General features: G+C 47.8%; 2 protein-coding genes across 2 annotated transcripts; both read left to right on the top strand.

The window, feature by feature from the left end:
• Nucleotides 1-32,991: 32,991 nt before the first annotated feature.
• On the top strand, nucleotides 32,992-34,238 carry LOC149442095 (olfactory receptor 2AP1-like). Its single transcript, XM_089656513.1, has one exon. The coding sequence runs from the start codon at nucleotides 32,998-33,000 to the stop codon at nucleotides 33,982-33,984; it is 987 nt and encodes a 328-aa protein (XP_089512639.1). The 5' UTR covers nucleotides 32,992-32,997; the 3' UTR covers nucleotides 33,985-34,238.
• Nucleotides 34,239-40,997: 6,759 nt separating this feature from the next.
• LOC149442094 (olfactory receptor 52K1-like) lies at nucleotides 40,998-42,304 on the top strand. The gene has a single exon (XM_089656512.1). It carries the CDS (start codon nucleotides 41,004-41,006, stop codon nucleotides 41,988-41,990), a length of 987 nt encoding a protein of 328 aa, XP_089512638.1. The 5' UTR covers nucleotides 40,998-41,003; the 3' UTR covers nucleotides 41,991-42,304.
• The last annotated feature ends 29,785 nt before the right edge of the window (nucleotides 42,305-72,089 follow it).

The following is a 72,089-nucleotide window of genomic DNA, read 5'->3' as shown; positions in this document are numbered from 1 at the left end:
AATCTAAAACCGCCATGTCACGTGCGTAACAATGCCACACCCAGCTGCACCCTGCACACCGATTTTCCAGCTAATTGGACCACAATCGATGTACCTGCAGCCCTAATGCGATTGTTACTGGGTCAGGTTAATTACGCAATTAACCCTTCACACTGCCACCACCTCCTTTTTATACAGAGAAAGAGGAAACTCAGCAATACACTAGGATGATTGGTTAATCGACAGTATACCGCTACCTCTACAGACCGGTTATACAGAGGGTTAAACACTCATAGTAGCGCTCTTCAGCGGCAGGGATTCGTAAGTTACATTCAAGAGCTATAGAAACAGTTCAACACTTTCAGAAAGTAAGATTTATTACCAAAAGGTTAAAAGGGTGCAGCAAAAATATTTACAGAAAGAAGATGTAACCAATATATATATATATACATAAATATACAGAGCATAACAGCACAGCAAACAGATAACAGAAAAGAGTTTAAAGGGTTAAAGTACTTGCCAGTCAGCCTTGGTTTTAAGCAGCTTCAAGTTTCATGAGCTTAAAAGGGATTTCTGGTATCGACTGCTAGTTCCGTTGGTTCATCGCAGGAGACTTAGCTTTCTCTCGGTCTGCTAGATGTTAAAACGCAGACGGTCCTTACTTCTCTGACTACACACAAAGCATAACAGCTTCTTTTCTACCCAAAATCAACTGGGATCTTCCTACAATGGACAAGCCAATTACCTTATTTGGCAAGAGGATTGTATAGACAGCTACACTGAACGCATTCCTGAGGGAGGGGGAATGAGGGGATACATACAGACTTCTTAACGCAGTGAGAGCCGTGCCTGGCTCTTGTATGCATGACTGTGACACTCAACACTTCATTAAGCGTAGGATCATTGGTAGCTGCCCTAGTCCAGCAGTGTCAGAGAGGTAGCTCAAGGAATGTCTTGCCATTGGGGAGGGATGGTTGCTCTTGATGGTGCTCAATACTTCAGTAAGTGTAAGATATTCAGTAGCTGTCCTGGACCACTGTGCTCAGTGGTGTCAGAGAGGTGGCTCAAGAACAGTCCTGCCATTGGGGAGGTGTGACGGAAGGTAGGCAGGACAGAACAAACAGAGTAGATGGCAAACGCACAAAGCTTTATTGAGACAAACAGATGACAGTCACTAAATAGGGGAGTTCGCAGGGAGGGGGAATACGCCAGTACAGGGCGACAAGGAGGGACCAACACACTTAAAGTCCAACACCGAGAGCCAAGGAAGAGTCTCTGTAGCAAGTAATCCAACAGGGGGGTTGGTGTGAGGTCAGCAGAGGAACAGTTCAAGTGAAGCAGGGAGAGAGCATGTACTCACGGATCTCCAGTGTCTAGCAGACAGTCTTCCCCAGCTCTGGGGGGGGGGGGGTCCTAGGCAGCCTTGGGTCTCTGCCGAGCCTGGCCACGAAAGGTCCCAGCCACAGCTTTGGCTCCTTTCGTCAGCAACACAGCAGTTAATACCTCTGGCGCCCTGGCATCAGCTTCTTAAAACTGATGTCGGACCTCCTAGTCACCTAGGCAACCGGGGGGGGGGCAGAGCTGGCGTGGCTCCAGCTTGTCTTAGGAATGCCTTTCATCTTTGCAGGAGGGGAGAGAGGCCCATTCAAAAAGCCGGGAGAGCAAGGGGGCTGAGAGGGGAAAGCAGCTGCGACAGGAGGCATGGTTGCTCTTTGATGGAACTCAACACTTCAGTAAGTGTAAGTTCTTCAGTAGCTGTCCTGGACCACTGCGCTCGGTGGTGTTGGAGAGGTGGCTCAAGGACAGTCCTGCCATTGGGGAGGCATGGTTGCTCTGGATGGTGAGCAACACTTCAGTAAGTGTAAGTTCTCCAGTAGTTGTCCTAGACCACTGCACTAGCTGGTGGGTCATAGACAATCCTCCCATTGGGGAGGCTTGGTTGCTCTTGTTGGTGCTCAACACTTCAGTAAGCGTAGGATCATTGGTAGCTGCCCTAGACCACGGGACTCAGCAGTGTCAGAGAGGTAGCTCAAGGAATGTCTTGCCATTGGGGAGGGATGGTTGCTCTTGGTGGAACTCAACACTTCAGTAAGTGTAAGTTCTTCAGTAGCTGTCCTGGACCACTGCACTCGGTGGTGTCAGAGAGGTGGCTCAAGGACAGTCCTGCCATTGGGGAGGCATGGTTGCTCTTGATGGTACACAACACTTCAGTAAGTGTAAGTTCTTCAGTAGCTGTCCTGGACCACTGTGCTCGGTGGTGTTGGAGAGGTGGCTCAAGGACAGTCCTGCCATTGGGGAGGCATGGTTGCTCTTGATGGTACACAACACTTCAGTAAGTGTAAGTTCTTCAGTAGCTGTCCTGGACCACTGTGCTCGGTGGTGTCAGAGAGGTGGCTCAAGGACAGTCCTGCCATTGGGGAGGCATGGTTGCTCTTGATGGTACACAACACTTCAGTAAGTGTAAGTTCTTCAGTAGCTGTCCTGGACCACTGTGCTCGGTGGTGTTGGAGAGGTGGCTCAAGGACAGTCCTGCCATTGGGGAGGCATGGTTGCTCTTGATGGTGAGCAACACTTCAGTAAGTGTAAGTTCTCCAGTAGTTGTCCTGGACCACTGCACTAGGTGGTGGGTCATAGAAAATCCTCCCATTGGGGAGGCATGGTTGCTGTTGATGGTGCTTAACACTTCGGTAAGTGTAGGATCATTGGTCGCTGCCTTAGACCATTGGACTCAGCAGTGTCAGAGAGGTAGCTGAAGGACAATCCTGCTATTGGAAAGGCATGGTTGCTCTTGATGGTACGCAACACTTCAGTAAGTGCAAGTTCTTCAGTAGCTGCCCTGGACCACTGTGCTCAGTGGTGTCAGAGAGGTGGCTCAAGGACAGTTCTCCCATCGAGGAGGCATGGTTGCTCTTGCAAATCGAAAAGATAAGTATTTGTATATGTTATATTATTATTATTTATTTGGTATATTATTTTTTTCCCTGCAATCTACCCTTTAAGTTTAGCCCTCACACACTGTGGACATTCCCATAGGATTTTAAGTCGTTAAACCTCCGGCCTCTGTGTACACAGCCGTCTATCACAATGATATAAAGGGCACATAAAACACAAACCAAATACCGCTCCACCCCCGCTCATTCTCAGGCTGTAAAAATTAATTTCTTCCTTCGGGTGGGAGAGAATGTTTAACTTTTTATGGTCTGCTCATTAGGACTGAAATTTACAGACTGTGACCTGTTCTCCGCGCTGCAAGCTATACTGAGGTGACGTTATGTATGGTAATGATATCACTCGGGTTGTAAAATGCAATTGTGCGTAATTCGGGGAGATATTTGCTACATTATTGAAGGTGAACTCGAGGCAAACAACAGGTGAAAATACCGTGCATATAGGGAGGTGCTTTACAGAAAAAAGTATGTGTGTGTGTATATATATATATACAGTGGGGATGGAAAGTTTGGGCACCCCAGCTAAAAATTTGTATTAATGTACATAAAGAAGCCAACGAAAGATGAAAAAATCTCCAAAAGGCATCAAATTACAGATTAGACATTCTTATAATATGTCAACAAAAGTTAGATTTTATTTCCATCATTTACACTTTCAAAATAACAGAAAACAAAAAAATGGCGTCTGCAAAAGTTTGGGCACCCTGCAGAATTTATAGCATGCACTGCCCCCTTTGCCAAGCTGAGACCTGCCAGTGTCATGGATTGTTCTCAATCATCGTCTGGGAAGACCAGGTGATGTCAATCTCAAAGGTTTTAAATGCCCAGACTCATCTGACCTTGCCCCAACAATCAGCACCATGGCTTCTTCTAAACAGTTGTCTAGAAAACTGAAACTGAAAATAGTTGACGCTCACAAAGCTGGAGAAGGCTATAAGAAGATAGCAAAGCGTTTTCAGATGTCAATATCCTCTGTTCGGAATGTAATTAAGAAATGGCAGTCATCAGGAACAGTGGAAGTTAAAGCAAGATCTGGAAGACCAAGAAAAATATCAGACAGAACAGCTCGCAGGATTGTGAGAAAAACAATTCAAAACCCACGTTTGACTGCACGATCCCTCCAGAAAGATCTGGCAGACACTGGAGTTGTGGTACACTATTCCACTATAAAGAGATACTTGTACAAATATGGTCTTCATGGAAGAGTCATCAGAAAAAAACCTCTTCTACGTCCTCACCACAAAAATCATCGTTTGAACTTTGCAAATGAACATATAGACAAGCCTGATGCATTTTGGAAACAAGTTCTGTGGACCGATGAGGTTAAAATTGAACTTTTTGGCCGGAATGAGCAAAGGTACGTTTGGAGAAGAAGGGGCACAGAATTTAATGAAAAGAACCTCTGTCCAACTGTTAAGCATGGGGTTGGATCAATCATGCTCTGGGGTTGTGTTGCAGCCAGTGGCACAGGGAACATCTCACGAGTAGAAGGAAAAATGGATTCAATAAAATTTCAGCAAATTTTGGATGGTAACTTGATGCCATCTGTGAAAAAGATCTGTGAAAAAGCTGAAGTTAAAGAGAGGATGGCTTCTACAAATGGATAATGATCCTAAACACACCTCGAAATCCACGGGGGATTACATCAAGAGGCGTGAACTGAAGGTTTTTCCATGGCCTTCACAATCTCCTGACCTCAACATAATTGAAAATCTATGGATAGACCTTAAAAGAGCCGTGCGTGACAGACAGCCCAGAAATCTCAAAGAACTGGAAGACTTTTGTAAGGAAGAATGGGCAAAGATACCTCAAACAAGAATTGAAAGACTCTTGGCTGGCTACAAAAAGTGTTTACAAGCTGTGATACTTGCCAAAGGGGGCAGTACAAGATATCACCGAAACTTGGGTACAGGCCACCGACTCCACCTCCCCTGCGGCACTCACTCATGGAGGTCTCATCTGGACCCATTCACCAAGACTGAGCGATCGCAGAGGTGGTGGTGTCGGCTTGCTCCTGTCACCGCTTAGCACCTTCCAGGTCCTCCTAACCCACCCTCTCTCTCCTTCCCCTCCTTTGAGGCGCACTGCATCCGACTCTTCTCACCCACCCCCCTAAGGATCGCAGTGATCTACAGGCCTCCCGGACCCATAGCCCGCTTCCTGGATGACTTCGCCGCCTGGCTTCCCTTCTTCCTCTCCTCTGAGCTCCCCACCATCATCCTCGGGGACTTCAACATCCCCATCAACGACAACACCCCGGCTACTTCCCAATTCCTCCACCTAACCTCCTCTTTCGCGCTCACACAGCACACTCAATCCTCCACCCACCTCGGAGGGAACACCCTGGACCTCGTCTTTTCCCACCTCTGTACCCTCAACCAGTTCGCGAACACCCCCTTCCCTCTCTCCGACCACCACCTCATCACCTTCTCCATCTCCCCTTCCCCCAACTCCCCCCCTCAAAAACGCCAAACCATCACCAGCCGCAACCTCCGCAACCTGAACCCGGCCCCCCTCCACTCTGCCGCCGACTGCCTACACGACAGCATCCTCTCACTGTCATGTCCTGACATAGCCACCACCTTGTACAATGACTCACTGTCAGCTGCCCTAGACTCTCTGGCACCCCTTACCACACGCATCATCAAACCCAGACCGCTTCAACCGTGGCAGACCGACAGCACTAAACGCCTCAAACGTCGCAGTCGCGCACTGGAGAGACTGTGGCGCAAAACCAGGTCCCCTCATACTTTCTCCCTCTACAAATCTGCATTTCTTATCTACACCTCCTCCCTCCACGCCGCCAAGCAGGCCTACTTTGTTAACCTAATAAACACCCTCTCCTCCTACCCCCGCCGACTCTTCTCCACCTTCAACTCCCTGCTCTCCCCCCCCCCTCCTCCACTCAGTACCTCTCTCACCGCCCACGAAATTGCCACCCATTTCCACAACAAGATTGACGCTATCCGTAAGGACATCGTCAACTTGCAATCTACCTCCCCACCTAGCCTCCTCGCCCCCGTCACCCCTTCATCTCCCCCCTCCTCTGCCCTCACAACTGCACTGCCCCCCTCCTCTCCCAATGCCCCGCCCACCATAACCCCCCCCCCGCACTGCACTCCCTCAGCCCTGTCACTACTGAGGAAGTCGCCAAAGTCCTCTCAAAAGCCCGCCTCACTACCTGCCCCCTGGACCCTATCCCCTCTCAACTCCTCCGGTCACCCCCCTCTTCCCTCATCCGCTCCCTCACCACATCTTCAATCTCTCCCTCTCTACTGGCGTATTCCCCTCCCCCCTAAAGCACGCGCATATCACCCCCATCCTCAAAAAGCCCTCCCTGGATCCCGCGGACCCCAACAACCTCAGACCCATCTCCCTGCTGCCACTCACCTCCAAGCTCCTTGAACGCTTAGTCTACGATCGCCTAAGCTCCCACCTTACTGACAATAACCTCCTTGACCCTCTACAGTCCGGCTTCCGTCCCCTACACTCCACTGAAACCGCCCTCCTCAAAATCACTAACGACCTACTCAACGCCAAAGCCAAGGGCGACTACTCTGTCCTCCTTCTCCTGGACCTCTCTGCGGCCTTCGACACAGTTGACCACCCCCTCCTTCTTAATAAACTACTCTCCCTTGGCATCGGAGATGCTGCTCTCTCTTGGTTCTCATCCTACCTATCCCGACGCTCCTTCAGTGTCACCTACAATGGTGCCACCTCCCCCTCCCTCCCCCTCTCTGTTGGGGTCCCCCAAGGCTCTGTCCTTGGACCCCTTCTCTTCTCCATCTACACCTCCTCCCTGGGCAAACTCATACAATCTCACGGCTTCAACTATCACCTCTATGCTGACGACACCCAAATCTACCTCTCCACCCCTCACCTCACCCCCACTATCTCCGCCCGCATCACTCACCTCCTAAATGACATCTCAGACTGGATGTCGCTACATTTCCTCAAGATTAACCTCTCCAAAACCGAGCTTCTCGTCTTTCCCCCTGCCCACACCCCCCCCCCCCCATCCTATCCATCATCACCAACAACTCCACTATCACTTCCGCCCCGCAAGCCAAAGTCCTTGGCGTCATTCTTGACGCGAACCTCTCCCTCCAACCGCATGTCAAATCACTCACAAACACATGCAGGCTCCATCTTCGCAACATTGCCAAGATCCGCTCCTTCCTCACCCCAGACACCACCAAACTTCTAGTACACTCCCTCATCATCTCACGCCTTGACTACTGCAACTCCCTCCTCACCGGCCTACCCCAGTGCAGGCTCTCCCCGCTCCAGACCATCCTGAACTCAGCTGCCAGACTCATCCACCTTACCACCCGCTCCACCTCTGCCACCCCCCTCTGCCTCTCCCTCCACTGGCTCCCGATTGCCCAACGCATCAAATTTAAACTCCTTACCCTGACCTACAAAGCCGTTCACAACACTGCCCCTGACTACCTCACCAATCTGATCACCAGGTACCACCCTACCCGTACCCTTCGCTCCTCACAGGACCTCCTTCTATCCTGCTCCCTGGTCTCCTCCTCCCATGCACGACTGCAGGACTTCTCCAGGTCCTCCCCCATCCTCTGGAACTCACTGCCCCAATCCATCAGACTGTCGCCTTCTCTATTCACATTCAGGCGCTCCCTCAAAACCCATCTCTTCAGGGAAGCCTACCCCACCCTCACCTAACGGCCATCCTCCCTCATTCCTCCTACCACTTCATCCCCCCCAGCCACTTCCTACTGTACCTTTACCCCCTCCCTCCTAGATTGTAAGCTCGTAAGAGTAGGGCCCTCTTACCCCTCGTACGTTGTCTGTCTTTGTTGTACTGTGCCATGTATTGTCCCCCCCTATTGTACAGCGCTGAGCAAACCCTTTGGCGCTATATAAACTCGTAGTAATAATAATAATAATAATAATATTAACTCTGCAGGGGGCCCAAACTTTTGCAGACGCCATTTTTTTGTTTTCTGTTATTTTGAAAGTGTAAATGATGGAAATAAAATCTAACTTTTGTTGACATATTATAAGAATGTCTAATCTGTAATTTGATGCCTTTTGGAGATTTTTCCATCTTTACTTGGCTTCTTTATGCACATTAATACAAATTTGTAGCTGGGGTGCCCAAACTTTCCATCCCCACTGTACAAATTGTTCCCACTATCTCTAGAATTAAACAAAAAGAAAAAAAATGGACCAAATAGAAAAGATGAAATACATGCTCTTCTGTCCTGATTCAGAACCCCAATTAAGTAAAAAGTTGCAAAAGAAGTGTACAAAAAAAAAAATATATATATATATATATATATATATACACACACACACTCACTATATTGCCAAATGTATAGGGCCAGTCCTCCAAATAATTGGATTTGGCTGTTCCAATCCCCTCCATATCATGTGATTCAGGTGTTCCAATCCCCTCCCAATCATGTGATTCAGGTGTTCCAATCCCCTCCATGGACACAGGTGTATACAATCAAGCCCCTAGGCATGCAGACTGCTTCTACAAACATTGGTGAAAGAATGGGTCGCTCTCAGGAGCTCAGTGACTCCAAGCGTGGTCCCGTGATAGGTGGTCACCTGTGCAATAAGTCCATCCGTGACATTTCCTGGCTACTAAATATTCCACGCTCAACTGTTAGTGGGATTATAACAAAGTGGAAGCAACTGGGAACAACAGCCACTCAGCCACCAAGTGGTAGGCCACGTCACATGACAGGGCGGGGTCAGCGCATGCTGGAGCGCACAGTGCCCAGAAGTCACCAACTGTCTGCAGAGTCAATAGCTAAAGACCTCCAAACTTGGTGTGGCCTTCAGATGAGCCCAACAACAGTGTGTAGAGAGCTTCATGGAATGGGTTTCCATGGCCTAGCAGCTGCATCCAAGCCTTCCATCACCAAGTGCAATGCAAAGCGTCAGATGCCGTGGTGTAAAGCACGCCGCCACTGGACTCTAGAGCAGGGGAGATGTGTTCTTTGGAGTGACCAATCATACTTCTCTGTCTGGCCATCCGATGGACGTGTCTGGGTTTGGCGGTTGCCAGGAGAATGGTACTTGCCTGACTGCATTGTGCCAAGTGTAAAGTTTGGTGGAGGGGGGATTATGGTGTGGGGGTGTTTTTCAGGGGTTGGGCTTGGCCCCCTAGTTCCAGTGAAGGGAACTCTTAAGGTGACATTTTGGACAATTTTATGCTGCCAACTTTGTGTGAAGAGTTTGGGGATGGCCCCTTTCTGTTCCAACATGACTGCCCACCAGTGCACAAAGCAAGGTCCATAAAGACATGGAGGAGCCAGTTTGGGGTGGAGGAACTTGACTGTCCTGCACAGAGTCCTGACCTCAACCCCATAGAACACCTTTTGGATGAATTAGAGCGGAGACTGCAAGCCAGGCCTCCTCCCCCGACATCAGTGCCTGACCTGACAAATGTGCTTCTGGAAGAATGGTCCAACCTTCCCATAGACACCCTCCTAAACCTTGTGGACGGCCTTCCCAGAAGAGTGGAAGCTGTTATAGCTGCAAAGGGCGGGCCAGCCCTAGCTCATCTACCCCTAGAGAAAATGAACATCCTTCCCTTGCAGACAAGCTGATGTTTTATCTTATGCTATGGACTTGCAGACCAGTCAGCCTAACATTAATAGCATGTGAACCAAAGTCCTCCTGTTTTAAACTGTGCTGGTGGAATTGCTGAATGTAGGTGCAGGGCAAACCTGCTTGGACTGTTCCTGAATATGGTTGAGCTTGTATTCGACTCGGGTTCAGCTGAAACTCATATTAGTCAGTGCGAGGTCACATGGCCATATTAGGTCAATGATGTAACGAGCATCCCTGTCCCTGTGTGGATGCTTCGGTCGCAATCGATTGGCTTAGCACTAACTTCCTTCAGGATTCAGCTGAACATGGGTTTGGACCGGATGTATGCTGAACCCAAGCCCATCTCTATTCTTTGGTATCCATGTCTTGAGCATTGTTTACCATGGCCAGTAGCATCAGGGCCTGCCCCCCCTTACAATGTATACAGATTGTAATCCTTTGTGGTGTGGATTCCACATTTCACACATATTCCTTGGAGAGTCTTCTCTGCGCTGACATGGTTTCATCACCCAATTTCAACAGATTTGTCAACTGCACGTTCATTCTGCTAATGTCTCATTCAATTATATCTCAGAGATGTTTTTTATTGGATTTAGATTCTATTTGTGTGCCTCAGCAGAAATGGAGCTCCATCAGACCAGGATATATTGTTCAAGTCTATCCAGTTTTGGTGATCCTGTGACCACTGCAGCCTCAGCTTTCATTTCTTTGTGGAGAGGAACCTCACATGGTCGTCTGCTGTTGCAGTCCATCCACCTCAAGGTCGCATGTGCTGAAATCTCACATGGTCGTCTGCTGTTGCAGTCCATCCACCTCAAGGTCGCATGTGCTGAAATCTCACATGGTCTTCTGCTGTTGTAGTCCTTCTACCTCAAGGTTACACGTGCTTAAACCTCACATGGTCTTCTGCTGTTGCAGTCCATCCACCTCAAGGTCCCATGTGCTGTACATTCCCAGATGTTTTTTGGCTCATAACAGTTGTAAAGGGTGGTGAGCCATTCTGTAAGCTCCGACCAGTTTCACCTGTCTTTTCTGACCTATCCAATTCCACTCCCAGACCACTATTGTTATTTTTTAAGGACAGAAATGGTACCGGGTGATTGGACAAAAGAAAACATTGTACCAATATTCAAATAAGGCAGAGATATATACCTGGGAACTACAGATCAGTCAGCCTAACATTAGTACGTAAACTATTGGAAGGAATAAAGGACCACACCCAAGAATATGTTGTTGAGAATATTATCATTAGTAGTGACCAAAATGGATTTATGAAGGACCGTTCTGGTCAGACCAACCTTTTAACATTCTATGAGGAGGTAGGTTGTAATTTGGATAGATGAAGGCCTGTGGACATAGTATATCTAGATTTCACTAAGGTGTTTGATATATTACCCAACAAAGGATTCATTTACAAATTAGGATCTTTTGGCATTGATGACAGTGTATGTACCTAGTTAGAAATCTGGTTGAAGGTTCAAGTCCAGAGGGTGGTGCTTAATGGCATATTCTCTGAATGGTCTGGAGTTGTTAGCTGTGCGTCCAGGGCTCTATCCTGGAACCAATTCTCTTTGACTTGTTCATAAACAATCTAGGGAGAGGGGGGAGACTCTCTGGGGGAATTGAGGATGGAAAAGGATCTGGGAGTCCTAGTTGATGAAAGACTCAGCAATAGCATGCAACACAAACCTGCCACAAGCAAGGCAAGCAGACTATCAACATGCATTAAAAAGGGTATTTACTCCTGAGATAAGACTATAATTTGGACACATCTTGAGTACTCCATCCAGTTCTGGTCAACCAGTCTGTGGGAAGGATGTGCTGGAACTGCAGAGAGTCCAGAGAGGGGCAACAATGTTAATAAGGGGGCTGGAGGACCTCAGTTATGGAGGGTGAAGGACTTCAGTTATGGAGGGTGATGGATCTCAGTTATGGAGGGTGAAGGACTTCAGTTATGGGGGGTGAAGGATCTCAGTTATTGAGGGTGAAGGATCTCAGTTATGGAGGGTGAAGAACCTCAGTCATGAAGGGTGAAGGATCTCAGTTATGGAGGGGGAAGGACCTCAGTTATGGAGGGTGAAGGATCTCAGTTATGGAGGGTGAAGGATCTCAATTGTGGAGGGTGAAGGATCTCAGTTATGGAGGGGAAGGACCTCAGTTATGGGGGGTGAAGGACTTCAGTTTTGGAGGGTGAAGGATCTCAGTTATGGAAGGTGAAGGATCTCAGTTATGGAAGGTGAAGAATCTCAGTTATGGAGGGTGAAGGATCTCAGTTATGGCGGGTGAAGGATCTCAGTTATGGAGGTGGAAGGACCTCAGTTTTGGAGGGGGAAGGACCTCAGTTATGGAGGGTGAAGGATCTCAGTTATGGAGGGTGAAGGATCTCAGTTATGGAGGGGGAAGGATCTCAGTTATGGAAGGTGAAGGACTTCAGTTATGGAGGGTGAAGGTCCTCAGTTATGGAGGGTGAAGGTCCTCAGTTATGGAGGGTGAAGGTCCTCAGTTATGGAGGGTGAAGGTCCTCAGTTATGGAGGGTGAAGGATCTCAGTTATGGGGGAAGAAGGACCTCAGTTATGGGGGAAGAAGGACCTCAGTTATGGGGGATGAATGGACTCACTCCTGATGGCAGCTTGTCAAGCTGATTATATCTGGGGCCAGTTTTCTCCTACAAAGGGGCACTCCATGCTCGGAACATGAGAGGTTTTGTCTGCAGCCATAAGGACTGATTCCAGTGAGTGTGTAGGAGCATAGAGAGATGTAATTTCCCTGCCGTAGACATAGCTGGAGGATTTCAGAGGAAGAACTGAGATGTGCTGCTGATGAAAGGAGGGGGATGTAGGCTCTGTCATATGAAGTGAGTGTCCTGCCAGGAGATGTCAAACTTTCCACCAGTGACTGATGACCGAGGGGTCAGCAGTAGCTACAGCATGGTTCATCCACTGAACTTGACTATCCACAGCTTGACTATCCTCAGCCAATCCCTCACACCTTCTGGTGAATCAGCCAGACTGCAATCTAGCACACAGCATCATAAAGGGTTGCAGATTGGACTGTGTCGGAATGTCCATCGCCTCTGCACGCTGGAGTTCCTTCGACCCTGGGATTGGCACTTGGCACAGGACAAGCCATTACTAACCACATCAGACCACGTGGGGAGAACCCACCCTTTTCTACCACAAACCCAGGGGGCCGGGACACACTGGGGGTGTGGCAGGGTTATTTTTGGGTGAGCGGAAAGCATGGCATTCCAGGAGACGCACATACTCCCCAAGCCAAGGGCGGCAAGGGGGCCAAACACCAAGAGCACCTACAAATCCCTGGTTGGCCTACTGGGCAGTGTACTTACCAGGGGATCCCCTGGGAGGAACATGAACCCACTAAGCTAGGTATTGCCAGGGGACTGAACACCAAATAGCCCACCAGGACCAAGTGAACCTACCGAACACCATGTGACCTACTGGGCAGTGTACTTACCATTGGATCCCCTGGGAGGAACATGTACCCACTAAGCTGGGTATTGCCAGGGGACCGAACACCAAATAGCCCACCGGGACCAAGAGAACCTACCGAACACCATGTGACCTACTAGGCATTGTACTTACCATTGGATCCCCTGGGAGGAACATGTACCCACTAAGCTGGGTATTGCCAGGGGACCGAACACCAAATAGCCCACCGGGGAAAAAGAGAACCTACCGATCCCTGGCTGGCCTACTGGGCAGTGCACTTACCAGGGGATCCCCTGGGAGGAACATGTACCCACTAAGCTGGGGACTGCCTGGGGACTGAACACCAAATAGCCCACTGGGACCAAGAGAACCTACCGATCCCTGGATGGCCTACTGGGCAGTGCACTTACCAGGGGGTCCCCTGGGAGGGACATGTACCCACTAAGCTGGGGACTGCCAGGGGACCAAAAACCAAATAGCCCACCGGGACCAAATGAACCTACCGAACACCATGTGACCTACTGGGCAGTGTACTTACCAGGGGATTCCCTGGGTGGGACATGCACCCACTAAGCTGGGGACTGCCAGGGGACCGAACACCAAATAGCCCACTGGGGCCAAGAGAACCTACCGAAACACCATGTGACCTACTGGGCAGTGTACTAACCAGGGGATCCCCTGGGAGGAACATGTACCCACTAAGCTGAGGACTGCCTGGGGACTGAACACCAAATAGCCCACTGGGACCAAGAGAACCTACTGATCCCTGGTTGGCCTACTGGGCAGTGCACTTACCAGGGGATCCCCTGGGAGGGACATGTACCCACTAAGCTGGGGACTGCCAGGGGACTAAAAACCAAATAGCCCACCGGGACCAAATGAACCTACCGAACACCATGTGACCTACTGGGCAGTGTACTTACCAGGGGATCCCCTGGGTGGGACATGCACCCACTAAGCTGGGGAATGCCACGGGACCGAACACCAAATAGTCCACTGGGACCAGGAGAACCTACTGATCCCTGGTTGGCCTACTAGGCAGTGTACTTACCAGGGGACCCCCTGGGTGGGACATGTACCCACTAAGCTAGGGACTGCCAGGGGACTGAACACCAAATAGCCCACCGGGACCAAGAGAACCTACCGAACACCATGTGACCTACTGGGCAGTGTACTTACCAGGGGATCCCCTGGGAGGGACATGCACCCACTAAGCTGGGGACTGCCAGAGGACCAAACACCAAATAGCCCAGCGGGACCAAGAGAACCTACCGAACACCACTCTACCAGGGCCTCCAAACCTCCCCATGAATATGCAGATTAGGCCTCCACCCTTTCTTCTTACCGACTTCTGAAAGGTTCTATGGTCCTCCAGAATCAGGAGGAGGTGACAGAGCCACAACCTGTAGAGTCGTCCAGCTGACCTGCAATAACTTGACCATAATCATGTGGCCAACACAGCTACCATGAGCCACAATCAATCAATTTTCCCTGTAATGCTCTACGCCAGGGGGGGTGTCAAACTGGCGGCCCTCCAACTGTTGCAAAACTACAAGTCCCATCGTGTCTCTGCCTTTGGGAGCCATGCTTGGAACTGCCAATCTTGCAATGCCCCCTGGGACTTGTAGTTTGACAACAGCTGGAGGGCCACCAGTTTGACACCCGTGTTCTACACTGTGGGTGTCAAACTGGAGGCTCTCCAGCTGTTCCCAAACTACAAGTCCCATGAGGCATTGCAAGATTGACAATGCAAATTAATTAAATACTTGTGAGCCACTAGAAGTTTTCTTACTTGTACAGCAATAAATTCGGTGTATAGAAATAATATTAAGTACTGAATAAAGTGAACCCCTACTAAATTAATTAACGTGCTTAATTGAAATATTTAGATCACTAGGTACTTATTACACCCTCTCCAGGTGTATGGATGTGAATTTCATATATCTATATTGTACCGCGCTCCAAACTATATAACTATAAGTGCTTTAAATAAATTATAAATAAATATTGTGTATCACCAATAATTCAATATTAATCTATAACCATGATGCTTAAATCCATAATTGCATAATATTTAAATCCATGATTAAAGTGAATCAAAAAATTAGTATGCACAAAAAACTGCGTGCATGGAAAACTCATAAAAGTGAAAAAATGAAGTGAAAATAAAATGTAAAAAATAAAATAAAAAAAATTGAGAAAAAAGTATATATAAGTGAATAATAGTTCAATTCATACAAGTTGAGATGGTAATGTAGTTCAATCTAATCTGCGTGGTAAGTCAGTGTTCATGACATGAACCTCTCTCTCCTTCCTCCTCTCCTTTCTCCTCAATACAGCCTTATTTCAATAGGGACTTTATCCTCTAGTTGCTTGTATGTATCGATTATGGAGGAATAAGCCAAGCAACTAGAGGATAAAGTCCCTATAACTATAGGGAGAGAGAGGTTCATGTCATGAACACTGACTTACCACGCAGATTAGATTGAACTACATTACCATCTCAACTTGTATGAATTGAACTATTATTCACTTATATATACTTTTTTCTCAATTTTTTTTATTTTATTTTTTACATTTTATTTTCACTTCATTTTTTCACTTTTATGAGTTTTCCATGCACGCAGTTTTTTGTGCATACTGATTTTTTGATTCACTTTAATCATGGATTTAAATATTATGCAATTATGGATTTAAGCATCATGGTTATAGATTAATATTGAATTATTGGTGATACACAATATTTATTTATAATTTATTTAAAGCACTTATAGTTATATAGTTTGGAGCGCGGTACAATATAGATATATGAATTGCAAGATTGACAGTTACCAGTAGTGATGGGCCGAACACCCCCCTGTTTGATCCGCGGTCGAACATCCGAACCTACAGAGTGTTCAACTGCGAACTTCGGACATGAACCATACGATTGAGCGGTATCTCCCGGCATCTGAGTATGTGGTGAGATCCCGCTCAGTGACTACAATCCGGCGGGAGTTCTATGATGAAGTCACGCAGTATTTTAGCCGTGAGACATTCGTTCATGTTCCTGGTGTCAGTGGGGTTCCCCGTCGTCAGCTGAATGGAAAAAGAATTGTCCGCATTGCCCAATAATTGAAAAAAAAAAAAACCATACTCCCCCCTCCAACCCATACCGAGCGCTTCGGCCCCCTCCCTATATACTGCATGTTGAAATGCATTTTTGTAACAAATATATGAAATATATATATATATATATATTATACAGTATATATATACTGTGTATATATATATATTTATATTTATATATTGAATACGGCCAAAATTGTAGCATTTCAAATATAGATCAATATATTTGGGAAGAATATTTTTTAAAATATATTTCAATTACATTTTTCTTCCATGTGGGCTGTGAGAGGAGGCGGAGCTCTGGGGTGGGTGCAGTCGGTATCACGGCTCGGTCACTCCAGGAAGAAGTGAAAGTTATTTATACATCCACATACGCAGCACATTAGCTTATCTCAGCACATTAGCATGGCACAACCATGAACTCGGTTTCCTTTTCTTCAACCATCTGTCCTGTGAATGCGATCATTGATTGCTGCCTTTATTGTGATCATTTTATTACAATCTGTTCTCGCCAAACACGTGTCCGGTTTTTTATTTTATGTAGTGATTTCACACATGGAAGAAATATATATATATATATATGTATATATACACATACATTCTTACATACATACATACATACACACACATACATATATGTGTGTATGTGCCCTCAATCCCCTCATGTTTTGCATTGTATTGGTATTGTTCTGTCACACGTTCTGTCCCCCTCTGTAATGTACAGCGCTGAGCCAACTATTGGCGCTTTATAAATACTGTATAATAATAATAATAATATATATACATACATATATACACCGTATGATGAAATGCGTTTTTTATATATTACAAAAATATATGAAAACTGTTTTAATTTTTTAAAATATATTTGGTCGGAATTTTTTTAACATATACAAAAGTCCTGTTAACATATATTTTTACATGTATTTGTAATCGCATTCTTTAAAATATATTTTTTCTGTAGTGATTTCACACATGGAAGAAATATATATTTTAAATATATTTTAAAAATATTCTTCCCAAATATATTGACGTATATTTGAAATATTACAATTTTGGCTGTATTTAATATTAATATATATATATAAATATATATATATATATATACATACATACATATACACCGTATGATGAAATGCGTTTTTTATATATTACAAAAATATATGAAAACTATTTTAAAAAATATATTTTTTTTAAATATATTGTTCTGATTTTTTTTAACATATAAAAAAGTCTTGTTAACATATATTTTTACATATATTTGTAAATGCATTCCAAAAATGTAAATTAAATGTATTTTTAAAGACGTACAGCATATTTGAAAATGTATTTTTAAAAATATTTTTTATATATCTTGTAATAATAAAAAAACGCATTTCAACATACAGTATATATACATATATATGATGTGAATGTACAATATGTATGTAAAGTGCTGCGTAAATTGACGGCGCTATATAAGTACCTGAAATAAATAAATATATATGTGTGTATATATATATATATATTATTATTATTATTATACAGTATTTATAAAGCGCCAATAGTTCCCTCAGCGCTGTACATTACAAAGGGGGACAGAACATGTGACAGAACAATACCAATACAATGCAAAACACGAGGGGATCGAGGGCCCTGCTCCTTGGAGCTTACAATCTAGGAGGGAGGGGATGGTGGCACAGGAGGAGATAGCTGTGGGGGATGGAGTGGTAGGAAGAGTGGAGGAGGTCGGCAAGTTAGCAGGGGGTGGGGTAGGCTTCCCTGAAGAGGTGGGTTTTCAGGGTACGCCTAAAGGAGAGGAGAGTGGGTGATAATCTGATGGGTTGGGGCAGGGAGTTCCAGAGGATGGGTGACACCCTGGAGAAGTCCTGGAGGCGGGCATGGGAGGAGGAGACCAGGGAACTAGAGAGAAGGAGGTCTTGTGAGGAGCGGAGTGTGCGTGTTGGGTGGTACTTGGATATTAGGTCAGTGATGTAGTTCGGGGCAGTATGGTGGACGGCTTTGTACGTCAGTGTTAGGATTTTAAATTTGATCCGTTGCGCAATCGGAAGCCAGTGGAGGGATTGGCAGAGGGGGGTGGAGGACACTGAGTGGAGGCCAGTGGAGGGATTGGCAGAGGGGGGTGGCGGATACAGAGTGGAGGCCAGTGGAGGGATTGGCAGAGGGGGGTGGAGGACACTGAGTGGAGGTCAGTGGAGGGATTGGCAGAGGGGGGTGGCGGATACAGAGCAGTTGGAAAGGTGGATGAGTCTGGCAGCCGTATTCAGGATGGACTGAAGCGGGGATAACCAGCGGCGAGGCAGGCCAGTGAGGAGGGAGTTGCAGTAGTCGAGTCGTGATATGATGAGGGAGGGGATGAGCTGTTTAGTGGTTTCTGGGGTTAGGAACGTGCGGATTTTGGCGATGTTGCGGAGGTGGAGTCTGCATGTTGCGGAGGTGGAGTCTGCATGTTGCGGAGGTGGAGTCTGCATGTTGCGGAGGTGGAGTCTGCACGAGTTTGTTAAAGATTGGACTTGGGGTTGAAAGGATAGATTGGAGTCCAGAATGACACCAAGTACTCTGGCCTGCGGGGCGGGTTTGATGGTGGCATTGTTAGATGTGATGGAGAAGTCAATGGGGGGTGGTGTCCGGGCTGGGGGGAAGACAAGAAACTCGGTTTTGGAGAGGTTCAATTTAAGGAAGTGGAGCGACATCCAGTCTGATATGTCGTTCAGTAGGTTTGTGATTCGGGCGGAGACCGAGGGGGTGAGGTGGGGGGTTGAGAGATAGATTTGTGTGTCATCAGCATAGAGGTGGTAGTTGAAGCCGTGAGAGTGTATGAGTTGGCCAAGGGAGGAGATATAGATGGAGAAGAGAAGGGGCCCGAGGACAGAGCCTTGAGGGACCCCAACAGAGAGGGGGAGTGAGGGGGAGGTGGTAGCATTATAGTAAACGCTGAAAGAGCGTTGTGACAGGTAGGATGAGAGCCAGGAGAGAGCAGAATCTCTGAGGCCGAGGGAGTGTAGTTTTTTGAGGAGGAGGGGGTGGTGGACTGTGTCGAAGGCCGCAGAGAGGTCAAGGAGTAGGAGCACTGAATAGTGGCCATTAGCTTTGGCAGTTAGCAGGTCGTTGGAGAGTTTGAGTAAGGCAGTTTCGGGGGAGTGTAGGGGACAGAAGCCGGACTGTAGGGGATCGAGGAGGTTGTTGTCGTTGAGGTGAGAGCTTAGGCGGGTGTAGACTAGGCGCTCGAGGAGTTTAGATGTAAATGGGAGCAGGGAGATGGGTCTGAGGTTGTTCGGGTCATTAGGGTCCAGGGAGGGCTTTTTAAGTATGGGGATGATGTGTGCATGTTTCAGAGGGGAGGGGAAAGTGCCGGAGGAGAGGGAGACATTGAAGATGTGGGTGAGGGAGCGTAGGATGGAGGGGGAGGGAGGTTGTAGGAGTTGTGAGGGGATAGGGTCGAGGGGGCAGGTGGTGAGGCGGGCATCAGAGAAGACCTTGGAGACTTCCTCGATGGTAGTAAGGTCAAAGGTGCAGAGTGTTGGGGGAGCTTCAGTATGAGGAATGTAGGGTGGGGTGGAAGTGGAGGTCAGAGCAGTGGTGGGGCCGTGGGAGAGGGGTGATGAGGGGGTAGCTAAGTGAGGGTGAAGGGGGTTGGAGAGAGTTTGAGCAGCGACGAAGTCCCTGCGGGTTATGTCGAGGGGGAGGGGGGATGAGGGGGTAGCTGTGTGAGAGGGGACAGGTTGAGAGGGCGTGTGAGTTGCGGCGATGTCCTTGCGAATTGTGTCAATCTTGTTTTTGAAGTGATTGGCAACCTCAAGGGCAGTGAGTGAGGTGCTGGGTGGAGGTGGGGGTGGCGAGAGTAGAGAGTTGAAGGTGGAGAAGAGTCGGCGAGGATTGGAGGAGAAGGCCTTGATGAGGGTCAGGAAGTAGGCTTGTTTGGCTGCGTGGAGGGAGGAGGTGTAGGTGTGGAAGGCAGATTTGTAGCGGGTGAAGGCTTGTTGGGATTTGGTTTGCGCCATATTCGCTCCAGGGCACGACTGTGTCGTTTGAGGGTTTTGGTGTGATCAGTCTGCCAGGGCTGGAGCGGTCGGGGTCTGATGTTGCGTGTGGTTAAAGGCGCTAGTGAGTCAAGGGCTGTTGAGAGCGCGTTGTTGTAGGCGGTCATAGCCAAGTCGGGGCAGGACAGGGGGAGGATGCGGTCATGGAGTTGATCAGCTGCAGAGTGGAGGGGGCAGGGTTAAGGTTGCGGAGGTTATGGCTGGTAGTAGTGTGACATTTGGAGGGGTAGGCGTTGGAGGACGAGGAGATAGAGAAGGTGATCAGGTTGTGGTCAGAGAGAGGGAAGGGGGTGTTAGTGAGGTTGTGGGGAGCGCAGCGGTTGGAGAAGACGAGATCCAGGATATTACCGTTGGAGTGGGTGGTGGATTGTATGCACTGTGCAAGTGCAAAGGAGGAGGTTAGGTGGAGGAGACGGGATGTGTATATATATATAAATATATTTTGAATTACATTGAAAATGGCCAAAATTGTAGTATTTGAAATATATATCAATATATTTGGGAAGAATATTTTTAAAATATATTTTTCTTCCATGTGGGTTGACCCGCCTCCCGACTGCCCTATAGCGAAAATACTGCTACAGGGTGGCAGGGGTGTGCAAAATCACGTATATACAGTATATATACACATGATTTTTCAATTCCGCCATTCGCGGCCTCGGCTGTCAATCATGAGGTCCCGATTACTCGCCGGCACCCAGTGATTGCTGAGCATCTCTGAAGATTGGGGGGGGGGGGGGGGGGCACAAGGGAGAACTGTTTGTAAACAAAACAGTTCTCCCTGTCAGCTCGGGCACACTGTTCTGGATGGCTGTGCTCAGCAGTGTGAGTACAGTGAAGAACACAGACCCCACCCCCTAGTAAAACACTCCCAGCACACAGTTAACCCTTTGATGGCCCCTCATGTTAACACCTTCCTGCCCAGTGCCATTAATACAGTGTCGGTGCTTTTTATTAGCACTGATCACTGTATTGGTGTCACTGGGGATGTCAGTCAGTTCCCCCCCCCCCAGTGTCAGAATGCCCGCCGCAGTCCCGCTATAAGTCGCTGATCGCTGCCATTACTAGTAAAAAGAAAAAATCCCAGTATCTATACCGCCATTTGTAATGCTACAACTTTCATTAAAAAATTCAATGTCTCGGGAATTTTTATTCAGCGAAGACATGAAGCAGGATACATTTTGGCCGAAATTTGATTTTTTAAATTTTTTTCACCGGATGTGTTTAACAGCAAAAAGTCAAATTTTCTGAAGATTGTCCCTTTTTTTTTTAAAGCGCAAAGAAGAAAAATCGCAGAGGTGATCAAATACCGCCGAAAGAAAGCTCCATTCGTGGGGAAAAAAGGACGGAAATTTCATTTGAGCGCGGCGTTGCACGACTGCGCAATTGTCCGTTAAAGTGATGCAGCGCTAAATCGCAAAAAAATTACCTGGTCAGGAAGGGGGGGAATCCTCGGGAGGGGGGGAATCTTCTGGGGGGGGGGGGAATCCTCTGGAGGGGGTGAGGAATCCTCTGGAGGGGGAGGGGGGGAATCTTCCGGGGGGAATCCTCTGGAGGGGGGGGGGTCCTCTGGAGGGGGAGGGGTTAAATTGTTTCAAAATAAAACATTGTTTAAAAAGAAAAGAAAATCTGGAAGCTGCCAATGCCGGTTTGCTGCATTCACATGTCAGCGTGCGTTGCTGCCTTAGGGGCCCTCAGGGGCCACGTTCGCTCCCATGTCACGTCTTTTGCCGTGTTTTGTATCACGTTTGTGCTTCAAAAACACGCCAAAGAAAGCTGACGTGTCCAATTTTGGGGACAGAGGCAAACGCGTGTTTTTGGGTGATGTTTGCTCACCTCTGGGGGCTTTTCATACTTTGCTGAATAAAAGAAAACATTTTGGAAAAAAAAACAAATGTTTTTTTTCTTGGTTTCTGTTATGAAATTTTGCAAATAAACAATTTTTCTTCAGAAGTTTAGGACAAAATGTATTCAGCTCCATTTCTGGGGTGAAAAATCACCCAAATCCCCCCAAATGTCAGGACAGTAAAGATATCCCCCCAAATGTCAGAACGGTACAGATATCCCCCAAATGTCAGGACAGTACAGATATCCTCCAAATGTCAGGACAGTACAGATATCCCCCAAATGTCAGGACGGTACAGATATCCCCCAAATGTCAGGGCAGGACAGATATCCCCCCAAATGTCAGGACAGTACAGATATCCCCCAAATGTCAGGACAGTACAGATATCCCCCCAAATGTCAGGACAGTACAGATATCCCCCCAAATGTCAGGACGGTACAGATATCCCCCAAATGTCAGGGCAGGACAGATATCCCCCCCAATGTCAGGACAGTACAGATATCCCCCCAAATGTCAGGATGGCACAAATCCCCCCAAATGTCAGGACAGTACAGATATCCCCCCAAATGTCAGGACGGTACAGATATCCCCCCAAATGTCAGGACAGTACAGATATCCCCCAAATGTCAGAACAGTACAGATATCCCCCAAATGTCAGGACGGCACAAATCCCCCCAAATGTCAGGACAGTACAGATACCCCCAAATGTCAGAACAGTACAGATATCCCCCAAATGTCAGAACAGTACAGATATCCCCCCAAATGTCAGGACGGCACATATCCCCCCAAATGTCAGAACAGTACAGATATCCCCCAAATGTCAGGACAGTACAAATATCCCCCAAATGTCAGAACATCACAGATATCCCCCAAATGTCAGGACAGGACAGATATCCCCCCAAATGTCAGGACAGTACAGATATCCCCCCAAATGTCAGGACAGTACAGATATCCCCCAAATATCAGGACAGTACAGATATCCCCCAAATGTCAGGACAGTACAGATATCCCCCAAATGTCAGGACAGTACAAATCCCCCCAAATGTCAGGACAGTATAGATATCCCCCAAATGTCAGGACAGTACAGATATCCCCCAAATGTCAGAACGGTACAAATCCCCCCAAATGTCAGGACAGTACAGATATCCCCCCAAATGTCAGGACGGTACAGATATCCCCCAAATGTCAGAACAATACAGATATCCCCCAAATGTCAGAACAATACAGATATCCCCCAAATGTCAAAATGGTACAGATATCCCCCAAATGTCAGGATGGTACAGATATCCCCCCAAATGTCAGGACAGTACAGATATCCCCCAAATGTCAGGACGGTACAGATATCCCCCAAATGTCAGGACAGTACAGATATCCCCCAAATGTCAGGACAGTACAGATATCCCCCAAATGTCAGGACGGTACAGATATCCCCCAAATGTCAGAGCAATACAGATATCCCCCAAATGTCAGAACAATACAGATATCCCCCAAATGTCAGAATGGTACAGATATCCCCCCAAATGTCAGGACAGTACAGATATCCCCCAAATGTCAGGACGGTACAGATATCCCCCAAATGTCAGGATGGTACAGATATCCCCCAAATGTCAGGACAGTACAGATATCCCCCAAATGTCAGGACAGTACAGATATCCCCCAAATGTCAGGACGGCACAAATCCCCCCAAATGTCAGAACAGTACAGATATCCCCCAAATGTCAGAACAGTACAGATATCCCCCAAATGTCAGAACAGTACAGATATCCCCCCAAATGTCAGGACGGTACAGATATCCCCCAAATGTCAGGACAGTACAGATATCCCCCAAATGTCAGTACAGGACAGATATCCCCCAAATGTCAGTACAGGACAGATATCCCCCAAATGTCAGGACGGTACAGATATCCCCCAAATGTCAGAACAGTACAGATATCCCCCAAATGTCAGTACAGGACAGATATCCCCCAAATGTCAGGACGGTACAGATATCCCCCAAATGTCAGGACGGTACAGATATCCCCCAAATGTCAGGACAGTACAGATATCCCCCAAATGTCAGGACAGTACAGATATCCCCCAAATGTCAGGACAGTACAGATATCCCCCAAATGTCAGAACAGTACAGATATCCCCCAAATGTCAGAACGGTACAGATATCCCCCAAATGTCAGGACGGTACAGATATCCCCCCAAATGTCAGGACAGTACAGATATCCCCCCAAATGTCAGAACAGTACAGATATCCCCCAAATGTCAGGACAGTACAGATATCCCCCAAATGTCAGGACGGTACAGATATCCCCCAAATGTCAGGACAGTACAGATATCCCCCAAATGTCAGGACAGGACAGATATCCCCCAAATGTCAGGACAGGACAGATATCCCCCAAATGTCAGGACAGGACAGATATCCCCCCCCCCAATTGTCCACACAGTCCTGACATTTGGGGGGATTTGGGGGGGACCATAAACGTAAACTTGATTGTACAATCAGTGGTCCAGTCGGAGGGGGACCCCGGGGCCCCGTTCTGGTTACATGGGACAGGACCTGACTCTCCCGGGAAGGGGAAGTACAAAGGGGAAGTTGGATGCTGTAAATGGTGACCTCGGTGGCGGTGGATGAATTACGAGCTGTGATTGGACAGGGAGACGCGGGACGCACGGCACACAGATAAGACGGGAGATATACAGCCGATGTCACACATTTCACATCCAGCCGGGAATGCAGAATTATATGTCCGATATTTCCATCCTCGCCGGCCATGGACTGCGCCAATCCCACAGACTTCCTGAGCCAGATGGCGAACAGTGGGCAAAGAGTACAGGTGATATCCTGCCACATCTGACTCCCCCAGTGATCAGACTGTACATTGTAACTTTGTAGAAGGAGGAGGAGGCGTTTCTTCAGTCTCCCCTCCCCCAGTGATCAGACTGTACATTGTAACTTTGTAGAAGGAGGAGGGGTCATTTCCTCAGTCTCCTCCCCCAGTGATCAGACTGTACATTGTAACTTTGTAGAAGGAGGAGGAGTCGTTTCCTCAGTTTCCCCTCCCCCAGTGATCAGACTGTACATTGTAACTTTGTAAAAGGAGGAGGAGACGTTTCCTCAGTCTCCCCTCCCCCAGTGATCAGACTGTACATTGTAACTTTGTAGAAGGAGGAGGAGTAATTTCCTCAGTCTCCCCTCCCCAGTGATCAGGCTGTACATTGTAACTTTGTAGAAGGAGGAGGAGTCATTTCCTCAGTCTCCCCTCCCCCAGTGATCAGACTGTACATTGTAACTTTGTAGAAGGAGGAGGCGTTTCCTCAGTCCCCTCCCCCAGTGATCAGTCTGTACATTGTAACTTTGTAGCAGGTCACAAGTTGAGAGGCAGCAGCAGGGGCTGATCTGTGTCAGACATTTGTGAACACAGCCAAGAACAGCACAGGCATCAGGAATGACATGATGGTGTCATCTCTGAGCCGTCGTCTCAATCCAGGAAGATGATGCCTGAACAAAGATGGTGCCGTCCTTCTGGGGAGAAAATCAGATGGTAGCATTGTTGGGGGGAGCCCTGTGATCTGTGTGATAGCGACGTGTTTGGCCCTGTGGTTTATGGTATGAGCCCATGTTGGGGGGCTTCACTTCCTGCTACCTATTTTATTGCCAGTGATGTCATCACTGGGTCTCTGTGCTTCTCTATGCAACACAGCTAGATCATGACAGGCGGGAGGGGCTGTGCCTGGCTTCCTGAAAACATCACAGCACCTCACCTTGGTACTCCTCTCAGCAGCCCTCAGCCCTGATGTAAACAGCGGGAGGAGTTATGCAAATATCACAATGCTTGAAGTGTGGGTGTCAATCTGGGGGGGAGTGGGCGGTCCTTACGCTCAGATGTGATGTTGTGTCTCCATGGCAGAAAGAACTGAAATGAATGGGGTGGGTCAGGGTACAGCCCTCCAAGCCGGAAAATGAGGCGGGCTCTATCTATTTTCAGAGAAAAAAATCATTGTACTCCAACTTACAACGCCCACTTTGAAACCACACCCACAGAATAGTGCCCTCATATTTAAAATGGGCAGTAACAGTGGGAGGGGCTTAAAGGGTAAATCGTACTATTAGGGGGCAAGAAGGTGTAATGCACAGTGTAGGGATGTTAGGGATGTGCAATGCAATGAGGTAAAAGGTCAGGTGAGTGTAAAGTACAGGGTGCAAAGGTCAGAAGGGTGTAACATACAGAGTGCAGAGGTCAGGAGGGTGTAACACACAGATTGCAGAGGTCAGGAGGGTGTAACACACAGATTGCAGAGGTCAGGAGGGTGTAAAGAGTGCAGAGGTCAGGAGGGTGTAACACACAGATTGCAGAGGTCAGGAGGGTGTAACACACATATTGTATAGGTCAGGAGGGTGTAACACTCAGATTGCAGAGGTCAGGAGAGAGTAACACACAGATTGCAGAGGTCAGGAGGGTGTAAAGAGTGCAGAGGTCAGGAGGGTGTAACACACAGATTGCAGAGGTCAGGAGGGTGTAACACACAGATTGCAGAGGTCAGGAGGGTGTAAAGAGTGCAGAGGTCAGGAGGGTGTAACACACAGATTGCAGAGGTCAGGAGGGTGTAACACACAGATTGTATCGGTCAGGAGGGTGTAACACTCAGATTGCAGAGGTCAGGAGGGAGTAACACACAGATTGCAGAGGTCAGGAGGGTGTAAAGAGTGCAGAGGTCAGGAGGGTGTAACACACAGATTGCAGAGGTCAGGAGGGTGTAACACACAGATTGCAGAGGTCAGGAGGGTGTAACACACAGATTGCAGAGGTCAGGAGGGTGTAACACACAGATTGCAGAGGTGAGGAGGGTGTAACACACAGATTGCAGAGGTCAGGAGGGTGTAACACTCAGATTGCAGAGGTCAGGAGGGTGTAACATACAGAGTGCAGAGGTCAGGAGGGAGTAACACACAGATTGCAGAGGTCAGGAGGGTGTAAAGTGTGCAGAGGTCAGGAGGGTGTAACACACAGATTGCAGAGGTCAGGAGGGTGTAACACACAGATTGCAGAGGTCAGGAGGGTGTAACACACAGATTGTATAGGTCAGGAAGGTGTAACACTCAGATTGCAGAGGTCAGGAGGGAGTAACACACAGATTGCAGAGGTCAGGAAGGGTGTAACACACAGATTGCAGAGGTCAGGAAGGGTGTAACACACGGATTGTATAGGTCAGGAGGGTGTAACACTCAGATTGCAGAGGTCAGGAGGGAGTAACACACAGATTGCAGAGGTCAGGAGGGTGTAACATACAGATTGCAGAGGTCAGGAAGGTGTAACAAACAGACTGCAGAGGTCAGGAGGGTGTAACACACAGATTGCAGAGGTCAGGAGGGTGTAACACACAGACTGCAGAGGTCAGGAGGGTGTAACGTACAGAGTGCAGAGGTCAGGAGGGTGTAACATACAGAGTACAGAGGTCAGGAGGGTGTAACATACAGAGTGCAGAGGTCAGGAGGGTGTACTGTACAGAGTGCAGAGGTCAGGAGAGTGTAGCATACAGATTGCAGAGGTCAGGAGGGTGTACTGTACAGAGTGCAGAGGTCAGGAGGGTGTAACATACAGATTGCAGAGGTCAGGAGGGTGTACTGTACAGAGTGCAGAGGTCAGGAGGGTGTAACATACAGATTGCAGAGGTCAGGAGGGTGTACTGTACAGAGTGCAGAGGTCAGGGGGGTGTAACATACAGAATGCAGAGGTCAGGAAGGTGGAAAATATAGATTGCAGAGGTCGGGAGCATGTAACACACAGATCTCAGAGATCAGGAGGATGTAACACACAGATTGTATAGGTCGGGAGGGTGTAACACAGATTGCAGAGGTGAGGAGGGAGTAACACACAGATTGCAGAGGTCAGGAGGGTGTAACACACAGATTGCAGAGGTCGAGAGGAAGTAACACACAGATTGCAGAGGTCAGGAGGGTGTAACACACAGATCTCAGAGATCAGGAGGGAGTAACACACAGATTGCAGAGGTCAGGAGGGTGTAACACACAGATTGCAGAGGTCAGAAGGGTGTAACATACTGCTTGCAGAGGTCAGGAGGGTGTAATGTACAGAGTGCAGAGGTCAGGAGGGTGTAACATACAGAGTGCAGAGGTCAGGAGGGTGTAACATACAGAGTGCAAAGGTCAGGAGGGTGTAACATACAGATTGCAGAGGTCAGGAAGGTGTAACACACAGATTGCAGAGGTCAGGAGGGTTTAACACACAGATTGCAGAGGTCAGAAGGGTGTAACATACTGCTTGCAGAGGTCAGGAGGGTGTAATGTACAGAGTGCAGAGGTCAGGAGGGTGTAACACACAGATTGCAGAGGTCAGGAGGGTGTAACACACAGATTGCAGAGGTCAGGAGGGTGTAACACACAGATTGCAGAGGTCAGGAGGGTGTAACATACAGATTGCAGAGGTCAGGAGGGTGCAACATTCAGATTGCAGAGGTCAGGAGGGTGTAACATACAGCCTGCAGAGGTCAGGAGGGTGTAACATACAGATTGCAGAGGTCAGCAGGGTGTAATGTACAGAGTGCAAAGGTCAGGAGGGTGTAACACACAGATTGCAGAGGTCAGGAGGGTGTAACACACAGATTGCAGAGGTCGGGAGGGAGTAACACACAGATTGCAGAGGTCAGAAGGGTGTAACATACTGCTTGCAGAGGTCAGGAGGGTGTAATGTACCGAGTGCAGAGGTCAGGAGGGTGTAACATACTGCTTGCAGAGGTCAGGAGGGTGTAATGTACAGAGTGCAGAGGTCAGGAGGGTGTAACATACAGATTGCAGAGGTCAGGACGGTGTAACATACAGATTGTAGAGGTCAGGATGGTGTAACATACAGAGTGCAGAGGTCAGGAGGGTGTAACACACAGATTGCAGAGGTCAGGAGGGTGTAACACACAGATTGTATCGGTCAGGAGGGTGTAACACTCAGATTGCAGAGGTCAGGAGGGAGTAACACACAGATTGCAGAGGTCAGGAGGGTGTAAAGAGTGCAGAGGTCAGGAGGGTGTAACACACAGATTGCAGAGGTCAGGAGGGTGTAAAGAGTGCAGAGGTCAGGAGGGTGTAACACACAGATTGCAGAGGTCAGGAGGGTGTAACACACAGATTGCAGAGGTCACGAGGGTGTAACACACAGATTGTATAGGTCAGGAGGGTGTAACACTCAGATTGCAGAGGTCAGGAGGGAGTAACACACAGATTGCAGAGGTCAGGAGGGTGTAAAGAGTGCAGAGGTCAGGAGGGTGTAACACACAGATTGCAGAGGTCAGGAGGGTGTAACACACAGATTGCAGAGGTCAGGAGGGTGTAAAGAGTGCAGAGGTCAGGAGGGTGTAACACACAGATTGCAGAGGTCAGGAGGGTGTAACACACAGATTGTATCGGTCAGGAGGGTGTAACACTCAGATTGCAGAGGTCAGGAGGGAGTAACACACAGATTGCAGAGGTCAGGAGGGTGTAAAGAGTGCAGAGGTCAGGAGGGTGTAACACACAGATTGCAGAGGTCAGGAGGGTGTAACACACAGATTGCAGAGGTCAGGAGGGTGTAACACACAGATTGCAGAGGTCAGGAGGGTGTAACACACAGATTGCAGAGGTGAGGAGGGTGTAACACACAGATTGCAGAGGTCAGGAGGGTGTAACACTCAGATTGCAGAGGTCAGGAGGGAGTAACACACAGATTGCAGAGGTCAGGAGGGTGTAAAGAGTGCAGAGGTCAGGAGGGTGTAACACACAGATTGCAGAGGTCAGGAGGGTGTAACACACAGATTGCAGAGGTCAGGAGGGTGTAACACACAGATTGTATAGGTCAGGAAGGTGTAACACTCAGATTGCAGAGGTCAGGAGGGAGTAACACACAGATTGCAGAGGTCAGGAAGGGTGTAACACACAGATTGCAGAGGTCAGGAAGGGTGTAACACACGGATTGTATAGGTCAGGAGGGTGTAACACTCAGATTGCAGAGGTCAGGAGGGAGTAACACACAGATTGCAGAGGTCAGGAGGGTGTAACATACAGATTGCAGAGGTCAGGAAGGTGTAACAAACAGACTGCAGAGGTCAGGAGGGTGTAACACACAGATTGCAGAGGTCAGGAGGGTGTAACACACAGATTGCAGAGGTCAGGAGGGTGTAACGTACAGAGTGCAGAGGTCAGGAGGGTGTAACATACAGAGTGCAGAGGTCAGGAGGGTGTAACATACAGAGTGCAGAGGTCAGGAGGGTGTACTGTACAGAGTGCAGAGGTCAGGAGAGTGTAGCATACAGATTGCAGAGGTCAGGAGGGTGTACTGTACAGAGTGCAGAGGTCAGGAGGGTGTAACATACAGATTGCAGAGGTCAGGAGGGTGTACTGTACAGAGTGCAGAGGTCAGGAGGGTGTAACATACAGAATGCAGAGGTCAGGAGGGTGTACTGTACAGAGTGCAGAGGTCAGGGGGGTGTAACATACAGAATGCAGAGGTCAGGAAGGTGGAAAATATAGATTGCAGAGGTCGGGAGCATGTAACACACAGATCTCAGAGATCAGGAGGATGTAACACACAGATTGCAGAGGTCAGGAGGGTGTAACACAGAGATTGTATAGGTCGGGAGGGTGTAACACAGATTGCAGAGGTCAGGAGGGAGTAACACACAGATTGCAGAGGTCAGGAGGGTGTAACACACAGATTGCAGAGGTCGAGAGGAAGTAACACACAGATTGCAGAGGTCAGGAGGGTGTAACACACAGATCTCAGAGATCAGGAGGGAGTAACACACAGATTGCAGAGGTCAGGAGGGTGTAACACACAGATTGCAGAGGTCAGAAGGGTGTAACATACTGCTTGCAGAGGTCAGGAGGGTGTAATGTACAGAGTGCAGAGGTCAGGAGGGTGTAACATACAGAGTGCAGAGGTCAGGAGGGTGTAACATACAGAGTGCAAAGGTCAGGAGGGTGTAACATACAGATTGCAGAGGTCAGGAAGGTGTAACACACAGATTGCAGAGGTCAGGAGGGTTTAACACACAGATTGCAGAGGTCAGAAGGGTGTAACATACTGCTTGCAGAGGTCAGGAGGGTGTAATGTACAGAGTGCAGAGGTCAGGAGGGTGTAACACACAGATTGCAGAGGTCAGGAGGGTGTAACACACAGATTGCAGAGGTCAGGAGGGTGTAACACACAGATTGCAGAGGTCAGGAGGGTGTAACATACAGATTGCAGAGGTCAGGAGGGTGCAACATTCAGATTGCAGAGGTCAGGAGGGTGTAACATACAGCCTGCAGAGGTCAGGAGGGTGTAACATACAGATTGCAGAGGTCAGCAGGGTGTAATGTACAGAGTGCAAAGGTCAGGAGGGTGTAACACACAGATTGCAGAGGTCAGGAGGGTGTAACACACAGATTGCAGAGGTCGGGAGGGAGTAACACACAGATTGCAGAGGTCAGGAGGGTGTAACACACAGATTGCAGAGGTCAGAAGGGTGTAACATACTGCTTGCAGAGGTCAGGAGGGTGTAATGTACCGAGTGCAGAGGTCAGGAGGGTGTAACATACTGCTTGCAGAGGTCAGGAGGGTGTAATGTACAGAGTGCAGAGGTCAGGAGGGTGTAACATACAGATTGCAGAGGTCAGGACGGTGTAACATACAGATTGTAGAGGTCAGGACGGTGTAACATACAGATTGCAGAGGTCAGGACGGTGTAACATACAGGCTGCAGAGGTCAGGAGGGTGTAATATACAGATTGCAGAGGTCAGGAGGGTGTAATGTACAGAGTGCAGAGGTCAGGACGGTGTAACATACAGATTGCAGAGGTCAGGAAGGTGTAACATACAGATTGCAGAGGTCAGGAGGGTGTAACATACAGACTGCAGAGGTCAGGACGGTGTAACATACAGGCTGCAGAGGTCAGGAGGGTGTAACATACAGATTGCAGAGGTCAGGAGGGTGTAATGTACAGAGTGCAAAGGTCAGGAGGGTGTAACACACAGATTGCAGAGGTCAGGAGGGTGTAACACACAGATTGCAGAGGTCAGGAGGGTGTAACACACAGATTGCAGAGGTCAGAAGGGTGTAACATACAGATTGCAAAGGTCAGAAGGGTGTAACATACAGATTGCAGAGGTCGGGAGGGAGTAACATACAGATTGCAGAGGTCAGGAGGGTGTAACATACAGAGTACAGAGGTCAGGAGGGTGTAATGTACATCGGTGCCATTTTGGAACCTGAATTGCCTGCTGCTCCAGGTGATTGCTGAGTGAACGTCTGTGCTGTGCTTTGTTTACCGTGGGCTGCCGGGATTCCGGGAACATTCAGTGAAGGTCCCCAACAAACAGGGACTAGTGGCATCCATAGACATGCTGAGCTTCTAGTGCGTGAAGAAGCACGAGAAGCTCACAGTGTGCAGTCCAATCAACGCAAGTCAGAAGGGAAGGTTGGAGTTCAGAATTAGGATTTTGGACAGGATGCCGAGGTTTTTGAACCTCCGGTGTGACGGAAGACGTCCCTTTCCGTATGGTCACGGAGATAAAATGTAAGCTCCGTCTCCCAGGTGGAGGGGGCTACATACGGTAATCCTAGGGGGTGGAAGGGTGAGAAGCTTTGGCTGGTTATTGTTGCCGGTCTGTCTTCCCACCGGGAGGTTCTCCTGATCTCCTGGTCACTAGGAGCTGAGTAAAATGTAGAATAGTCTTCCCCAAGAAGTGGTTTAGGCCAAGTCTCCAGAATTCTTGAAAAAAACAAAAAGCTGGATAGGCATCAAAATGTACAAAATATAATTGGCTATTCATTGGACACAACATTGTGGATCCTTGTTCCATTGTCCCTGGAGATCAGGAAGGACTTTTCTTCTCTGTTGGGTCTCCTGTTGGGTTTTTGTTGTCCTTCTCCGAGTCACCTGTGGTTTTAGGGTTCCAACAGTGCAAGTTCTTTTTTTTTTTTTCTTTTTTTTGATTGATATATCTTTATCACCTTACACACTCTGTCACTGTGTATTTTAGGGATATCCTTCTACTTGAACCTTCTCCGGTCCATGGATAATCGGTCTACCACCTCTGAATTTGTTCTGCTTGGATTCCCAGGAATTGGGGAGAAGTTTCACACCCCGGTCTCCACAGCTCTGTTCCTGCTTTATCTCACATCGCTGTTCTCGAATGGCGTAGTCATAGCTCTGATCGGCTGCAACCGACATCTGCATCAACCGATGTATGTGCTCATCTTGAACCTTGCCATTTCCGACTTGCTTTTTGATACCATCACTCTGCCGAAGATTGTGGCCAAGTACTGGTTCAACGATGGGTCCATCTCATACGCTGGATGCCTCTTCCAAGTGTTTTCTGCCCATTTCCTTGGGAGCTTTGATTCCTACATCCTCTTGCTGATGGCCATTGACCGTTATGTGGCCATATGCAAGCCCCTGAGATACCCATCAATAATCAACAATCAACGTACCATCCTCCTCTGTTGCTTCTCCTGGCTCTTCACAAGTTTAATTGGCTTGACAATCGCTGTTCTGGACTCTGGTGAAGAACTATGCGGACAGAATATCAGAAGCTGCTTTTGCACCAATGCAGTGGTCTTGTCCTTGGCCTGCAATGACGTGGCCACCCTCAAGCGTACGATTTTTGTCATTGCTATGATAGTCCTTCTCTTGCCTCTGTCCCTCATCCTTTTCTCCTATGGAGTCCTAATCCGGGTCATCATCACACAGACCCAGTCTGTGAATCGAAGGAGGGCCTATTACACATGTGCCACCCAGTTAAGTGTCATCTGTCTATATTTTATCCCACGGATATTTGTGTATGTTGCCAACCAAGTCAAGTTGATCCTCAATGAAGATGTGAACGTCCTTATTCTTTGCTTTTACTCATTCGTGCCGCACATGGCCAACCCCATCATTTACTGTTTGAGGACTAAGGAGATTAGAAGGACCTTTAAGAACCTCATCAAAAGGTGGATACTGATGAAGAATCCAAGGATACCAGCAGTGAATGTAATTACAATCTCAGATCAGCTTTAGGGGGGTGATCCAAAACTGTGTTGTGGTGGGACTCTGGTGGACTTGATGATTTAGAGGTGGAAATCGCGTACTTGAACTCTTGCCTTTTTGTTTATGGCCAACCGTGTCACGTTAATCCTCAATGAAGAAGGGAGCAACCCTAATTTCTGCTTTCACATGTTCATACCACACATGGCTAACACTATAATTTTTACTTTGAGGACTAAGGAGATTAGAAGGACCTTTAAGAACCTAATCAAAAGGTGGATACTGGTGAAGAATCCAAGGATACCATCAGTGAATATAATAACAATCTCAGATCAGCTTTAGGGGGTGATCCGTAAACTGTGTTATGGTGGGACTCTGGTGGACTTGATGACTTAGAGGTGGAAATCGCCTCCTCGAACTCTTGCCTTTGTGTTTATGGCCAACCGTGTCACGTTAATCCTCAATGAAGAAGGGAGCAACCTTATTTTCTGCTTTCACATGTTCATATCACACATGGCTAACACCATAATTTTTACTTTGAGGACTAAGGAGATAAGAAGGACTGTTAAGAACCTAATCAAAAGTTGCAAACTTTAGAAGAATCCCAGAATTCCAGCAGCAAATGTAATTACAATCTCATATCGGCTTTAGGGGGCTGACCCAAAACTGTCACTGGTGGGACTCTGGTGGACTTGATGACTTATAGGTTGGAAATCTTCTCCTCGAACTCTTGCCTTTGTGTTTATTGCCATACGTGTCAAGTTAATCCTCAATGAAGAAGGGAGCAACCCTAATTTCTGCTTTCACATGTTCATACCACACATGGCTAACACCATCATTTTTACTTTGAAGACTAAGGAGATTAGAAGGACCTTTAAGAACCTCATCAAAAGGTGAATGCTGGTGAAGAATCCAAGGATACCAGCAGTGAATATAATTACAATCTGAGATCAGCTTTAGGGGGTGATCCGTAAACTGTGTTGTGGTGGGACTCTGGTGGACTTGATGACTTCTCAGATCTCTTTTCGGGAGTAACTCAAAACTGTCCTGTAGAGTAGTCATCACTAAATGGTGGACTGCATTCCTGGCGCCTCCTTGAACTCTTGCCTTTGTGTTTATGGCCAACCATGTCACGTTAATCCTCAACGAAGAAGGGAGCAACCCTAATTTCTGCTTTCACATGTTCATACCACACATGGCTAACACCATAATTTTTACTTTGAGGACTAAGGAGATAAGAAGGACTGTTAAGAACCTAATCAAAAGTTGCAAACTTTAGAAGAATCCCAGAATTCCAGCAGCAAATGTAATTACAATCTCATATCGGCTTTAGGGGGCTGACCCAAAACTGTCACTGGTGGGACTCTGGTGGACTTGATGACTTATAGGTTGGAAATCTTCTCCTCGAACTCTTGCCTTTGTGTTTATTGCCATACGTGTCAAGTTAATCCTCAATGAAGAAGGGAGCAACCCTAATTTCTGCTTTCACATGTTCATACCACACATGGCTAACACCATCATTTTTACTTTGAAGACTAAGGAGATTAGAAGGACCTTTAAGAACCTCATCAAAAGGTGGATGCTGGTGAAGAATCCAAGGATACCAGCAGTGAATATAATTACAATCTCAGATCAGCTTTAGGGGGTGATCCGTAAACTGTGTTGTGGTGGGATTCTGGTGGACTTGATGACTTCTCAGATCTCTTTTTGGGAGTAACTCAAAACTGTCCTGTAGAGCAGTCATCGCTAAATGGGGGACCGCATTCCTGGCGCCTCCTCGAACTCTTGCCTTTGTGTTTATGGCCAACCATGTCATGTTAATCCTCAACGAAGAAGGGAGCAACCCTAATTTCTGCTTTCACATGTTCATACCACACATGGCTAACACCATAATTTTTACTTTGAGGACTAAGGAGATAAGAAGGACTGTTAAGAACCTCATCAAAAGTTGCAAACTTTAGAAGGATCCCAGAATTTCAGCAGCAAATGTAATTACAATCTCAGGTCAGCTTTAGGGGGGTGACCCAAAACTGTGTTGTGGTGGGACTCTGGTGGACTTGATGACTTTTCGGGAGTAACTTAAAACTGTCCTGTAGAGCAGTCATCACTAAATGGTGGACTGCATTCCGGGCGTGGACCGACCCATTGTCCCATCTGGACTGCTGCAGTCCCACCGTTTAGAAGTTGGTTCTTTCTCCCTGCCTCCGCTGCTGTCACTGTCACAGCAGAGTGGAGAGCGGGCGGTAGAACAGTTCTGCGCACAGAGCGGGAGACACAGAGGCGCTGAATAGAGGTCGGCGGTGGGGGCTGCTGAAGTTAACTTTCCAAATAACCAGCAGGTGATTGGTTGCTGGGCAGTCCTACCAACCAATTACCAGCTTGTTAATATGAAAAATCGACTCCAGGAGCTCCCGCTCCAATCTTCAATCCAGCGCTGCAGGTGAGAAAGAGCCAGAGGTGAAGGAGGCTGTGTAATGTGAAGGGGGCCAGAGGTGAAGGGGGATGTGTAATGTGAAGGGGGACAGAGGTGCAGGAGGCTGTGTAATGTGAAGAGGGACAGAGGTGAAGGGGGCTGTGTAATGTGAAGGGGGCCAGATGTGCAGAAGGCTGTGTAATGTGAAGGGGGCCAGACATATAGAAGGCTCTGTAATTTGAAGGTGTGTCAGTGGTGCAGGAGGCTGTGTAATTTGAAAGGGGCAAGAGGTGCGGGGGGCTGTGTAATGTTAAGGGGGCCAGCGGTGCGGGGGGCTGTGTAATGTTAAGGGGGCCAGCGGTGCGGGGGGCTGTGTAATGTTAAGGGGGGCAGAGGTGCAGGGGGCAGTGTAATGTGACGGTTTGCAGAGGTGCAGAAGGCTGTGTAATGTGAAGGGTTGCAGAGGTGCAGGGGGCTGTGTAATGAGAAGGGTGCCAGAGGTGCAGGGGGCTGTGTAATGTGAAGGGTGCCAAAGGTGCAGAGGGTTGTGTAATGTGAAAAGGTGCCAGAGGTGAAGGGGGCTGTATAATGTAAAGGGGTGCTAGAGGTGCAGAGGGATGTGTAATGTGAAGGGGGGGCAGAGGAGCAGGAGGCTGTGTAATTTGAAAGGGATCAGAGGTGTGGGGGCTGTTTAATGTGAAGGGGGGCAGAAGTGCAGGAAGTTGAGTAATGTGAAGGGGGCTGTGTAATGTGAAGGGGGTCAGAGGTGCAGAAGACTGTGTAATGTGAGGGGGGGGCAGACATGTAGAAGGCTGTGTAATTTGAAGGGGTGTCAGAGGTGCAGGGGGGCTGTGTAATTTGAAAGGGACAAAAGGTGCGGGGGGCTGTGTAATGTTAAGGGGGCCAAAGGTGCAGACGGCTGTATAATGTGAATGGGGCCAGAGGTACAGGGGGCTGTGTAATGTGAAAAGGTGCCAGAGGTGCAGGGGGCTGTGTAATGTGAAAAGGTGCCAGAGGTGCAGGGGGCTGTGTAATGTGAAAAGGTGCCAGAGGTGCAGGGGTCTGTGTAATGTGAAGGGTTGCAGAGGTGCAGACGGCTGTGTAATGTGAATGGGGCCAGAGGTGCAGGGGGCTGTGTAATGTGAAGGGGTGCTAGAGGTGCAGAGAGATGTGTAATGTGAAGGGGGGCAGAGGTGCAGGAGGCTGTGTAATTTGAAAGGGACCAGAGGTGTGCGGGGCTGTTTAATGTGAAGGGGGCCCGAGGTAAAGGCGGCTGTGTAATGTGAAGGGGGGCAGAAGTGCAGGAAGTTGTGTAATATGAAGGGTGCCAGAGGTGCAGGAGGCTGTGTAATGTGAAAGGGACAAGAGGTGCGGGGGGCTGTGTAATGTTAAGGGGGCCAGAGGTGCAGGCAGCTGTGTAATGTGAAGGGTTGCAGAGGTGCAGAAGGCTGTCTAATGTGAAGGGGCGACAGAGGTGCAGGGGGCTATGTAATGTGAAGGGGGCCAGAGGTGCAGGGGGCTGTGTAATGTGAAAAGGTTCCAGAGGTGCAGAAGGCTGTGTAATGTGAAGGGGTGACAGAGGTGCAGGGGTCTATGTAATGTGAAAAGGTGCCAGAGGTGCAGAGGGCTGTGTAATGTAAAGGGATGCCAGAGGTGCAGGGGGCTGTGTAATGTAAAGGGATGCCAGAGGTGCAGGGGGCTGTGTAATGTAAAGGGATGCCAGAGGTGCAGGGGGCTGTGTAATCTGATGGGGGCCAGAGGTGCATGGAGCTGTGTAATGTGAAGGGATGCCAGAGGTGCAGGGGGCTGTGTAATCTGATGGGGGCCAGAGGTGCATGGGGCTGTGTAATGTGAAGGGGTGCAAGAGGTAAAGGGGGTAGTATAATGTGAAAGGGGTCAGAGGTGCACATTTCTGTGTAATGTGAAGGGGACAGAGGTACAGGGGGCTGTGTAATGTTAAGGGGGCCAGAGGTGCAGGGGGCTGTGTAATGTTAAGGGGGCAAGAGGTGCAGGGGGCTGTGTAATGTGAAGGGGGGCCAGAGGTGCAGGGGGCTGTGTAATGAGAAGGGGCCAGAGGTGCAGGGGGCTGTGTAATGTTAAGGGGGCCAGAGGTGCAGGTGGCTGTGTAATGTGAAGGGGTCCAGAGATGCAGGGGGCTGTGTAATGTGAAGGGGTGTCAGAGGTGCAGGAGGCTGTGTAATGTGAAGGGGCTAGAGGTGCAGGGGTCTGTTTAATGTGAAGTGGGAGCAGAGGTGCAGGGGTCTGTGTAATGTGAAGGGGTGCCAGAGGTTTAGGTGGCTGTGTAACGTGAAGGAATCCAGAGGTGCAGGGGGATGTGTAATGTGAAGGGGTGCAAGAGGTGCAGGGGGCTGTGTAATGTGAAGGGGTGTCAGAGGTACAGGGGACTGTGTAATGTGAAGTGGGCCATAGGTTTAGGTGACTGTGTAATGTGAAGGGGTGTCATAGGTGCAGGGGGCTGTGTAATGTGAAGGGGGGACAGAGGTGCAGGGGGCTGTGTAATGTGAAGGGGGGGCAGAGGTGCAGGGGGCTGTGTAATGTGAAGGGGGAAAGAGGTGCAGGGGGCTGTGTAATGTGAAGGGGGAAAGAGGTGCAGGGGGCTGTGTAATGTGAAGGGGGAAAGAGGTGCAGGGGGCTGTGTAATGTGAAGGGGGAAAGAGGTGCAGGGGGCTGTGTAATGTGAAGGGGGAAAGAGGTGCAGGGGGCTGTGTAATGTGAAGGGGTGCCAGAGGTGCAGGAAGCTTTGTAACATGAAGGGGTCCAGAGGTGCAGGAGGCTGTGTAAAGTGAAGGGGTGTCAGAGGTACAGGGGACTGTGTAATGTGATGTGGTCCATAGGTTAAGGTGACTGTGTAATGTGAAGGGGTACCATAGGTGCTGGGGCTGTGTAATGTGAAGTGAGCCATTTAGTTTGCTGTGTAATGTGAAGGGGGTCAGAGGTGCAGGGGTCTGTGCAATGTGAAGGGGGTCAGAGGTGCAGGGGTCTGTGTAATGTGAAGGGGTGTCAGAGGTGCAGGGGTCTGTGTAATGTGAAGGGGTGTCAGAGCTGCAGGGGCTGTGTAATTTGAAGGGGTTACAGAACTCCAATGAAGGCAACTCTGAAGAAACCTGAGGACCTCTCCGCCCCCCCACTGTATGAAGATGGTCTTGCACCGTTGTACCGGCTCCTCCCCTTCCATCTTGCACAGGTGTACCAGTTCCTCCCCTTCAGTCTTGCACAGGTGTACCGGCTCCTCCCCTTCCATCTTGCACAGGTGTACTGGCTCCTCCCCTTCAGTCTTGCACATGTGTACCAGCTCCTCCCCTTCAGTCTTGCACAGGTGTACCGGCTCCTCCCCTTCAGTCTTGCACAGGTGTATTGGCTCCTCCCCTTCCATCTTGCACAGGTGTACCGGCTCCTCCCCATCCATCTTGCACAGGTGTACCGGCTCCTCCCCATCCATCCTGCACAGGTGTACCGTCTCCTCCCCATCCATCTTGCACAGGTGTACCGGCTCCTCCCCATCCATCTTGCACAGGTGTATCGGCTCCTCCCCTTCCATCTTGCACAGGTGTACCGGCTCCTCCCCATCCACTTGCACAGGTGTACCAGTTCCCCTCCTGGACTGAAATGCCTTGCTCTGCTTTCATTGTCCATTGTGAGCTTCTCACGATGTGCATTAGAAGCTGCAGCAAGTCACATAGAGCTCCGCCTCCTGGCTGGAGGACGTTCAGCATCTTGTTCTTCCACCTTAGCCTGACCAGCCTTGCCTGGCCCTTTCATTCATTGGTTTTGGGTTCTTTCATTCATGGATTTTCACCATGAACCTATGGAAATACAGCCTGTCTAGGAATGCCCACTCCTCCTTTCTGGCTTGGAGGACTGTCCCTGGCCCACCCCATTTATTTGAGTTCTTTCAATCATGGAGACAGAACACCCACTCCTCCAGACTAACACCCACCCATCAAGGCATTCTAATATTTTCATAACTCCTCCCAAGAGACAGCCCACTGCTTACATCAGGGATGAGGGCTCTGTAGAGGACTACTGAGGAAGGGATGTTTTCTGGAAGCTACATACAACACCATTCCTACCCTTCCCACCAGACATGATCCACTTGCATTGCATAGAGAAGCAACCAGGGGGTGGTGGGTGGGGGAAGAAAACCAGGGAAGGCAATAATTCTGACAGATATTAATTACCATTTCTGGTACCTTTGAGAAAAAAAATTCCTTCATTTCATGTGTGTCCACTGAGGTAACATCACCAACATCCCCTCAACAGGGGCACAGACGGTGATAATAGCATGTGGAAGGGTGGAAAGCTTTCGTAGGTTCTTACTGTTGTCTGTGTCCCCGTTGAGGAGATCTTCTCACTTCCTGGTCACTATGAGCTGTGAAAATGTGGAAAAGTCTTCGCCAAGAGTTGCTTCTAGCCAAGTCTGTAGATTGCTTAAAAAAAGTCTTCAAAATATGCAAAATATATCAGGCTATGTAATAAAACATTGTTTCTGGAGGTCAGGAAGGAAGCTTCTTCTGATATTTTAGGCGTTTTTGTTTTTTTTGATTGGCATGTCTTTATTACTTACGAACTCTCACTGTGTATTTTAGGACTATCCTTCTACTTGAACCTTCTCTGGTCCATGGATAATCGGTCTGCCTTCTCTGAATTTGTTCTGCTTGGATTCCCAGGAATTGGGGAGAAGTTTCACACCCCGGTCTCCATAGCTCTGTTCCTGGTTTATCTCACATCGCTGTTCTCAAATGGAGTAGTCATAGCACTTATCACCTGCAACCGACATCTGCGTCAACCGATGTATGTGCTCATCTTGAACCTTGCCATCTCTGATTTCTTGTTTGATACCATCACTCTGCCGAAAATTGTGGCCAAGTACTGGTTTACCGATGGGTCCATCTCATACGCTGGATGCCTCTTCCAAGTGTTTTCTGCCCATTTCCATGGGAGCTTTGATTCCTACATCCTCTTACTGATGGCCATTGACCGTTATGTGGCCATATGCAAGCCCCTGAGGTACCCATCAATAATCAACAATCGACGTATCATCTTCATTTGTTGCTTCTTCTGGCTCTTCACAAGTATTATCGGCTTTACAATTGCCTTTCTGGACTCTGGTGAAGAACTATGCGGACAGAATATCAGAAGCTGCTTTTGCACCAATTCAGCGGTCTTGTCCTTGGCCTGCAACGAGGCGACCTCCGTGAGGAATACAACTTTTTGCATTGCTATGTTTGTCCTTCTCTTGCCTCTATTCTTCATCCTTTTCTCCTATGGAGTCATAATCCGGGTCATCATCACACAGACCCAGTCTGTGAGTCGGAGGAGAGCCTATTACACATGTGCCACCCACTTGAGTGTCATCTGTCTATATTTCATCCCACGGATATTTGTGTCTGTGGCCAACCAGGTCAGGTTGATCCTCAATGAAGATGTGAACGTCCTTATTCTCTGCCTTTACACATTTGTACCACATATGGCCAACCCCATCATTTACTGTTTGCGGACTAAGGAGATTAGAAGGACCTTTAAGAACCTCATCAAAAGGTGGATACTGATGAAGATTCCAAGAATACCAGCAGTGAATGTAAATACAATCTCAGACCACCTTTAGGGGGGGTGACCCAAAACTGTGGAGGGTTTCTGGTGGGCTGGATCAAGGAGAACATGGAGATCAGCTTCTCAAAATCTTGCCTTTGTCCACTGTGAAGTCATAATGGATTCACTGAACAGTCACATAGGAAACGTGAAACTCCTTCATCATGGCCATGACTATTGACTGTACTGCAAGTCCAGACATCCCACTCCAGCTAAGATCTGACTCAACCCAGCAAAACCCTCCAAAAACCAAATTAACGTTTTGTTTTTATTATCTGAAATGACTTTTAATAGTTTATTTATTTATCATTACATGGCTTGTGGAATGTTTCAGAGCATATTGAGTCTGATGTGTTATTTCCATCATCGAACATGGCACCACTTTCTGTATGAATATAAGAAGATGACTAGTGCCACCATGTGTTAAATATCTGGCTTGTCACAGTTCTCTTTCTCATTGCTGTCGGTTTTCAATGTCTTCGAGGACAGTCCCTAGTTTAGTATTCATTTTGTTGCAGAATAACTATACTTCCAAGCATCAAAGTATACGTACAGTATGTAGCGCTCACCCCCGAAAGGTTCTCTTCCCAAGCTAGTGGGAAGCGACAGTCTCAATGGTCTGACTAGGGGTATCTTTTGATGCTTTATTATAAAGTCCCTGGATACTTGGATGCCTCCTTCCAATATCAGACCATATCCTCAATGAAATGCCTTAATCAGTTCCAGCAAGTTTCAATAGAACAGCTCCCCCCCTCAATTCTACCATAGTTGGGTCCTCAATGAGCACATGTAGGACTACAGTTGGCTGCCCTTCAAGATGGACATTTCTCCTTCTGGACAAGAACAAGGCTGCCTGAGGCCCCGGCGTATGTATACACTCCTCAGCCACCTACTGGGCACCCTCCCACAGGGATTGGCCAGGACCACATAAACGTTCAGGCTGTAGGTCTACATCTTCCAGCCCACTACATTCTAGAATCCTTCAGCAGGCAGGGGGAAGCAGCCAGTGAATCCTAGAGCAGTCTGAAGCAACCACACACTGCTCCATCGATTACAAACGTAAAATTTGGTGACAAATTAAAATTTTTAATTTCCCATCACTTTCTGCTTCAATGACAATGGTCACCAGGACAAATGTACGAATCTCCCCAGTGGGGACACAGGCCCCCAATATAAACCTGACAGATATTATAACCCTTACCACTCTCAAATCCCAAACTGGAGCAAAAGTTTTGGCTTTATACTTTTCACGCACTATTTGTAAAGTCAAGACTTCTCTTGGGTGTTCAGTACAGGAAACAGGATCTTCAGTCTTTCACCATGGGTTATAGGCAGTTACCTTCAGATGACTGGACACTGGTGAAAAAACAATGCCTCCCACAATTAGCTAGCCTCAGTTGTTTTTGCTAGTGTCCTTAGGTGATGGGAGCTTCCTCTCTACAGTGAGAAACATACCTCTCTTACGCAAAGGGTTTTTTCTCGTAACTAGTTGCCTACCGCAGATAGCCGAATGACAGCTGCACTGCGGCTGGCCAGTTCTAGGAGGCCGTCATATGACGTCCTCCCGAAACATGTTCTCCTGCGCGCCCCCGGGGTCCCGCACCCTGTGATCTGTGTGATCGCTGTGTCCTACGGACAGAGCTGATCATGTGATGTGGTAAATGGCCAATCACAGCAATGACACGTTGATCACCGGGAAATGCAATTGCCGGTTCTCGGCTGCACTTTCCTCATGCTGTCAGAGCGCGAGGAAAGTACTGCCGAGAACCAGCAGTTGTCAGAGCGGGGATCGACACCGATCATCAGGGCACTGACAATCAGTGCCCTGATGATCGATGCCCAGCAGTGCCACCCACAAGTTCCGCCCACAAGTGCCCAGCAGTGCTGCCCACAAGTGCCCAGCAGTGCTGCCCACAAGTGCCTAGCAGTGCCACCCACCTGTGTCCAGTAGTGCCACCCACCAGTGCCCACCTGTTCCCAGCAGTACTGCCCACCTGTGACCAGAAGTGCCACCCGCCAGTGCCCATCAGTGCCCACCAGTGTCCATCAGTCAGTGCCACCCAGCAGTGCCGCCAGTCAGTGCCGCCCAGCAGTGCTGCCAGTCAGAGCCCACCAGTGCCACCAGTCAGTGCCCAGCAGTTGTGCCAGTCAGTGCCAACTATCAGTGCCGACTATCAGTACCCATCAACAGTGCCAGCTCATCAGTGCTACCTATCAGTGCCACCTATTAGTGCTGCCTATCTGTGCCACCTCATTAGTGCTGCTTATCAGTGCCCATCAGTGTCGCCTATCAGTTCTCATCAGTGTCACCTATCAGTTCTCATCAGTGCCGCCTATCAGTGCAGCCTCATCAACGCACATGAGTGAAGGAGAAAAATTACCTGTTTGAAAAATTTTATAATAGAAACAAAGAAACTTTTTTTAATCAAAATTGTTGCTATTTTTTTGTTTAAAACACCCAGCAGGGAGTAAATACCACCAAAAGAAAGCTCTATTTGTGAGAAAAAAATGAAAAACATTTCATGTGGGTACAGTGTTGCATGACCGCGCAATTGTCATTCAAAATGCAACAGCACTGAAAGCTGAAAATTGTCCTGGGCAGGAAGGGGTATAAGTGCCCTGTAGGCGAGGGGTTAAAGATTCTTCTATCAAGATTCCTTGCAGCTCTTTTCCGCAGCTTCAGGATCAGTTGACTCCTTGGCTGAGCCTTTGGGGGACAGTTCCCGAACCCGTCCGGGAGAAGATGAGGGTCTGGCCTGTAGGTTGTTTCCAGCACTGGATCCTGGGTGGATGCTCACGTAGGCATATCAGGTTGACTGCAGGGTTCTATAAAGGTTTATTATGGTCATCACTGATGGTGAAACCAGGATGGGGTCAGGTCCCTCAAAAGTGTGAAGTCATCTGCCATGGAATGTACAGGGCTTGTGCTCTTCAAATCTGCCCAAAAAGTACTTGCGATCCTATGTTTTGGTTTGGAAGCAAACTAAGGCACTTGAAATGGTGTGTCGTGCAGGTAGATGAGGAATGCCCCCCCCCACCACCACCTTCTTCTTCTTAGGAATAGGATTAGGTCGAGACACGTTTGGCAGAGATTTCACCCAAAGCCTAAAGTGGAAGTAAAGGCTACATATAAGTCTACTTGTCTCTACTTACCATCAGTTGCCTACCAAGCACTTTTACCCCCTTCCTGCCCAGGCCCATTTTCAGCTTTCAGCGCTCTCACACTTTGAATGACAATTGTGCGTTCATGCAACACAGCACAAAAATGAAATTTTTAGCATTTTTTGAGACAAATAGAGCTTTCTTTTGTTGGTATTTAATCACCACTGGGGGAGGGGGTTATTTTTCGCTAAACAAATTAAAAAAGACCAAGAATTTTGAAAAAAAAAGGTTTTTCTTAGTTTCTGTTATAAAGTTTTGTAAACAGGTGATTTTTCTCCTTCACTTATGTGCTCTGAGAGACTGCACTGATGAGGCTGTATTGATGGGCACTGATGAGGCTGCACCAATATGTGACACTGATGGGCACTAATAGGTGGCACTAATGGGCTTTGATAGGTGGCATTGATGGGCACTGATGAGGCTGTATTGATGGGCACTGATGAGGCTGTATTGATGGGCACTGATGAGGCTGCACCAATATGTGGCACTGATGGGCACTAATAGGTGGCACTAATGGGCTTTGATAGGTGGCATTGATGGGCACTGACATGCATCACTGATGGACACTGATAGCCGCCACTGATGGGCATTGATAGCAAGCATTGATGGCCACTATTTGCCAGCACTGATGGACACTGATAGCCACCACTGATGGGCATTGATAGCAAGCACTGATGGGCACTAATAGCAAGCATTGATGGGCACTATTTGCCACAACTGATGGGCACTGACGGGGCTACATTGATAATCAGTGCCCCTATGATCAGTGTAGATGTCCCCCCTGAGGAATGCCGCTTACCAGCTCTCCTCTCCTCACGTACCATCAGAGATACACAGCCTTAGCCCTTGAACTGCCCCAATGTGTCTGATGAGCAAAGAGAGCCTCTCCATGTCACGGTGAATTTCCAACCTAGTGCTAGAGTCATGGAAACCCTTTCCCTTAAAGATGTGGAAAGTTCTCATTGCAGTGTCTAGAGTCCACTCTACTGTCGCCTTGCTCATGCAAGACAAAGTGACAATATGTCTGCATAGCACCCTTCCCGAACCCCCTTATACTCATCTAGCCTTTCTTTCCCAATCTGCTGCCAATGATAATACTCAGTGCACATTGGGTATGGAGGAGTGTTTGACAGTGCTCATGCCTGAGGACCAAGAAGATCAGATGGACGCAAATATACGGCCCTTTCTGAGTGGAACATGTTAGTGTGAGCAAACAGGAGAAAGAAAAGTCCCGAATGCCTCACACCAAAGAGACCCAATGTGAATACAAGTGAGAGCAGTGTCAGTCTAACTCCCTCCAGGACACACCTCACTGTGTTTCGTCCCACTCACGGGGCTTGATCATGGAGGAGCTCCATGACTAAGCCCCATGGGTAGAGTGAAATGCGTTGGGGACATAGCCTGGAGGGAGCTAGACTGAGGAATGTCAGGTTTGTTGGGTGTGCGGAATTTGGGACTTTCCTTTCTCCTGTCTGAGCACATAGACCCGGGACAGGCTTTTCATACTGAACAAGCACCCACAGCCATTGGTGTATGTAGGTTTTGTGCTGCCTTAGGCACCCCCCCCACCCATGGAGAGAGCCTGATAGCGACCAAGGCCACTCCCCGACCCCCCACTCCCGTGGAGGAGAGAGCCTGAGACATTGACCAACAACACCCCTGCCCCCCCCCCCCCCCACTCAAGAGAGCCTTCCACTACCATTACCCCCCATACACCGCCTTCCCCACCCGGTGAGAGAAAGACATTCACCTTCACAGCTCTGGACATCCTCGGGAATGAGAGTCGGGCTCTGCATATACCGTCAAGCAGCCCACAGCTTCTCTTGGATCCCACCTGATCCCCATGCCGCATGTGTCCCTTCTTCAGCCCCTTATTTCACGGGTCAGCGCTGCCCCCCTGAAAAATGGTGCCCTAGGCAGATGCCTTGTGGTAAATACGCCCCTGCCCACAGCAGAGTTTACAGAATTTTGGACACAGGAGCCTGATCGGTAACCCAATGCTTTCCCTTGGTTACGTGTCAGTGTGAGTCTTAGTCTAGGAGGACTCTTCTGTGATCTAGTTCTGGACTAAAAAAGCTTTGCAAAGGCTGATGTCTATAGATTGTGGCTGAATTGTTCATGGGGAGCATTGACCAGCTCCATCACCTGATGCCTGAAACCACACCATTGAGCAGGTTCAAGGCTTTGAGCACCCTTGCTGATGTCCCCTTGGTTTCCATTGAGCTGCTGGTGCTCCAGTAAATCAATCCGGACCTCTGAGAAAGGAAAGATGTTGCATCCTCCTCCCAGTTTCCGAAAATCCAACAATTGGTGCCCCAGTAGCCGAATGTGAAGATTGTGTGGTGTCACATGGGGGAAGGTGAGCAATATGTAAGTAGACTAATGAAGACATGTTGGGGGTGCTCCAGTGGGTGAAATGTTGGCAAAGGGATAGTGGCCACCCCAAAGCACATGCTATGCGTCTTGGCAATTAGTGACTCTATCATATCTAGTCTACAAGTCTCCACTGCTGTGAGTGAACCCCGGCCAGTCATTGTAGGGTTACATCTTGCACACTCCATGCTGCCTTTTGCACATTCCTATTGGGCCATGAGGCAGCCCAATATAGTAATGAGCCTCCTCTCATTGAGTCCTCTAAGCAGCCTGGCTCTTCTTGTCCCGTATATATTCAATAATGAAGGCAAAAATATCCAAACCCATCCTCCATTCTATTCTATCTATCCAATGCACAGTGAAGGAAATGCGTATTTGCTCCCCTGCTGATGCTGAATGTTCGCCCCTCACACAGAAATGATCGGTCTAACAATGGAATGTTCGCCCCTCACACAGAAATGATCGGTCTAAAAATCGAATGTTCGGTGTAACACTGAGAGACAGAATACAACAACAAATTCAGCAGAAATGCGTCTAACAAATGATGACTGATCTGCATGTTCATGAGGGAAAGAAGGATTTGATCCCCTTCACAAAACATGACTTAGTACTTGGTGGCCAATCCCTTGTTGGCCATCACAGAGGTCAGATGTTTCCTGGAGTTGGCCCCCAGGTTCGCACACATCTCAGGAGGGATTTTGGCCCTCTTGGCAGATCCTCTCCAAGTCATTAAGGTTTGGTGGCTGACGTTTGGAAACTCGAACTTTCAGCTCCCTCCACAGATTTTTAATCGGATGAAGGTCTGGAGACTGGCTAGGCCACGCCAGGACCTTAATGTGCTTCTTCTGGAGCCGCTCCTTTGTTGCCTTGGCCGTGTGTTTTGGGTCATTGTCATGCTGGAACACCCATCCACCACCCATTTTCAATGCCTTGGTTGAGGGAAGAAGGTTCTCACCCAAGATTTGATGGTACATTGCCCCGTCCATCGTCCCTTTGATGCGGTGCAGTTGTCCTGTCCCCTTAGCAGAAAACCCCCCCAAAGCAGAATGTTTCCACCACCATGTTTCACAGTTAGGATGTTAGGTGTTCTATGACCCATAGGCAGCATTCCTCCTCCTCCAACCACGGAGAGTTGAGTTGATGCCAAAGAGCTGGATTTTGGTCTCCTCTGACCACAACACTTCCCACCAGTCCTCCTCTGCATCATTCAGATGTTCAGTGGCAGACTTCAGACGGGCCTGGACATGTGCTCTCTTGAGCAGAGGGACCTTGCGGGCACTGCAGGATTTCAGTCCTTGTCGGCGTAGTGTGTTACCAATTGTTTTCTTGGTGACTGTGGTCCCAGCTGCCTGGAGATCATTGACAAGATCCTCACATGTAGTTCTGGGATGATTCTTCACTGTTCTCATGATCATTGACACTCCACGAGGTGAGATCTTGCATGGTGCACCAGACCTAGGGAGACTGACACTTGTTTTGTGTTTCTTCCATTTGTGAATGATTGCACCAACTGTTGTCACCTTCTCACCAAGCTGCTTGGCCATAGTTTGGTAGCCCAGTCCAGCCTTGTGTAGGTCTACCATCTTGTCCCTGACATCCTTGGACAGCTCTTTGGTCTTTGCCATGGTGGAGAGTTTGGAATCTGATGGTTTGATTGCTCCTGTGGACAGGTGTCTTTTATACAGGTAACACAATGAGATTAGCAGCACTCCCTTTAAGAGACTGCTTCTAATCGCAGCTTGTTACCTGTATGAGAGACACCTGGGAGCCAGAAATCCTGCTGAATGATAGGGGATCAAATCCTTCTTTCCCTCATGAACATGCAGATCAGTCATCATTTGTTAGACGCATTTCTGCTGAATTTGTTGTTGTATTCTGTCTCTCAGTGTTACACCGAACATTCCATTGTTAGACCGATCATTTCTGTGTGAGGGGGAACATTCCATTGTTAGACCGATCATTTCTGTGTGAGGGGGAACATTCCATTGTTAGACCGATCATTTCTGTGTGAGGGGCGAACATTCAACATCAGCAGGGGAGCAAATACGCATTTCCTTCACTGTAGCTACATGTAGGCTGAGGGGTATAAAAAAACTTCTATAATTATATCATGTTTTTCTTTCTAAATATCACTTTGTTAATAAATATAAACCACACCATGCTGTGCATAAACATCCAAATGTTTTTTTTATTGTTTCTCTGTTTTAATTTGATAAATACAATAATAGAATAGATAAGATAGACAGATATACAGTAGATACAGTATATAGATGAAATAGATTGATTTACAAATGCTCTGTTTCTGATGCTCCTTTACGCCTTGGCATTCCTCCTTAGACCCAGTCTGTCTGGATAGTACGGCCGCCTGCTGACTTGGCACCATCCACAGGCAGCTTAACTCTTCAATAACACAAAGTTGAGTTTAACCGTAAATTAATATTACTCCTGCGCTATTACCAATACACAAATATAACTAAGCTGCCAGCACTCAGGTGACACAACCCTGACACCAAACACAGTAGAGAAATAAAATGGTAAAGCAGTGCAGCGCTATAAATACCCTATCCACATACTAAAAAACCAATAAATAGCACAAATGCTGTGTGTCCTCCCAGTAATGTAAGTCCGTCTTGTAATGTGAAACACACACACAAAAATCATGCAGGTGCTCCCAGCTTCAAACGTGAATCCACAATGACAGGGGTGCCCCCTCACCTTCCTGCCCAGGCCCCGCAGGACCAATGAGCCAGATAAATGCCTCTGAAGTAATCCTCCCACAGCACCTTGGGGGTCTCTTCAACAATGATGATGGTACTTCCTCCTCTGATGGGTACTGATTTCCACTAGGTGCCTCCAGATGTTTAATACGCACTTACTCCATAAACACCCCATATAGGACAAAAAGAGATCCACATAGTGTAAAACTGCAAAGCCTATAATAATGACACACTGATGGTACTACTCACATTTGCGTGGTTGAACATGCACATTTGCACCACACCATGGGTGTACTGGCTAGTGTGGATCCTCACTAGGAAAGGTGGACCAAGATGGCGCCGACGCCGAAAGTGACGTCACCGCGCGGTCCGTTAGCCTCCTCCCACTGGCGTATCTACGCGTTACGTCACGGTTAATAGCACGTGACTTCCTCAGGACATACGAAAAAAGTTGAAAGTTGAGTTTAACACAATTTTACTTCAGCTGCCTTCAGCACAGAGGATGTTTTTCTAGTCTTTTGATATGTAAGAAGACAATGACTTTCCTAAGCCCTCTCTAGGTGAGGTACTAACACTGACTGAGGAAACATGGAAGAGGTGGGGAGGGTCCAGCTAAGACTAAACCCCTCAAACAGGAGGGGAGGACAGAGGAAGATACCAAAATCACATAAATAAATAAATAAGTTGCAGTGGCCCAAAACAGATGATAGATGTCGCCACACTACAAAAAAAAGTGATAACCTCATGCAGTTCAATACAAGACATAAGAAATACATAGAAGTGAGGCAGAATAACAAAATATAAAAAAGACGGTTAGGACATAAGCCAAAACTCAAAAGCCAAGTAAGTCACTTCATCTATTGCACCTTCATAGGTATTAATAAACATGTGTATAACTGGGGCCCCAAATAGCTCTGCATTGAGAACGCATGGAGCCACATATGCAGTAAGACTCCATATAAGAGATCCGGAGTCCTGTTCTGTGACATTAGTGTGATGATGATGACGGTGATGATGATGGTGATGATGACGGTGATGATGATGGTGATGATGGTGGTGATGATGATGATGATGAATGATGTTCATAGTGATGATGATGGTGATGATGATGGTGGTGATGATGATGATGGTGATGATGATGATGATGATGGTGGTGATGATGGTGATGATGATGATGGTGATAGTGATGATCATGGTGATGGTGATGATGATGGTGGTGATGATGATGATGGTGATGATGGTGGTGATGATGATGATGATGATGATGATGTTCATAGTGATGATGATGGTGATGATGATGATGATGATGATGGTGGTGATGATGATGATGGTGATGATGATGGTGGTGATGATGGTGATGATGATGATGGTGATAGTGATGATCATGGTGATGATGATGATGATGGTGGTGATGATGGTGGTGATGATGATGTTGTAGGAATTGTTTCCCCTCACCAGCCACCTTTACCTTAAGGCTAATATTGCTATCATCATGGCCAGATCTTGGGGGGTACTGAAGTGGGCTATGCTCCCCCAGATTTTAGTTGTGTTCCTTCCCCCCAAAGCCAACCCTAACCTGTCACTATACTGCCCTAACCTGTCATTACACTGCCTTAACCTGTCACTATACTACCCTAACCTGCCACTATACTGTCCTAACCTGCCACTATACTGCCCTAACCTGCCACTATACTACCCTAACCTGCCACTATACTGTCCTAACCTGCCACTATACTGCCCTAATCTGCCACTATACTGTCTTAACCTGCCACTATACTACCCTAACCTGCCACTACACTACCCTAACCTGCCACTATACTACCCTAACCTGCCGCTATACTGCCCTAACCTGCCACTATCCTGCCCTAACCTTCCACTATACTGCCCTAACCTGCCACTATACTACCCTAACCTGCCGCTATACTGCCCTAACCTTCCACTATCCTGCCCTAACCTTCCACTATACTCTCCTAACCTGCCACTATACTACCCTAACCTGCCACTACACTACCCTAACCTGCCACTATGCTGCCCTAACCTGCCACTATAATGCCCTAACCTGCCACTATACTGCCCTAACCTGCCACTATACTGTCCCAGCCTGCCACTATACTGATCTCAGTTATGCATTGTGTGGGGGGGAGAAGCTCTGTGGCCTGTGCTCAGGCTGTGTGCAATGCAGGGATGAGAGATGAAAATGTGCCCCTGTCCTCTGCACTGCCAGCAGTGACCCCTGTCCTCTGCCCTGCCAGCAGTGACCCCTCTCCTCTGCCCTGCCAGCAGTGACCCCCGTCCTCTGCCCTGCTGAGCTCCAATCCTCTGCCTCCCTGACATTTTTTACTGCATCCCCACATCAGATAGGCTAAATTTGGCCCAGCCTATCAATACTCAGCTGCCTTCAGGACTTGGGCACTATATTTGCAGGACAGGGAGAGGCGCCCATCAGGACTGCCAGAGAGAGGATTCAAGTACCATGAACGCTTATCAGGAGGTAGGTAATCCATAGTCGGAGGCTAGGTTATAGGAAGAGGCATTCCAAGGAGTAATCCATTGATCAGGTGGTGGTCAGGACTGGCAGTGTTCAGTGGAAGAGTAAGTATCCAAGCATGGGCCAAGGCAGGCAGTGTTCAGAGAGAGTGTCCATATCCATGGCAAGGGTCAAGGCAGGCAGTGTTCAGAGAGAGTGTCCATATCCAAGGCAAGGGTCAAGGCAGGCAGTGTTCAGAGAGAGTGTCCATATCCAAGGCAAGGGTCAAGGCAGGCACTGTTTAGAGATAGTATCCATACCAAAGGCAAGGGTCAAGGCAGGCAGTGTTCAGAGTGTGTCTATATCCAAGGCAAGGGTCAAGGAAGGCAGTGTTCAGAGAGAGTGTCCATACCAAAGGCAAGGGTCAATGCAGGCAGTGTTCAGAGAGAGCGTCCATACCAAAGGCAAGAGTCAAGGCAATCAGTGTTCAGAGAGTGTCCATATCCAAGGCAAAGGTCAAGGCAGGCAGTGTTCAGAGAGAGTGTCCATATCCAAGGCAAGGGTCAAGGCAGGCAGTGTTTAGAGAGAGTGTCCATACCAAAGACAAGGGTCAAGGCAGGCAGTGTTTAGAGAGAGCGTCCATACCAAAAGAAAGGGTCAAGGCAGGCAGTGTTCAGAGAGTGTCCATATCCAAGGCAAGGGTCAAGGCAGGCAGTGTTCAATGAGGAGTGTCCATATCCAAGGCAAGGGCCAAGGCAGGCAGTGTTCAATGAGAGTGTCCATATCCAAGGCAAGGATCAAGGCAGGCAGTGTTCAATGAGAGTGTCCATATCCAAGGCAAGGGTCAAGACAGGCAGTTTTCAGAAAGAGTGTCCATATCCAAGGCAAGGGTAAAGTCAGGCAGTGCTCAAAGAGAATGTCCATATCCAAGGCAAGGGTCAAGGCAGGCAGTGTTCAGAGAGAGTGTCCATATCCAAGGCAAGGGTCAAGGCAGGCAGTGTTCAGAAAGACAGTCCCACTGTGATCACATGTAGACTGAATGTGGATATGGCTGTGTATGGCATCAGCCATCGGTGCTCCAGCCACGCCCCCTGACATATTTCTGTGACCAAGCCTCAGCGAAAAGTGTCAGCAGGCGTGGCCATACACAGCCATATCCACGTCTGAAGCACTGGCTCAGTTTTGAATGGTGTTGTGACTCTTACCCCACAGAAAGATAGTCTGTTATTGAAAGCGAGAGTCAAAGCAGGAAGCTTTCTGAGAGAGTGTTGAAATCCAAGGCAAAGGTCAAGGCAGGCAGTGTTCGGATAAAGTCCATTATCCACACCAAGGGTCAAGGCAGGCAGCATCCCGAGGGAGAGAATCTGTTATTCAAAACAAGCCGCATTCGGAGAGAGAGAGAGGGAGAGAATATGTCATCCAAAGCAAGGGTCAAGGAAGGCAAAATTCAGAGAAAGAGAGAATCCATTGTCCAAAGCAATGTTCAAGATAGGCAAATTCAGCGAGAGAAAATCTGTTTTTCGAAGCAAGGGTCAAGACAGGCAAAATTCAGAAAGAGAGAATCTGTTGTCCAAAACAGGGGTCAAGACAGGCAACATTCAGAGAAAAAGAGAACCCATTGTCTAAAGCAAGGGCCAAGAATGGCAAGTTCAGAGAGAGAGAATCTGTTGTCCAAAGCAAGGGTCAAGACAGGCAAAATTCAGAGAGAAAGAATCTGTTGTCCAAAGCAAGGGTCAAGACAGGCAAAATTCAGAGAGAAAGAATCTGTTATCCAAAGAAAGGGTCAAGAGAGGCAAAATTCAGAAAGAAAGAATCTGTTGTCCAAAGCAAGGATCAAGCCAGGCAGAATTCAGAGGATAAGAGAATCTGTTACCCAAAGAAGGGGTCAAGACAGGCAGCGATCAAAGAGAAAGAGAGCATTCATTATGGAAAGCCAAAGCCAGACAGGCAGGGGTGGATTTAGTAAATGCAAATAGACTGTGCACTTTGCAGAGCTTAGTAAATGAGGAGAAGCTGCACTTTGCAAAAAAGGCATTAGGGATCTAATAGACCCTTGGGGGTTTATTTACTAAAGCTGGAGAGTCCAAAATCAGACTCCCTTCTGCATAGAAACCAATCAGCTTCCAGGTTTCATTGCCAAAGCTTCATTGAACAAGCTGAGGTTAGAAGCTGATTGGTTTATATGCAGAAGGGAGTCTGATTTTGGACTCACCAGCTTTAGTAAATAAACCCCTTGATGTCTCAATAAATAGAACCTGTCACCTGCCTGTCCATGCTTTCCAGAACCATACCAGGCCGCATGCCCTCAACATGATGGGGGTGTTTTGCCAGGAAAGGGGGCCCTTGCAAAGCACCTTAAAGACAAAGGCCTCTTCCCCAACACCCTGTCTTGCTTGTTGTGGGGGTCTGCAAGTGTGGGTCTTATCAGAATCTGAAACCTCTCTTTAAAAATAATGGCGCCCTCAGAAGTTGCTAGGGATGTGGAAGGTGCTGCTCCCTTAGCAACTACTGACAGCAGGAAGTGCCAACGGGGAAAAGGCACCTGGACCAAAGTGTTGGCTCATCCCTCATGCCCAGCTGGATAACTTATCATCGTAGCAGACCATACACCAGCTTCATCGAATATGAACCACAATTCAGGGAAGCTAGAAATGGAGAACTGATACGTATGTAGCATCCAGCCAACTCAATGACAATAGTCTATGCCTATCATAATCTGTTCACAATTCGAGAATTATTGTATTTCGAGACACCCATTCCATCACATGTTCTCCAGTTCATACCCGCCAACAATGAGCCCCAGAGAAGCCCACACTGATAACAACCCATTACTAGGAGATGTTCCCCATTGAAGTTACGAGAAGGAAGATGATTTACCTGAACAATCCATGAAACTTCAGTCATCCTAGTCCCAGTTGACCATAATGAACCCTGGTGGCTCCCCATCAAATCTATTTATACTCTAGCCTTCTACCCCAAGTGCCCCACTGCTGGCATGGGCAGACTGGCATTACTTCTAAGTGACCCTTCCAAGCAATGGTATATTACATATAGGGTCCTATAGTGGCTCCTTCAGCACATACACTGCTTAATAATCCAAGGTCCTTCAAGCACCATCTTATGGCTTGAAAAGGGAAATATGCTGAGCACGACCACGCCCTTACTCTATAACTGAATGCAACAACAAGTTGTCATCAAGTCTGATGATGGAACCACCATTTAAATATTAGATAGTTTGTATATGAAGCAGCGCAGCTTATGGAAAACACAACGGTCCATTTGGCGAGTGGGTGAGGATGCACATAGCAAATAAAGCCTGAAAAACTCTCACCAAGTTCACAATATCTACCGTCTCATGGTTGTGTTCTCATATGCCATGGGTATATGAACTTACACCCATGAGACCATGGAGAGAAACCAGCGCTCAAATCTTCATGATGACTGGGGGGTACTTTATCTGTCATTCTCTGAGGTGCAGCCCTTGAAAGGTCGGGAAACCTTGGTACTGGTGAAGAAAGACAAAAGAAGGGCGCATTCTCTTCGTGCATTACAGAGGTAAAAAACCCATGTGAGATAAAATCAGTTAGATAATTATCAACTTACCTCTCTCTGTCTCCCGCAGTGACTAGTGGCATCATCCAGCCTCCGGACGGTTCTTGGAAAATGTTGACTGGCCCAAATCACTCAAGAAGACCATTCTTCTCGTGAACGTTGGTAAGCATTTCCTCACTCAAGAAGACCATTCTTCTCGTGAACGTTGGTAAGCATTTCCTCACTCAAGAAGACCATTCTTCTGATGAACGATGGTCAGCATTTCCTCACTCAAGAAGACCATTCTTCTCGTGAATGTTGGTTAGCATTTCCTCACTCAAGAAGACCATTCTTCTCGTGAACGTTGGTAAGCATTTCCTCACTCAAGAAGACCATTCTTCTGATGAACGTTGGTCAGCATTTCCTCACTCAAGAAGACCATTCTTCTCGTGAATGTTGGTCAGCATTTCCTCACTCAAGAAGACTATTCTTCTCGTGAACGTTGGTCAGCATTTCCTCACTCTAGAAGACCATTCTTCTCCTGAATGTTGGTCAGCATTTCCTCACTCTAGAAGACCATTCTTCTCCTGAACGTTGGTCAGCATTTCCTCACTCAAGAAGACCAGTCCTCTCGTGAACGTTGGTCAGCATTTCCTCACTCAAGAAGACCATTCTTCCCGTGAACGTTGGTCAGCATTTCCTCACTCAAGAAGACCATTCTTTTCGTGAATGTTGGTCAGCATTTCCTCACTCAAGAAGACTATTCTTCTTGTGAACGTTGGTCAGCATTTCCTCACTCTAGAAGACCATTCTTCTCTTGAATGTTGGTCAGCATTTCCTCACTCTAGAAGACCAGTCCTCTCGTGAACGTTGGTCAGCATTTCCTCACTCAAGAAGACCATTCTTCCCGTGAACGTTGGTCAGCATTTCCTCACTCAAGAAGACCATTCTTCTCGTGAACGTTGGTCAGCATTTCCTCACTCAAGAAGACCAACGTTCATGAGAAGAATGGTCTTCTTGAGTGAGGAAATGCTGACCAACGTTCATGAGAAGAATGGTCTTCTTGAGTGAGGAAATGCTGACCAACGTTCACGAGAAGAATGGTCTTCTTGAGTAATTTGGGCCAGTCAACATTTTCCAAGAACCGTCCGGAGGCTGGATGATGCCACTAGTGACTGCGGGAGACAGAGGGAGCTAAGTAGATTATCTAACTGGTTTGATCTCACATGGGTACTTTTATGCAGTGGTTTGGGAGAGGAGGGCAATTTGACCAAGCAAACCATGGTACTGAGATTGATAATCTACTTTAGAGATGGTCCAGAGGTCTTTCCTTTTTTATGCTGAACAGTGAAGTGATTCATGGGGCTAGACAGAAGACTTTGAACCTGCACAGCACTTGCCAGTATCTACCCGTCATCTGCTGTAGTAACGTATTGTGGGAGGTTTCCCTTTTTTTAGATGCTGAAGCATAAAAAAGCTCCCCCCAAACCACTGAAGATCAAATATCTGAATGTTAGCTTGGCTTAGATGCTGGGACCAGCATCACTCCCCCTTCTCCCTCCCGCGGAGGGAACCTGACATTGACCAACAACAACCCTGCCCCCCACCCGGGAGAGCCTTCCACTATCCCCTCCTTGGCGATACAGAAAAAGACACTCATCTTCACAGCTCCGGACATCTCTAGGAACGAGAGTCAGGCTCTACATACACCATCATACATACACCACCAGCAGCCTCTCTGGGATTCCACCTGGTTCCCATGGCAAGCGTGTCCCTTCTTTCATCCCTTCTTCTGGGGGGAGGTGCTGCCCCCCTGAAAACCACCGCCCTAGGCAAGTACCTTGTTAAACACGCCCTTGTGCTGGTGCTTCAATTGCTCTCATACCAACTGGTGAAAACAGTGGCAGGTACTCAGCCACCATACTTTCCAAACATGCTACCCATGTCCTACAGCTTCACATGGAGAGAGACACGTCTGTTTCTGGACCTCACCATCATCAGCAAGGAGAACATGACCACCAACGTAGCAGAAACAGCTTCACTGTACATCTTTCACTGTGGCCTAGTCAAACCTTCTTCTGGCTGAGAAGGAGCACACCACTCAACTTTGTGGTGCCACGTCATTTGGTGGAGATGCTGACAATTCTGTCACCTCTAGACCTAGAAATGGCAAGAAATACCTATTAAAATACAACCCATAAACTTCAATGACATTTTCTGCAAATATGGACGGGTTTGCTCATTACTAATTTGCAATCTCGGCTGACAAGGCTACAAGGCAGTTCCTACGATGACCACCTTCCCATTGGTGTCATTACAACATCTGTCTCTTGGGCAGCTTCCAAACCAATATTGGGATTTACCTGGTGCCATTTTCTTCTATCCATTCTCCAAGTACATTTGGCACCAGTGTTGGGTAACAAGGCACCAAGGTTATTTATATGATGGTGGTCCTTGTTTTTATACGGTGTGTATTTTGTGTCCTCCTCAAGATGGTTCTGTCCATGGCTTATGACCCATTATTGTAAAGGTTGATGGTTCAATTGACCTTTAGTTAATATTGAAAGCTCCAAATGTATCTTTTTGGCCATCTCTATTCTTTATTTAATTTTTTAAGATTTTATTTAAAAGATACTTTCGGGGTTGTTCAATGTGGAGGCCTACTTCCTGTGTTTGGTGGACCTCCTCACTAAGCCTAAACCCAAGAGGGGGTATCGGAATCCCCGATATCCATAAATATTATCTAGCGTGCCATTTGACATGCGTAGTGGATTGGAATCTACACGGGAACTCAAAGGCCTGGGTCAAATTAGAACACGCTGGGGCACATACATCTTTACACATGGCCCCATGGCTGCCCTGATCTCATTCCCTTTCATGCATTTAAAGGCCACCTTTTTTTGGCCCATCCCTAAACTGCTTGTCATGGTGTGAGGTCAGGTTCAGAGACCAGTAGCTATAGCAGCAGACCAACCAACAGGAGAGGTAAACAAGGAGGTCACCCTGGGAGATGATGCAAGCTCACCTGAGGTGCGGGGTCTAAGCACTAACCGGTGTTCACCAGAGCTTCTGATGGTGGAGATGGCTTTAGCTGTGTGTTAGCACCAGGTCGCAGTTCTCAGGATCACCCCACCAGGAAGTGAGCAAGCCAAGAGCCAGTAACTGATACGGCAGGTAGGGATCTAGGAGGTCACCTTGGGAGATGACGCAGGCTCACCTGAGGTGCGGGGTCTAAGCACTAACCGGTGTTCACCAGAGCTCCTGATGGTGGAGATGGACTTTGCTGCGTGTTAGTACCAGGTCGCAGTTCTCAGGATCACCCCACCAGGAAGTGAGCAAGCCAGGAGCCAGTAACTGATATGGCAGGTAAGGATCTAGGAGGTCACCCTGGGAGATGACGCAGGCTCACCTGAGGTGCGGGGTCTAAGCACTAACCATTGTTCACCAGAGCTCCTGATGGTGGAGATGGACTTTGCTGCGTGTTAGCACTAGGTTGCAGTTCTCAGGATCACCCCACCAGGAGGTGAGCAAGCCAGGAGCCAGTAACTGATATGGCAGGTAGGGATCTAGGAAGTCACCCTGGGAGATGACGCAGGCTCACCTGAGGTGCAGGGTCTAAGTACTAACCAGTGTTCACCAGAGCTCCTGATGGTGGAGATGGATTTGGCTGCGTGTTAGTATCAGGTCGCAGTTCTCAGGATCACCCCACCAGGAAGTGAGCAAGCCAAGAGCCAGTAACTGATATGGCAGGTAAGGATCTAGGAGGTCACCCTGGGAGATGACGCAGGCTCACCTGAGGTGCGGGGTCTAAGCACTAACCATTGTTCACCAGAGCTCCTGATGGTGGAGATGGACTTTGCTGCGTGTTAGCACTAGGTTGCAGTTCTCAGGATCACCCCACCAGGAGGTGAGCAAGCCAGGAGCCAGTAACTGATACGGCAGGTAGGGATCTAGGAAGTCACCCTGGGAGATGACGCAGGCTCACCTGAGGTGCGGGGTCTAAGTACTAACCAGTGTTCACCAGAGCTCCTGATGGTGGAGATGGATTTGGCTGCGTGTTAGTATCAGGTCGCAGTTCTCAGGATCACCCCACCAGGAAGTGAGCAAGCCAAGAGCCAGTAACTGATACGGCAGGTAGGGATCTAGGAGGTCACCTTGGGAGATGACGCAGGCTCACCTGAGGTGCGGGGTCTAAGCACTAACCGGTGTTCACCAGAGCTCCTGATGGTGGAGATGGACTTTGCTGCGTGTTAGTACCAGGTCGCAGTTCTCAGGATCACCCCACCAGGAAGTGAGCAAGCCAGGAGCCAGTAACTGATATGGCAGGTAAGGATCTAGGAGGTCACCCTGGGAGATGACGCAGGCTCACCTGAGGTGCGGGGTCTAAGCACTAACCATTGTTCACCAGAGCTCCTGATGGTGGAGATGGACTTTGCTGCGTGTTAGCACTAGGTTGCAGTTCTCAGGATCACCCCACCAGGAGGTGAGCAAGCCAGGAGCCAGTAACTGATACGGCAGGTAGGGATCTAGGAAGTCACCCTGGGAGATGACGCAGGCTCACCTGAGGTGCGGGGTCTAAGTACTAACCAGTGTTCACCAGAGCTCCTGATGGTGGAGATGGATTTGGCTGCGTGTTAGTATCAGGTCGCAGTTCTCAGGATCACCCCACCAGGAAGTGAGCAAGCCAGGAGCCAGTAACTGATACGGCACGTAGGGATCTAGGAGAATCGTAGTCAGTGAACAAGCCACAGGTCGGTAACAAGGGGTAGCAGGTTGGGATGAGGCAGAATCGTAGTCAAGGAACAAGCCTAAGGTTGGTAACAAGGGGTAGCAGGTTGGGATGAGGGAGAATCGTAGTCAAGGAACAAGCCAAAGGTCGGTAACAAGGGGTAGCAGGTTGGGATGAGGGAGAATCGTAGTCAAGGAACAAGCCAAAGGTCGGTAACAAGGGGTAGCAGGTTGGGATGAGGGAGAATCGTAGTCAAGGAACAAGCCTAAGGTCGGTAACAAGAGGTAGCAGGTTGGGATGAGGCAGAATCGTAGTCAAGGAACAAGCCTAAGGTTGGTAACAAGGGGTAGCAGGTTGGGATGAAGGAGAATCGTAGTCAAGGAACAAGCCAAAGGTCGGTAACAAGGGGTAGCAGGTTGGGATGAGGGAGAATCGTAGTCAAGGAACAAGCCTAAGGTCGGTAACAAGAGGTAGCAGGTTGGGATGAGGCAGAATCGTAGTCAAGGAACAAGCCCAAGGTCGGTAGTGAAGGTATGGACGGCAGCAAAAGAGACAAAGCGAGATACCGGCTGGAGAAGGTACAATAATCTGGCAACCAGGAAGTGCAGAGTCATGGCTTAAATCAGGAAATTCACGAGAGGAGCAAGGGGTTCAAGGTTCATCAGAAAACAAGGCACAGGGCAGGATTGTCCAATAGATCAGGCAGAGTGTTGTCCAGCATCAGTGAGAAGAGTTACTGCCTGACACAGCAGAGGTTCAAGTCCAGGCCCTGACGCAGCTTCTACACACCCTGCAGCACCTTTGCTCTATCCTCGTCTTCGGGACCTATGCAGCACAATGGCCAGTAATTGGTCAGAACATTAGGGGAGAAATCAGGTTTCTCCCCCAATGTTCTGGCCAATTTCTGGCCATATAAACGCATTGTTGAGGAGCATCTCTTCCACCAAGGTGTCCTGTTGACTTATGAAAAATGCTCAACCAACCATCTCCTTTTTGGACGTATGTTCAACTGAGGCATGTCTTCCATGATCCGAACACTCCCGGGGAGGGGCCGTGACCCCACATCTGTTCCAGATCGCCCCTCAACCACACATGATTCCGGCGATTTATTCCCTACTCCATTCTACTACTACACCGCAAACCAGTAGGCCGCGTCAACAAGGAAAATGGCAACCGTCTCTGGATCGTGCTGAAGCCGGGGATGTGTTCTGCTCCATAACCACAAGGGATCGGTAAATGTGAAGGAAGGAAACTGGATACAAATTATTCTCTGCCTGGTACCGAACCCCGGAACCCCTCCACAGAATCTCCAGCTCTCTTTCACCCCCTGCTGGAGATGTCAGGCTCTCTGTTGCCTATTTGGTGGGCGTGTCCGGCCGACACTCGGTAGTTGGCAGCCTTACCGGAGAAAACATCGAACGATCCCGGTGCTGGGCATAGAGATGAGTGAAGGAAACATGGCCTCTACTCATCTCTATGACCTTGGAGGACTGGAGCGATGTCACTTCTGGTTTTGGCCATGTCACTAATTATGTCTCCCCCCCCCCATATCTCTGCATAAAGAGGACCTGTCACTAATTATATCTCATTGTCCCCCCATATCTCTCCATAAAGAGGACCTGTCACTAATTATGTCTCATTGACCCCCCATATCTCTCCATAAAGAGGACCTGTCACTAATTATGTCTCATTGTCCCCCCATATCTCTCCATAAAGAGGACCTGTCACTAATTATGTCTCATTGACCCCCCATATCTCTCCATAAAGAGGACCTGTCACTAATTATGTCTCATTGACCCCCCCCCATATCTCTCCATAAAGAGGACCCGTCACTAATTATGTCTCATTGACCCCATATCTCTCCATAAAGAGGACCCGTCACTAATTATGTCACATTGACCCCATATCTCTCCATAAAGAGGACCCGTCATTACTTATGTCTCATTGACCCCATATCTCTCCATAAAGAGGACCCGTCACTACTTATGTCTCATTGACCCCATATCTCTCCATAAAGAGGACCTGTCACTAATTATGTCTCATTGTCCCCCCCATATCTCTCCATAAAGAGGACCCGTCACTATTTATGTCACATTGACCCCATATCTCTCCATAAAGAGGACCCGTCACTAATTATGTCTCATTGACCCCATATCTCTCCATAAAGAGGACCTGTCACTAATTATGTCTCATTGTCCCCCCCATATCTCTCCATAAAGAGGACCTGTCACTAATTATGTCCTATTGACCCCATATCTTTCCATAAAGAGGACCTGTCACTAATTATGTCTCATTGTCCCCCCCATATCTCTCCATAAAGAGGACCTGTCACTAATTATGTCTCATTGTCCCCCCATATCTCTCCATAAAGAGGACCTGTCACTAATTATGTCTCATTGACCCCATATCTCTCCATAAAGAGGACCCGTCACTAATTATGTCACATTGACCCCATATTTCTCCATAAAGAGGACCTGTCACTAATTATGTCTCATTGTCCGCCCATATCTCTCCATAAAGAGGACCCGTCACTACTTATGTCACATTGACCCCCCATATCTCTCCATAAAGAGGACCTGTCACTAATTATGTCTCATTGACCCCCCCCATATCTCTCCATAAAGAGGACCCGTCACTAATTATGTCTCATTGACCCCATATCTCTCCATAAAGAGGACCCGTCACTACTTATGTCTCATTGACCCCCCCCATATCTCTCCATAAAGAGGACCCGTCACTAATTATGTCACATTGACCCCATATTTCTCCATAAAGAGGACCTGTCACTAATTATGTCTCATTGACCCCCCCATATCTCTCCATAAAGAGGACCTGTCACTAATTATGTCTCATTGTCCCCCCCCATATCTCTCCATAAAGAGGACCTGTCACTAATTATATCTCATTGACCCCCCATATCTCTCCATAAAGAGGACCTGTCACTAATTATGTCTCATTGTCCCCATATCTCTCCATAAAGAGGACCTGTCACTAATTATGTCTCATTGACCCCCCCCATATCTCTCCATAAAGAGGACCCGTCACTAATTATGTCTCATTGACCCCATATCTCTCCATAAAGAGGACCCGTCACTAATTATGTCACATTGACCCCCCCATATCTCTCCATAAAGAGGACCTGTCACTAATTATGTCTCATTGACCCCCCCCATATCTCTCCATAAAGAGGACCTGTCACTAATTATGTCACATTGACCCCCCATATCTCTCCATAAAGAGGACCTGTCACTAATTATGTCTCATTGACCCCCCCCATATCTCTCCATAAAGAGGACCCGTCACTAATTATGTCTCATTGACCCCATATCTCTCCATAAAGAGGACCCGTCACTACTTATGTCTCATTGACCCCCCCCATATCTCTCCATAAAGAGGACCCGTCACTAATTATGTCACATTGACCCCATATTTCTCCATAAAGAGGACCTGTCACTAATTATGTCTCATTGACCCCCCCATATCTCTCCATAAAGAGGACCTGTCACTAATTATGTCTCATTGTCCCCCCCATATCTCTCCATAAAGAGGACCTGTCACTAATTATATCTCATTGTCCCCCCATATCTCTCCATAAAGAGGACCTGTCACTAATTATGTCTCATTGTCCCCCCATATCTCTCCATAAAGAGGACCTGTCACTAATTATGTCTCATTGACCCCCCATATCTCTCCATAAAGAGGACCCGTCACTAATTATGTCTCATTGACCCCATATCTCTCCATAAAGAGGACCCGTCACTAATTATGTCACATTGACCCTATATCTCTCCATAAAGAGGACCCGTCACTACTTATGTCACATTGACCCCATATCTCTCCATAAAGAGGACCCGTCACTAATTATGTCACCTTGACCCCATATTTCTCCATAAAGAGGACCTGTCACTAATTATGTCTCATTGACCCCCCCATATCTCTCCATAAAGAGGACCTGTCACTAATTATGTCTCATTGACCCCCCATATCTCTCCATAAAGAGGACCCGTCACTAATTATGTCACATTGACCCCATATTTCTCCATAAAGAGGACCTGTCACTAATTATGTCTCATTGACCCCCCCATATCTCTCCATAAAGAGGACCTGTCACTAATTATGTCTCATTGACCCCCCATATCTCTCCATAAAGAGGACCTGTCACTAATTATGTCTCATTGACCCCATATCTCTCCATAAAGAGGACCCGTCACTAATTATGTCACATTGACCCCATATCTCTCCATAAAGAGGACCTGTCACTAATTATGTCTCATTGACACCCCATATCTCTCCATAAAGAGGACCCGTCACTAATTATGTCTCATTGACCCCCCATATCTCTCCATAAAGAGGACCTGTCACTAATTATGTCTCATTGACCCCCCATATCTCTCCATAAAGAGGACCTGTCACTAATTATGTCTCATTGACCCCCCATATCTCTCCATAAAGAGGACCCGTCACTAATAACTTCTATCACAGGGGATGAATGCATTTCTTGTGATAAGAATAAAAGTGATTACATTTTTTTTAAAGGAACAATGATAAAAAAAAGTAAAAATAAATACATTTAAAAATAAAAGTTTATAGTGCCCTTGTCCCCCCCTGCTCGCACGTAGTGCTGAACGCATATGTAGGCCACGCCCACATATGTAAACAGTGTTCAGACCACACACCTGAGGTATCGCCGCGAACATCAGAGCGAGAGCAATAATTCTCGCACTAGACCTCCTCTGTAACGTCACACTGCTAACCTGTAAAATTTTTTAAGTAATGCAGTTTCACGCCATTCCACAAGCGTGCGCAATTTTAAAGCGTGACATGTTGGGTATCTATATACTTGTCGTACGTGACATGTTGGGTATCTATTTACTCGCCGTACATGACATGTTGGATATTTATTTACTCATCGTACGTGACATGTTGGGTATCTATTTACTTGCCGTATGTGACATGTTGGGTATCTATTTACTCGCCGTAGGTGACATGTTGGGTATCTATTTACTCGCCGTATGTGACATCTTGGGTATCTATTTGCTCGCCATAGGTGACATGTTGGGTATCTATTTACTTGCCGTACGAGACATGTTGGGTATCTATTTAGTCACCATAAGTGACATGTTGGATATCTATTTACTCACCATAAGTGACATGTTGGATATCTATTTACTCGCCATACGTGACATGTTGGGTATCTATTTTCTCACCATAAGTGACATGTTGGGCATCTATTTACTCGCCGTACCTGACATGTTGGATATTTATTTATTCACCATACGTGACATGTTGGGTATCTATTTACTTGCCGCACAAGACATGTTGGGTATCTATTTACTCACCATAAGTGTCATGTTGGATATCTATTTACTCGCCATATGTGACATGTTGGGTATCTATTTACTCACCCTAAGTGATATGTTGGGTATCTATTTACTCGCCGTACCTGACATGTTGGATATCTATTTATTCACCATACGTGATATGTTGAGTATCTATTTACTTGCCGTACGCAGGGGTGGACTGACAACTCATGGGGCCCTCGGGCAATAGGGGATCATGGGGCCTCTGTTTCCTTGCCCACACTCAAAAAAAGCCTATAATAGGTAAGGGGCATTTCATGGGGCCCCCTACTGACCCCAGGCCCTAGGGCAGTGCCCAAGTTATCGAATGGTCAGTCCGCTCCTGGCCGTACGTGACATGTTGGGTATCTATTTACTCACCGTACGTGACATGTTGGGTATCTATTTACTCACCGTATGTGACATGTTGGCTATCTATTTACTTGCCGTACGTGGCATGTTGGGTATCTATTTACTTGCCGTACGTGACATGTTGGGTATCTATTTACTCGCCGTACGTGACATGTTGGGTATCTATTTACTCGCCGTACGTGGCATGTTGGGTATCTATTTACTCGCCGTACGTGACATGTTGGGTATCTATTTACTCACCGTACGTGACATGTTGGGTATCTATTTACTCACCGTATGTGACATGTTGGCTATCTATTTGCTTGCCGTACGTGGCATGTTGGGTATCTATTTACTCACCGTACGTGACATGTTGGGTATCTATTTACTCGCCGTACGTGACATGTTGGGTATCTATTTACTCGCCGTACGTGACATGTTGGGTATCTTTTTACTCGCGATAACATCCTCTTCATATTTTACAAAAAAAAAATGGGGTATAGATTGTTTTCTTGTTTTTGTTTTTTTTTAATCTGAGTGTTTTTTTTCCTCAAATATATATATTAATTTTTAAAAAACTGCGCATTTCTGTTTTCGGCCAACCGCATTTTTAATTTTTGTTTTTCGGTTTCGGCACCAGAATTTACATTTTGGTGCACCACTAGAATACAATGATATTTCTATATGGAATATGAACCTTGAACCCACTAGATGCATGTTAATAAAAAGTTTTTTTTCACAAGCACGGAGGAGTGTTTTTTTTACTGTCGCTTTTTATTACCACGCGTCCGGCGGGTTCAAGGTTCACATTATATAAAAGTATCATTGTAATCGTTTATTTGTCGTGCTGAATTTTTCAGGATTTATCTGTTTGTTATATGCGGGAACGCACTACCGGCTGGCCGCACGTCTGTACGGAGGTACTTATTGCGCTGATGTTTTTTCTATCAATAATAGTTCTATGTATCATCCATTCGCCACAGTTTTTTTTGTTTAATTGTTTGCCTATGGATTGCGCTCGCTGCACCTTCTCTGGTTTGTAACACCTAATTGCGGGTCTTTTATGCCGTATTGTCAGGTACACGTGAGGCTCCATTGTTCTCACAAGGCGCACAGAGTATTCTATCAACAAAAACTATGGGAAGTGAAACCTGAAAATGTCGAAAATAGGAAGTCCGGCCCAGAGACAACATAAGTTCATTCTTCCAGCCGGTAAATCACTCCATTTGGATGTCCCAGGCGGCCAGGTTTGGTGTGGATGTTGTGTGGGGGCTTCTGAAGATAGTGGGGGAACGGGGGGGAGGGGACATTAGAGTGTAAGCTCCTCTGTACAGAGACTGATGTGACTGTGGGGGAGGGGACATTAGAGTGTAAGCTCCTCTGGTACAGAGACTGATGTGACTGTGGGGGAAGGGGACATTAGAGTGTAAGCTCCTCTTGTGCGGAGACTGATGGGACTGTGGGGGAGGGGACATTAGAGTGTAAGCTCCTCTGGTACAGAGACTGATGAGACTGTGGGGGAGGGGACATTAGAGTGTAAGCTCCTCTGTACAGACTGATGTGACTGTGGGGGGAGGGGGGGCATTAGAGTGTAAGCTCCTCTGGTGCAGGGACTGATGGGACTGTGGGGGGAGGAGACATTAGAGTGTAAGCTCCTCTGGTGCAGAGACTGATGGGACTGTGGGGGAGGGGACATTAGAGCGTAAGCTCCTCTTGTGCAGAGACCGATGGGACTGTGGGGGAGGGGACATTAGAGCGTAAGCTCCTCTGGTGCAGAGACCGATGGGACTGTGGGGGAGGGGACATTAGAGCGTAAGCTCCTCTGGTGCAGAGACCGATGGGACTGTGGGGGGAGGGGACATTAAAGCGTAAGCTCCTCTGGTACAGAGACCGATGTGACTGTGGGGGAGCGGACATTAGAGCGTAAGCTCCTCTAGTACAGAGACTGATGTGACTGGCTCAGTGTCCTCTGTACAGCGCTGCGGTATATGTCAGAGCTATATAATGTGTAATAATAATAATATTATGTGACTGTGGGGGAGGGGACATTAGAGTGTAAGCTCCTCTGTACAGAGACTGATGTTACAGTGGGGGAGGGGACATTAGAGTGTAAGCTCCTCTGTACAGAGACTGATGTGACTGTGGGGGGAGGGGACATTAGAGTGTAAGCTCCTCTGGTACAGAGACTGATGGGACTGCGGGGGAGGGGACATTAGAGTGTAAGCTCCTCTGTACAAAGACTGATGTTACAGTGGGGGAGGGGACATTAGAGTGTAAGCTCCTCTGGTACAGAGATGGATGTGACTGTGGGGGAGGGGACATTAGAGTGTAAGCTCCTCTGGTACAGAGAGTGATGTGACTGTGGGGGAGGGGACATTAGAGTGTAAGCTCCTCTGGTATAGAAAGTGATGTGACTGTGGGGGAGGGGGCATTAGAGTGTAAGCTCCTCTGGTACAGAGACTGATGTGACTATGGGGGGGAGGGGCATTAGAGTGTAAGCTCCTCTGGTACAGAGACTGATGTGACTGGCTCAGTGTTCTCTGTACAGCGCTGCGGTATATGTCAGAGCTATATACATATATAATAACAGTGTGTGACTGTGGGGGAGGGGATTTTGGAGTGTAAGCTCCTTTGGTACAGTGACTGATCTGAATGGCTCAGTGCATTCTGTACAACACTCTGGAGCTGTACACAAATGGAAAGTACCTGGCACAGTTAGCAAATGAGTCACATAAAAAAGCATGATAGACACGAATATCTGATACTCCTGGCAGGGTTTCGTTGGTTCCGTTCCTCTTCAATAATAATTGAGAAGTCTAAAACCGTTGAAAAAAAAAACATCCATTTCACAATCTGAAACCAACTCTGATTGGGAAACGTCCGGATAATCTTGAGGAACTGAAACTTTAAGTACCGAGTTGGTCAAGTTTGGAGTAATAGAGGCTTCATCTTCCATACTAGTCTGATCTACTTTCCTCAACAACAAATACACAACCAGGATCACTAGAGACTTTGCAGCGCTGGAACTCTTTTCAACACATTCTCTTTACAAGATGGGGTTTCGGAAGGTGGTCAGGGTCGGTCCGATTGATGATTGTTATAATGTGCACGATTAGAGGGGTGTAATACAAAGGGGGACCCAATAAAAGACAAGTCCATACACCTGTTGGTAATTCAGAGATTTTGAAGCTGCAGAAGAGTAATGTTGGGAGTGTTTGATGTGTTGCAAGGCCTGGGAGCCTAAAATTGACCTACGTGATGTTCTGGGAAGGTTCATTCTTCAAATTTAAGACTCCGGAGGAATGGGATTATGTCATCAAAATTCATAATCAGCATCAAATCAGATTGATCAGGCAGCTAAAGGACACAGGTCAGGCTGAAATCGTCCCAGAACATAGTACGCATGTAGGCAGGTTGCCTACAGACGTCTTAGGTAGGAAGTGACTTGCCCAGGCTGGGGGGAGAGTTAATGTGTGTCCTACTGTTCCCAGGCATTTTGGATCCAGCCTACCCACCTGTGGTATAAATAAGGGGGAAGGCTGGGTCCACAGTCATTCGTCATCCGGCAGTCTGCTCAAGAGAGGATGACGTGAATATTGTGGAGGAGGACTGCAGTCCGTCGGAGACACCGAGAGGTCTACCAGTTCTGGAAACCCCCTAATATGGACTACTACCTTCTGGAGTTATGCCTGGGCAGCCAAGTAGAGATAGTTCGGGACATTTTGAAGGTTATTGTTCATGTTGAACCATACTGCTAAAGATTTTTGAGTGAAGCTGCTTCAATTGTTCTAAGTTTCTTAAAGGGGTGCACGATGGTTCCTGGAGTATGGAAGAACTAGGGTCAGTAGAGCACATATAGGGTATGAAGTAAAGCCATTACCAAAGGTCTACTTGGCAAGACAAGCAGTAGGAGCATTAATATCAATATGGGTGACCACGAACTAGTGCAAGGTACATTGCAAAAGCATGATACCAGATGTAGGGTACGGGCCCTCTGGTAGCGAGGTGATCAGTCTTCTGGATCCCTATGCAGTGGTTGGTTTCCATTAGCAATGGGAACCAAATCTGTGCTACGGAGACCCATAGTTTGGTCTGTTGGTCACATGATACAGGAAGGAGGTAGTTAACAAGTGCATGCATGAGGTCCGTGCTCTGTGCATGGTTGGACTACGTTCTGTCATTCGAATTGAGGTGGCAGATGTACGCTGGACTGGAGGTCCACTCTATGTGCATGGCGGGACCCCATTCTGTCATTGGAATTGAGGTGACAGAGGTACGCTGGACTGGAGGTCCATGCTCTGTGCATGGCGGGACCTCATTCTGTCATTGGAATTGAGGTGGCAGAGGTATGCTGGATTGTAGGTCTATGTTATGTGCATGGTGGGACCCCATTCTGTTGTTGGTATTGAGATGGCAGAGGTATGCTGGATTGGAGGTCCATGCTATGTGTATGGCGGGACGCCATTCTGTCACTGGAATTGAGGTGACAGAGGTACGATGGACTGGAGGTCCATGCTCTGTACATGGCGGGACCTCATTCTGTCATTGGAATTGAGGTGGCAGAGGTACGCTGGATTGTAGGTCTATGCTCTGTGCATGGCGGGACCTCATTCTGTCATTGGAATTGAGGTGGCAGAGGTACGCTGGATTGTAGGTCTATGCTATGTGCATGGTGGGACCCCATTCTGTTGTTGGTATTGAGATGGCAGAGGTACGCTGGATTGGAAGTCCATGCTATGTGCATGGCGGGATGCAATTCTGTCACTGGAATTGAGGTGACAAAGGTATGCTGGACTGGAGGTCCGCACTCTGTGCATGGCGGGACGCCATTCTATCATTGGAATTGAGGTGGCAGAGGTACGCTGGACTGGAGGTCCATGCTATGTGCATGGCAGGACGCCATTCTGTCACTGGAATTGAGGTGACAGAGGTATGCTAACTGGAGGTCCGCACTCTGTGCATGGCGGGACCCCATTCTATCATTGGAATTGAGGTGGCAGGAATTGAGGTGGCAGAGGTACGCTGGACTGGAGGTCCACGCTATGTGCATGGTGGGACCCCATTCTGTTGTTGGAATTGAGGTGGCAGAGGTACGCTGGACTGGAGGTCCATGCTATGTGCATGGCGGGACGCCATTCTGTCACTGGAATTGAGGTGACAGAGGTATGCTGGACTGGAGGTCCGCATTCTGTGCATGGCGGGACCCCATTCTATCATTGGAATTGAGGTGGCAGAGATACACTGGATTGGAAGTCCATGCTATGTGCATGATGGGACCTCATTCTGTTGCTGGAATTGAGGTGACAGAGGTACGCTGGACTGAAGTTCCACTTTATGTGCATGGCAGAACCCCATTCTGTCCCTGGAATTGAGGTGGCAGAGGTACGCTGGACTGAAGGTCCGCAATCTGTGCATGGCGGAACGCCATTCTGTCACTGGAATTGAG

This window comes from Staurois parvus, unplaced genomic scaffold, assembly GCF_062004578.1.
Source record: "Staurois parvus isolate SC_StPar_1 unplaced genomic scaffold, SC_StPar_1.0 ptg000913l, whole genome shotgun sequence".
Lineage (NCBI taxonomy): Eukaryota > Metazoa > Chordata > Amphibia > Anura > Ranidae > Staurois > Staurois parvus.
The sequence above is the reverse complement of the archived record's forward strand: the minus strand, read 5'-3'. Positions and strand labels throughout refer to the sequence as shown.

Excerpts from the sequence above, each read along its gene's own strand:
- LOC149442095 (XM_089656513.1), top strand. The coding sequence starts at position 32,998 with ATGGATAATCGGTCTACCACCTCTGAATTTGTTCTGCTTGGATTCCCA.
- LOC149442094 (XM_089656512.1), top strand. The coding sequence starts at position 41,004 with ATGGATAATCGGTCTGCCTTCTCTGAATTTGTTCTGCTTGGATTCCCA.